Source organism: Schistocerca gregaria, chromosome 2 (assembly GCF_023897955.1).
Source record: "Schistocerca gregaria isolate iqSchGreg1 chromosome 2, iqSchGreg1.2, whole genome shotgun sequence".
NCBI classification, from domain to species: Eukaryota; Metazoa; Arthropoda; class Insecta; order Orthoptera; family Acrididae; genus Schistocerca; species Schistocerca gregaria.
The window spans coordinates 60,977,283-61,037,613 of NC_064921.1; the positions used below are offsets into that span (position 1 = coordinate 60,977,283).

Genomic DNA, 60,331 nt, shown 5'->3' on the forward strand with positions numbered 1-60,331 from the left:
AAGTTATGTGTCTGACAATAATTATTTATTATTATTTTAGTATTGATGAAGTACTTTTTTTATTAATGTCACACAAATGTTTGTTCAAATTACATACATAATGCTGTCATGAATGTTGTTCCGAATAAAATATAGTTGTGGATATTACAATGAGTAAACCAAAAATTAACAAGGCACTTTCCTTCCTTATTGAAGACATGCAAGTCTGCAGGACACTTTCCATTGATTTTGTTTATTCCTGCCATTTTTTGTCTTATCCCTTCACCTCAATCTGAACAAAGGCAAACATACTTAAAAGTCGAGCAATCGTCAACAAGTTTAGTGGCACAGTGTCTGACGAATTTAGGTTTTGTAGTGCATTTCATTTCCTCTTTCAACTTATGATCAATCGAAAAAATTTTAGAATCAGCTTAAAATGAATACATCATACAGTTCAATGTTTTATGTTGCATTATACCATGAGTGTTTCGTTGGTGGCGTTTTAATTGCTTTTACATGTAAAATTCTTGTTGAATATGAAGCACTGGTAGAAATCTGAAGATTATTATTTGTAACATGAGCTTTGATTTCGTTCAGCTGCTGAGGGTGTACTTTGGAAATATGCTGCTCCAGAGTCTTGCGATATTTGTAGTAGTTTCCACACATTTCAGGCTTAGAAGTAATCATTTTAAATACTTTTAGCTACACAAAACTGCTAAGAAGTACACAGTGGTGTTTCTTCTGGAAAACCTGGGAAATCTCAGGGAGGTTCACGAATTTTATAAAATCCTGGTGAATTCTGCATTTTAGCCTAACAATGAAATTGAATGAATATTATCCACACATTCATATTCCACTCGTAATAAAAATATGTATATATCGTGGATGTTATACCCATAACATACAACATTTTTATAATATTGTAATTCTTTACAGGTGTAGTATAACATAACAAAATAGTAATATTTATGTTATTTTCTTTTCATGTATCATTGACAGTCCGACATGGGAGAAGTTACGGTACTTCTGTGTACTTCATCTCAAGTGTTCTGAGGAACATCTAAGAAAACGTAAGCTGTGCTGTCCATTGATGGCTAACAAAAAGGTAGGAATGGATGTTCATGTTTGTGTTAGGAAGCAAGCACATGCACATAATTGACATTCGATGTGTGTGTGCTTTTAAAAAATTAGCAACAGTTCAGTTATAATGACAGTAGCGTTGAGTAGTAGTGTTTCAATATCTGGCTGTAAGTGTAATATTGTTGAGTGTATTTGTCTTGTACATATTTCAATGATATTGAATTTCATAAGTTGCATATTTTAAAATACTTATTATTTCTAAGTGTTTTAATTATATGTATACTATTCCATATAAACTATCGATATTTAAAAGCTGTGTTTAAATTACTGCTTATGGTGCAATTGAGACAAAAGAAAAGTTATTATTGTAGTACTTTCCCTTTCCCCTCTTACCATTACTTTATCGACAGCATATTGACACAATCATTAGTCCCATACCTGGAATTCTCAGGGAATATTTTTCCAAGTTTGAATAGCCACACTGTAAGTAGCTTAGCGCTATTAAATTCTTAACATTGCTATCATATGCTTTTTTTTTGGACTGATAAGCTGATACTGTTAAACTGAAATACATTTGCAGGAGTTGCACTATTCCTCAATGTAATTTGATATATAACCTGGTGGAATAATTTTCTCCTTCAGACCTATTGAGGCTGTTGTGACAATCCAAAAGAAGTCATCTATTATGTATTATGTATTTGTTCTCTGCAGTTATCTAGATCAATGGGGTTATCCTCACTGTAAGTGTATATGTACGGAACTATGTATCTACTCCTGTCCCTATTAAGAGCTAATAGCTTGTAGCCTATTTGTTTCAATGTAGCTGAATGAATGTTAGTGTGATAACTCATTTCTTATTTTTTGATCAGTGGTATTTGCAGATCCTATTCCTAATTTATTTTATTTTTGGTGCACAATTTTTTTATTTGATTTATGTAACGTCCATGTGATGGCATGTTCCTATCCTAATTTATTACATTTTGACACCTAACGAAGAGTGTAATTTAATGTACACGCTACTTCTTTTTTTATTTTTTGGATTTCCTGATACTTTGTTGTTTTGTGTGTCATTTGCTAAGCAAATAATGATTTTTACTTTTAAATAATTGGAGTTATGAGTAGGTATATTCTTAAATAATTTGTACCTTGTATCTTACTGATTGTACACAATAAATAATTACCAATTGGTAATAGGAGGTGGAACCATTGAAAGCTCTTCACTTGTGAAGGCTGATAAGTATTTATAAATCAAACTCTCATTCTAGCAATATTATGTAGTGATGTACACCTTTGTGGTGTTGCATTGCTTCTCAGTAGAAGCTCCCACCTATCACAAAAATCCGACTGCTTTATTATGTACTCCCTATAGGCTTCTCAGTTCCTGCGGTTGCCTGAGTTATGAACTAGTGTTGACAACATTCAGTGCCATCTCATTATGTCTGTACTGTACATAGTTCGTAATGTGTAGTTTTACACTGAACAGCTAAGATTATTCTTTCTGGTTAGCCAAACAAGCACTGCAGTGTGCAAATACTTTCAAAATTGAAATCAAACAATGGAAAGTCCAGTATGGAATAACAATGATGTTAAGAATAACAATGATATTCTGTTGATATCGACCTGGTAAGCTGTAGTTCTATCTAATGTCACAAGTATTTCTTCACGAACTTGTTGTAGCTTGCTACCGGATTCATGATTTTTATCCCCACTTGCGCGTATTTTAGAATAATTTTAGGAACATCTATGTCTTCTGATATTGCACAAACTCTTGGTGGCAAAAAAAATTCAGATATTGATGATAAATCAGGTAGGAAAACGGTAAACACAAACATTATACTTACGACACATCTGAGGTTCTCCTATCTCTCCGCTTGGAGCGCTAGTATCGCTCAAGCTGTCAAACGGTAATAGCTTTTACAGCATTGAGTGTCGCGACTGTTATCTCTGACTGTCGTTCACCTTCCGCCCTATAATGAGTAACATACGAGATATTTGTACATACGCAGTCACAAAATATAAAATGAATAGGCATACAGAATTATGTAATTCACAACTGATTTACTGAAAATTTAGCTATTAATCGCTACACGTCAGAGATAGCTTGTATCTAAGAAACCAGAACCAATCGGGGAAATCCCTTATCACATTCAGATTCAGCATGCCAAATATACCAAATATATGTTTAGGTATCCTCGGGAACAAGGTTTTTTTTGTAGCGTTTGTTATTAGCCTGCTAAGAAACAAAGTCGTGCAGTGTTCGTTTACCACAAATTGTACCAGTGTGGTTTCGTTTCTGACAGTTTTTAAGGTTTTCTTATTAATTTAATAGAAATATGTCCTTCAATAGTCCACGTTATGTACATACGACTGCGCTCTCTCAGGAGTAAATTATCATTGTTGATAATTTCCAAATATGCCATGAATTATGTAAATTCAAGTAAATATTCATACATGTTGATTAGCTTATAAAACGACCTAACACTTCGAATAAAAAATATAAAAAAGACTGACACACTTTAAAAGAATTACAAGTGGCTTAGTCTCAGTCATCTGTAAATGATAAAAGAAAATTTCAAGTTAACTGTTTTAGGAGACTTATGTTATATATGTATGAATGAATGGAAAATGGTGCTATAACTGTTATGGAGGTACTGTAACTAACTGAATATATTATGATATGTAAATAACTTGAGAACATGAATACTGAGAGAAAAATATTAATATAAGTATAATGTAGCATCTAAATATTTCCCCAGACCTTAAAAATGGCTGAAAAATGTAATCAACATTATTATAAGTATTGCCACTTTGATATATTAAATTGTAATAAGTGGGTTAAATATTGCGAGAAAATAGGTTTAAATTGAACTGTCCTATATTACAAGTACACACTTTGTCCAAAATGTAATCAAATGGTAGCAAATAAAAATCAATCAATCAATTATTTTGGTGCTGTAGAGTTTTATGGAAGTTTGTAATGGTTGACAGCATCTGATGAACTATTGAAGAAATTCGATTTGCTGGTTTTCATATAGCTTACATTAAAAAAGTTGATGATATCCCCAAATTAGAACACATGTTACACAACAAATACCTTTGTTTGCCACTAGGGAGCTTCGTGTTCAGTTCTTTTCGTTATACATATTTAAATAACGAGTATGAAGTAAGCACCTTCTCACTTTCAAAGAAATAAGAGACAGCAATAGTTTCCAAAATTATTATAACTGAGCCAGCTGAAGATACAATGATAGTTTCTACTTTAAATCGTCTGCTACAATGGATAGCGTAGTTATGAGATGACTAGATTAGATTAGATTAGATCAATAATTGTTCCATAGATAATGAATACGACACTTCGTAATGATGTGGAATGTGTCAGGTTAATGAAAGATGTCTGTACAAGATATTATATTACACAAAATATTGCATGATACGCATGCTTAAGTTAGTTTTTTCCCTCCCTTTTTTTATATCTAAAAATTCAGCCAATGAGTAGAAGGAGTTGTCATCTGGAAATTCTTTTCATTCATTTTTAAATGTTGGTTGACCATCTGTAAAGCTTTTGATGCTGTTTCGAAGGCAGCATAATTTACCCCCTTCTGTGCCAAAGTCAGATTTAACCCTGCATAGTGAAGATCATCCTTTCTCCTGGTGTTATAGCTATGCATACTGCTATTACTCTTGAATTGGGCTGGATTATTAACAACAAATTTCATAGGTGAATATATATACTGTGAGGTTACTGTGAGGATCCCTAGATCTTTAAATAGATGTCTGCAGGATGACCGTGGGTGGACTCCAGCAATTATTTTGATTACACGTTTTTGAGCAATGAATACTTTTCTACTCAACGATGAATTACCCCAGAATATGATACCATACGTAAGCAGTGAATGAAAGTAGGCATAGTTAGCTAATTTACTGAGATTCTTATCACCAAAATTTGCAATAACCCTAATAGCATACGTAGCCGAACTCAGACGTTTCTATCGATGTGCCAAACTGTATCTTTGAAATAAGCCACGGTATCTCTCATGATATGTATACAAATAAAGGCTCGAAATTTTTTTTAGGAGTGATATGGAAATTGTACCAACGATGTATAAAAACAATTGTATCCACAGTCTAACATATTCAGACTGTGCTTGGATAATAGTTACTGCACCTGTGCATGGCTAAACAGTGTTATACTACTGAAGCCCAAATAAAATAAAAATAAAAGAAAACGTATGTACCAATGTCATGGGTGTGGAGACAGAGAATTGAAGAGAATGTATGACATTCTACGATATTCTATCTCGTTAATCAGATCAGTGCGCTCAATTTCGAGCGCTGCACTAGGATCTCTTCCATGAGTGGGACCATATCGCACGCCACACGCAGTCGATACACAGGTTCGGAATCGCTCCTCGAACAAACTAGTGTTGTTTGGAGTTTGGACTATTAAGCGCTGTGGATTTGTTTGTGTTACGACTGGAATGTCTATGTTTATGCTACTGTAGCTAGATAAGAGTTGAGGTTTGTAGAAGTATATGTTTGTGTCACAGGAAAGATGTTAACTGGAGTGGCTGTGCCTTCAGTTAGAAACTGTTATTCTTTTTTGATTGGAAGAAGATTTCATTGTTTCTTAGAACACTGTTGTTATAATCATAACACGGGAAAGAATTATGCTGTGACATCCAGAAAAGATCATACTGGTACTACTGTGGATAGCGATAGTAGTTTGTATTACCTACATTTCAAAAATGGCTTTAGTGATGATTTAAAACTGCGTGTCGCCCAACATATGATCGTAATTGAAGATTTTGTAACAGAAGAGGAAGAGAAATCGCTGTTTGAAGAAGTGGAACCATATATGAAAAGATTACGATACGAGTTTGATCACTGGGACGATGTAAGTTGTCGCATATCCTTTGACATCAGTATGAATTATCTGATATGCAAGATATTCCATCAGCGCTGTGTTTGCTATCTTTCAAACATCTGTACGATTCTGACTTCGTACCTTTTATATGTCAGCAGTTTGTTACTACTCTAAACTTTACATACTTCTGAAGCGTAGAGCCATTGTATGTAGTTCTCTTCATTATATTATTTGCCGAACAATAGACTCATTTCTATTAGTAGCTGAGACTTTAATGCCATCTAATACGAAATAATAATCTGATTTGCTTTATCTATGATAAATCACAATTGTGGTAGTAACTGAGCCAAAATGGCTCCAATTTTAACAATAATATTCTATGTCGTATTTTTGTGTTAAATGTTTGATCTTCTCCTGGCTGTTAAGTGTAGGCCCTGTAAATAGTCTCTTCCAGGCCATACATGGGTATCGTGAGACCGAACGTTCAAACTGGAATGCTGCGAACTCTGTGATAATACAGAGAGTGAGAGAAGCTGCTTTTCCACCCGGCACACCTCAGCTCAGTTTGGTGCATGTACTGGACCTGGCTGAGGATGGGTTCATAAAAGCACATGTAGACAGTGTACGGGTGAGTAAGCTTATTGTTGTGATTTCTACTGACCAGTTATACCACTTTTGCCACCTCTAGCTTTAGCTACACTATCTTGAAAAAACACATATAAAGAGAGGGAGACAGAACGGCTGTGTTCTTATTCAGTTACCACAGCCTAGCTCTGCCTCCCAACCCTAAATCAAAACTTACCCTCTCTCCCAAACTCAACAGGACGTCAAAAATTTTGTATAATACACGTTGAGTGCTATATTGCTATCCTATGTGCCTACTGTCACTCTTCCACAGCTCTCTCTCCTCTTCCTAGCTCCTTTTTCCCATGACATACACCACACATCATAACCCCTCGCTCTAGGTGAGCTGGAGCAAAGACATAATGTAACCCTGTATGTGTGCTCGGTAGCTCTTAAGAAAAGTTTCTCTAAAGCTAGCTTGAATTGTTATCAGTCTTGTTTATGTGTCCATCGACAGCTCAGTGCATCAACTAACTGGTGAGTAGCCGCCTTTACTTTTTATACGATTTATATTCCACGAAGGTATTAGGATCACGAAGAGTAATTGGAAACTATCTTGAAAAGTTTTGACTATCATTTGAAATAATTACTTGCTTCCTAAATTTAAATGAGTTATTTTGCAATTTTAAGAAATAATAGGCTTGAAATTCAAACACTGCTTTTGGATTTATTAATCTGTTTTCTGAGTGATGTCATAAGTTGACATTAACCCAAATTGGACATTTATCCAGTTAAGTTAGGAGTAAATGGGAAACTGCTACCCCAGAGTGTAGACTGGGTGTGGATTTTCCAGCAGGGGTAACTGTGCATCAACACTGTTCTATGACATATATACATTTTCCTGAGTGATTAGAGCAGTGTTAATAGTTACCCAACCAAATGTAATAAAAAAATTGAAGTCATTCTTTGAAAGGAATTTCTTTAAAATAACCCATTTTTGAAAGGAATTCATCAAATAATATTAAAACTGAGGTAGTAAGTAACATACTCATTGTCAGTAAACATAAATAGAACACAAATACAAAAGTTTGTGGCAAGCTTATTTCCAATTTGTTTTTAATAGGGCTTGTCAATACATTGTAGGGTGTCAGATAAAAATCTCGGCAGGCATACTCAGTGAATTTTATTTTGTACAATCATTTTACTAATTGTAGACTGACATGGTTAGGGTGCCTGTCAAATATCTAAATGGCACTTTGAGTGGGTATCTGGTGATTTTTATAACATTTTTGTAAATTATCAGATTCTCTACCCAATCCTGTGGAAACCCTATCCAGTGGCCTTCCCTTTCCTCCCAAGAGCTCTTACCATAACCACGACTTGTCATAATTGTAGGCAATGCAGGATATTTCATTATGTTTTAGACCAGACATTTCATACAAATTATTCAATTTAGAATGCATTCTGGCACGAGCTGCTGGAGTTGGCAGTCTCGTGCTTGAATGGTGTGTTTGTGTTTTGTTCCAACAAAGGCTTTGCCCAGAAGCTTGTGTGTAAGTGTCTTTTAGTTTTGCTTGTCTGCAACTTAGTGTGTCATCTTTAAGATAAGTAGCAATCTGTCTTTTCTTACATTGTTGAATTAAAGTATTCTCATATACTTTATTATTCTAAAATTATGTAGAACAACTGCTTGAAATAACATATAATATGTTACCATAAGGTACAGGTGGCAACCCTACTTATGGATGGGACAAACTGAAATTCAGGATAGCAAAGCAAAAAAGAAATTATGAACTCTGTTTTCAGATGTTCCTTTACAAAGGCAGATCTGGGGGAGTTAACTCTTCCAACACTGCAAAGAAAAGTGAACAGGCATAAATGTCAGTGGCATTGAGAAACAGTTATGACCACTAAAATTAAAGGATCCAGAACATGAATGAATCGCTATAAAATTCTATATCTAATTTGTGGTTGACTTAGCCCCACTTTTAACCATAATACCCTGTTCCAAAGAATTAGGGGAACATGTGAATCAGTGTCCGGTATGTTAAATCTATTTTGATACAAGCAGTACTTGTGGTCTTATTGCATGGCTTGAGATCTTCACTGCCAATGAAAGGAACAATTAAAATGATTCACCATCTATTGACCAAACGATGAGTCTGGTGAGCCCCCAGAAGGAAGTGAGCAGCAGTGCCCCATTATTTTGTAGTGAGAACATAGATAACACCCCCTCAGGAGACACCGCCTTAACGAAACACTGTCCGTGTGGGCGAGGGAGTTTGTGTGATCCAATGAAGTGGAGGGCTATTCTGGCAGTGGTGTGACTACCAGCAGGGCCTCCCAACCCGGACAGGTCTCTATAGAGGATCCAGACAAAGTGTGTCTCACAACGTCCCGTCTAGTGTCCTGTCCCGTCCTATGCTATTCTGTTCTGTCCCATCTTATACACTCCCTTTCCTTTTCCTCCTTGTGATTGTGTGGCAGCAGACACAGTCCCCTAATGTGGACAGTGGAAGATCCTTGGAAACCAGGACAACGTTGATGCACATAGGCCTTACTGCGAAGGGATCGATAGTGTTCTGTAGTCGTGGTGAAGACAAGCTATCTAAGGGGTAAGGCCCTGACATAAAACCTTGGCAGGTGTCCAGGCCATGAGGTGGCAGCCCCACCAGGACACTCAGGGGCTGTGGGCTGTTAACCCGCACCACCAAAAAACACACATCACAGAAACTAAAAGGAGAAGCAGCCGGATGGATCTTAAGGATATGAGCTTTGGCCTGAAAAGGAAAACCCGTATCAGTTTTTGGAATGTAAGGACATTGAGAGGGGCAGGGAGACTAAGACAGCTTGAAAAAGAGATGCAGAACTATCGACTAGGTATATTGGGACTAAGTGAAGTAAGGTGGCCAGAATCTGGGGAATTCCAAACACAAAATGGTGGAGTGTTGCTGTATTCGGGTCAGACAGGTGAGGACGCAATGCATAGGAATGGTGTAGGGCTCTTACTATCTAAAATCAGCAAGAAGAACTTACTGGAGTGGAAACCAGTCTCAGAACGAATAATAACCGCACACTTTAAAACAAATGTGCGATATGTCACTGTAATTAAATGCTATGCACCTACTGAAATAGCTAAAGGAGAATTAAAGGATGCATTTCATGCATAGTTCAACTGAGTCCTTAGACAAACAAATTCTAGGGACATAAAAATTTTAATGGGTGACTTAAACGCAAAAGTTGGTTCAGAAAATGAAGGGCTTGAACATATCATGGGCGTACATGGAATGGGGATCAGGAATGTAAATGGTGAAATGTTGATAGATACAAGCGCTGAACATGACCTAGTCACTGGAGGCACATTGTTTCCACATCGTAATTGCCATAAGATAACATGGGTTTCTCCAGATCATGTTACCGAAAATCAAATAGACCACATAGTCATAAGCCGCAAGTTCCAACACACTCTGTTAGGTATCAGAAATAGAAGAGGGGCAGACGTTGGAAGTGACCACCACATAGTTTTGGTGGAATTCAGACTGAAGATAGTGGCAAATAGAACCAAGCTCAATCACAGGTGCAAGAAAATAGATGTGGCAAGATTAAAAGACCAACAGATCAAAGAAACATTTGCCCTTGAACTACAAAACAGATTCCAGGTCCTCTCTGAAGAAAACTTTATGGAAGAGGGAATTGAAACATGCTGGCAAAAAAACAAAGACAGTTATTTAGATGTGGGAGAAAAAATCTTAGGATTTAAGGCACATCAAAGGAAGGAATGGATCTTCGATGCTACGTGGAATGAAATCAGCCACAGGAAAGAACTAAAACTTAAGTTAAATTTTTGTAAGACAAGAGCGCAGAAGAGCGAAGTACATAAAGAATACATGGAGGCGAACAAAAAAAGTGAAAACATTGCTACGTCGAGATAAAAGGAAATGGATAGAAGAGCAAGCAAAATTAGCAGAAGAGGCAGCAAGACAAGGAAATATGAAAGGGCTCTACAATATTACCAAACGGTTGTCAATGAAGAACTTCAGACATGAAGGACCAATTAAGGACAAGGACGGGGTGATGCTTACAACTCAACAGGCACAGCTACAGAGATGGGAGGAGCACTTCAAGGAACTGTCAAATTGTGAAGACAACCAAGAGGAACAAGTGAGAGATGTTCCAGAGGAAGTCGAAGAAGATCAAGATATAAATTTGCAGTGCCCCTCAATGGACGAAATTAGGATTGCCTTGAAAAAACAAAAAAATACAAAGGCTCCAGGCCTAGACAACATAGCACCGGAGCTCTTAAAAGCTGATATTGAAAGTACTGTTAAAATGCTCCATCCTTTGCTGAAGCATATTTGGCTTGAAGAGAAATCTCCAAAGGAGTGGAGAAAGGGGTTGGTGGTAAAGCTCCCAAAAAAGGGAAATTTGTCAGACTGTAACAACTGGTGTGGTATTACATTGTTGTCAGTGCCCAGTAAGGTCCTCACAAGAATTATTTTAAACAGAATTAAAGAATCCTATGAAAAGCGACTGCGTAAAGAACAGGCAAGTTTTAGGTCACAACACAGTTGTGTTGATCTTATTAACACTCTTAGGATCATTTTAGAGCAAAGCAAAGAATTCCAAGCAACCATGTACCTGGCTTTCATTGATTTTCAAAAGGCCTTCGATTCCGTGAAACATAAAGTGCTCTGGCAGGTATTGCGGAAGTATGGCATACCACAGAAGATCTTAAACATCATAAAAGATCTATATGATGGCTACAAATGCTGCATACTCCACAAGGGAAATATGACAGCGCCCATAAAAGTAACAACTGGAGTCCATCAGGGTTACATTTTGTCACCAACACTTTTTCTACTGGTTCTATACTCTGTTATGAGAAGAGTCACAGCAGGCAGGAGATGAGGAATCCAGTGGGGGATCCACGAACGTCTGGAGGATTTGGATTTTGCAGACGACATAGTTTTACTAGCTCCGAGGCTGACTGGTATGCAAGCTAAATTAAACTTGCTGAAAGAAAAAGCAGAGAGTGCTGGCCTCAAGATAAATATAGGCAAAACAAATGAAATGAGAGTAAATTCAGGGAACATGGAGGTGCCATTGTTAATAGGTGAGCAGCAGTTGGAGACTGTCAACTCATTCCTGTATCTGGGTAGTATAGTGGCGGTAGATGGTGGAGCTGGAGATGACGTGAAAAACCACGTTAAAAAGGCAAATGCTGCGTTCATACAATTGTATCCAATATGAAAAATAGAAATATCACGTACAAAACAAAAATCCATATTTTTAATACAAATGTGAAGGCTGTCCTGTACGCCAGTGAAAGCTGGAAAATGGATAAAAAGATAACATCCCAGTGTTTGTGGTCATCCCATTCCACCACAGACCCTCCAAGAACTCTCATTAGCTCTAATTGAAGAATGGGAACAGATACTGCATTACAATTCTACATGAAGACCAATATTGGGCCACCTGTGCATTGTGACATCATATGGTTACTGTCAGAGCACTGCAAGACTATCACAGAAGGGCTACTGGAGCCACTGTGTCCGATCAGACTGCCATAATCTGATTACGAGAAAGGACCTTACGGCCCAAGTGTCTTGCTCTAGTGACGCTCATGACAGCACCTTGCAGCTCACCTTCAGTACTATCGTGCCCATGTCAAGCAGCAACTTCGTTACTGGTGAACAGTGTTATTCACAGATGGATGCAGAAATTGTCTGTCATAAGGTGTGGGGGTGTTTGAGTGAAGAGACCCTTGTGAGCAGTACCTGCCAAATGTTGTCCAGAGAATCGACAATTCCCAATGTTCTGTAAAACTGCAGGAAGGCTTCACTGCTGATAACCATATTGGGCTTCTCATTGTCCATGGTCACCTCACTGCGAGGAAGAACATCGAACAGATAGTCTTTGACTGTGTGGTGGCTGCTGCTTATGATGGTGGCCCTGAATTCCTTCTAATATCAAGGTCTATGTGGCAAGCATCAGCAGGGATGTGTTGCCAAGCCTGGACACTGAAGTAATGGAATGGCCAGCAAAGAGTCCAGAACTAAATCCCAATGTGCATAGGTGGAATATACTTGACAGATGTGTTTGTGGTTATCCCGTTCCACCACAGACCCTCCAAGAACTCTTATTAGCTCTCATTGAGGAATGGGAACAGATACTGCAGGGTGCCCGCCATTGACTTATACAAAGTATGCCATGTATGTGTCAGGCAGTGATGAACACTCTTGCAGGGGATACACATTATTGGAGCTTTCAAAGTCCAGTGAAAAGCACCCAGGATGTTGGAATGAATGATTGTTTCCACTTTGCTTTCTATATCTGTCGGACATTTCAGTTCTTTTCATGTAAATGATTGAAGATGTAATGATGTTTTGTTGTGCATTTAATTTTTGATGACAAAGGTGTAATTTGGTTACATACTCAGTCCTCAGTTATAGCTCAGTGGCATATGACTGATGCCCAAAGTCATGTTCATCTAATTCTTTTGAACAGTGTATATAGTGCATCCCTTGAATAAAAAACTGTTCATAATAATTAAAAGTACAGATCACACCCATCCACAAGAAAGATTGCAGAACTGAAACACAAAACTACCATTCAGTATCCTTAACATCCATATTCTGAGCTCAAATGTGCTGATTTTATACTAATGGCCTGGCAGACAGTACCTCAGACTTTTTGAAGATGTGTTGTCTGTAATGAAGTATGTGGTGTCTCAAACAAAGTGCCCTATTTTCAATTTGCTCCCAACACAAAATTAAATAAAACAAATCTTTGTCATTCTCAAAAATAAAATATGTCATGTTAAGTTTTTAAAAAATCACGTCATCAAACCAAAACACTTCCACATCATCCCCAGTGATGATGCAAACAGTTTCTAGTCTGTATTAAATTTTTATTCAGGTACATCACAGCATGTCTAGAGGGATGGTGCTGATGGACTTCCACAGTCCAGGTATGCAGGTCTTGGAGGTCCTGCACTCCAGTGGTGAACACCTTTTCCTATATTTAGCCCCAGAGAAACAAATCCAATAGTGCAATGTCAGGAGAATATGGAGGCGAATTCGTGGGTCCATCGCGACCAGTGAGGTGGAGCGCCATCTTGCTGAAACCAAAGGTTTGATTGCAGGTGAATATAGACAACCACTTTTTGAAGACCTTTTGAATAGTTGCATGTAGCATCAAAAGTTCCCACTAATCCAGACAAACTGATTTGTGTGGACTTAGTTGGAAACTTGTCAGACAGTCTCAGCTTGTTCAGTGGAGACAGATTGAGCTCCTGCAAACTGCTTCAGAATGCTGCCAGTGACTAAAGCTGCCCATTCTTTGCTATTATACTCTTGGCAGGTACTACTTTCTTGTAAACAGAATGAATTGTGTTTGCATCGTAACAGTGGATTTAAACTCTCTGCACCCAAGCACTGTTGTGCCTTCTCCTGAACTGTCACTATTTTAGCTTGGAAAGACAAAACTGAAACAATAAAAATGCACCAAATATTGGCAAAAAATTGGGTGCAACTTTTAAGTCCTGCTGCAGATAACGGAATAGTTGGAGCTGAAACAGACTGACTTAATGTTTTTAAACTGCCTCAAGAAATAGGGCATTTTGTTGTGTAGATACTGTGCTGTCTGAAACAAATTGCCTAATATTCAGTCAGATCCTGGTAAGATTTCAAAGTTATGCAATTATTGCCAACTCACTGTAAATATTCAGAAATGTGAAATTGTGCACTTCACAAAACTTAATTGGAATATTCGTTTTGCCCTTTGGGGTATATGGATTAGTTAGTAACACCCACTGTTTTGTTCTGTATTGTGACTGTTAACTCTTCCATTGTCCAATACATTCTTGCTTCTCTAAAGCTTATGTGTTAGTGTACTTTGCCTTTGCCAAATTTCTTTGCAAAATTCTTCACTGGTTCACCCTGTGGACTCAGTTTAGGTTGAACTTTGTCAAAAAGTGATGGGCTTTTCCTCCAATATGTTACTTCGTGCAACAAGAGTCCAGTTCTGGTATCAACTTTTGAATTATACGCACTGATGACAAAACTTAAGTATATATCCCAATCTGAATGCTGTGCATTCACGTAATGGCTTAACATTTTGGATACCGTGTAGTGCACTTGTTCTGGCCATCCTTCCATTTGTTTCAGGATGGAACGGGCTCAGTTTTGTCAAGCAACATAATTGTTTCATTAGTTTGGATACAAAGTTAGTTCATTTGACCCTAATAATGGTTTCAGTAACCACTTTTACCATTGCCTCTGTTAACATACTCTCCTTCTGCTCTGTGATAACTACCATAACTAGATATTGTGAAAAAATTATATGACATAGTAAAGACATAATTATTATCCACATCTTCTATTATAAGGCGCTAAGCCATCTAATAATAGTATTGAAAATGGTCTGTCAGCTTTGGGTAGCCTCTGTAACTGATTTTTGTAATGACTCCAATCTGCTCTTTCTGCACACATAATGATCTGCTATGAGTAATGTGATCTACAGTTACATACTCTAGAATCAGCTTGTATGTTGACTGCAACTGCTATTACAATATTAAATTGACGTGCATGGGTCTATTACAAATTACGTGACTCATTTATACACAGTTTAAAATATAGTGATAGGAACGTCTTCACGATATTACTGCTGTACCAGTCACAGGTAGACATAAAATAACACAACTGGAAATTTTCTCTGGCCACATTTCACTTAGTTAACTGCCTTGTGGCAGATTTAGACTTCAAAGCGCTCTGTGCTTCTCTGTCTTCTGCTTTCTTCTTCATTCTCCAATGCCCTTATTGCCGTCTAGTGATATCATCTAATATCTGGTATCATCTTCTGCCCTTCCCTCTCTTCACTGGAATAAAACCTTCCATTGCCTCTTCTTACAGTATCACCTCATTCCTGACTTTATCAGTCCAGCTAATCTTCTCCATTTTGCGCCATATCCACATATCAGAAGCTTCAATTATCCTCTTTTCCTGCTTTCACAGTGTCCACATTTCTACTCTGTACAGCACAACACTCCGTATCAGGCATTTCATTAGCTCCTTTCTTAATTCTGTATTCAGACCACTAGTTGTTAAGAGCCTTTTTTACTTTTGAAATGCTTCTTTCACCAGCACCTTTGTGACTTTGATATACTGTTCACAATGCATATCTCCCCCAACCCAGCCTCCGAAATACTAGAACGCTCTCAAATTCTCAATCATTATACTTGTACTTTTCTTTTCTTTAAACCCATAAAAATGCCTTTCATTTTCTTCGTATTTATTTTCATATTGTTTGTTATGTAGGAGTCATTCAGGTCATTTAGATTTGAATCAGTGTCCCATCATTTCCTGCAAGAATTGCCATGTCACGTGCAAATCTTATCCTTTCTATTTTCTGTCCAGGTATCTTGATGTTGCTTGTCCCATCCAAACAACTTTTCCCTATATCCTCCGAATAAATATTTAGTAGGATCGGTAAGAGACATCAGCCCTATGTGACCCTTCTCTCTATATTGTTGTCTTTAGATGTCTCATTTACTATTTGTATACCCTTGCTTTCTGATTAGAGTATAGATTTGCAGTCTGTCTTCCCTTTTCCACATTACTCACTTCCTTTTCAAGTTATCTATCAATTTAGCCCACTGCACTCTGTGAAATGCCTGTTTGAGGCCTATGAAGGCTAGAAATACTTCTTTGCCCTTTGCACTGACAGTCCTTAAAAGTCCAATGGCATCTTACGTCACTTTTCCCTTCTGAAGCCACATTCCTCCTCATGTGATTCTTCAGTCTTTACCAGTGATCTGCTGATATCTTGAGGTGTTGTTTATTCTGCCACATATGAGCATCATACATCAGAGTATTTCAACAGAGTGACTCATGATCTTTTATCAGGTGCTGCCTGGGCCTGCTCGTTGGGTAGATGGGTCCAATATTTGGACCCATGGTCTTCCACCTCCATGGTCAGTCCCAAGCATTCCATTTGCAATCAACTCCCACTAGAAGTGTCCTTAGGCATTCCCTCTTTCGTCTGTTGGCCCGCGTGTGTTTGTTCCGGAGTGACCATCCGTGGGCTGGCATTCTGATTTTGGTCTGGTGTGGTTCCAGGCATTCCCTCTGCGGTTCGCTCTAACTAGAAGTGTTGTTAGGCATTCACTCCTCAGTCTGATGCACCAAGCCAAATGCTGGTGCACTGTCAGTGGTCTGGTGCACTTGTCCATGTACTGGCACTCTGTTTTCAGTCCAGTGCAATTATAGATGTTCTGTCTGCAGTCCGCTCCTGCAAGAAGTGTCCTGCGAAGTTCTGTCTTTGCTCCAGTGTGTCTGATGGCCTGTCTGGGGTTCGTTCCCCACTCTCAGTTATTCTTTCAGTTCTTTTGATTGTGGAGTTTGGCTGCTGCCCCCATTGCTTTTTCCGCAACTTCAGTGCAGCATCTCTTGCTCTGCTGAGTTGATACCCAGTGTCAGGATTTATGAGGTTTTTTTGTCAACTTTATCTCTATTGACTCTTTTATGGCACTGTCCTAGTATCCGGGGAGTCTGTGCCAGAACTATTGTTTCATCATGTTTTGTGAAATGATTGGGTGCCAGACAGTGCTCAGCAGTAGCTGATTTCATTACCTTTTGTTGGGTGTGTCTCAAATGTTTTTTTACATCTGATGTCCACTGTCCTGCTTGTTTGGCCAATGCACGACATACTACTTTGGCAAGTATATTATAACTTCTGGTTTTCATTATCCCAGGTTGTCATCCACATTTCATGCAAGCCCTCTTGTTTTTTTTTTTTTTTTTATGTGGACAGAACACACACTTGATGTTATTCTTCATGAGAATCTTGCTGGTTTTGGCAGAAGATGGTCCTGCAAATGGCAGGTACATCAGTCTTTGCTTCATCTTGCTCTTCGTCTCCATCATGTGGTAGAATGGCTGGTTGAAGGGCCTTCTGAATCTCTTCTTCCGTGTACCCATTTACACAGAACACTGATTGTAGATGCTCTATTTCTGCTGGCAAACCAAGTAGGTCTGACAAGGAGTATACCCTCCATTCTTCCGTGCTGTGACAGCTGCTGATTTCCAGATATTAATCAGTGTATGTAGGTTTGTGATACAAATAGGCCAAAAGACGATCTGCTGTCCTTTTGACATCTAGAAACAGCCTCTGACCATCCTTTTCCAGTTCCATGGTGAACTTAATATTTAGGTGGAGTGAGTTAAGATGTTCCAAAAACTCATCAGGTCTCTCCCTAGCATGAGGCCAGATCAAAGACTTATCATCAGCATACCTGAAGAAACATATGGATTTGTATTTATCTGTTCTTATGCCTCCTCTTCAACTGACTCTGTGAACAAACTGGCAACTGCTGGGGATGGAGTGCTGCCCATGCCTACACCTTACTCCTTAATATTGGTCCCCGTAAAGTTTCAGTGAGTCGTTCAGTGGAACTCTGGTGAAGAGGAATACCACATCAAAACTGACCACTATATCAGATTTTGTGCTTTGTAATTGCTCGAGATATTGCAGGAAGCCCTCCTGAGTTGTGGAAGTGGTGATTACACTTCCCCCATTTATGGGAACAGCATTTTCTTCAAGCACTTTACTGTTAGGTACATTGATGTGCCAGTGCTGCTGACAGTTGGGCACAATGGCTTGCTCTCTTTGTGTAATTTCAGCAGTCCATGTAGTACAGGTGGAACTTCTCTCTTGATCATAGTTGTTGATGAGACATACATGTTTCTTTTAGGTGAGTGCTGATCTGCTTGTCCACTTTGTCTGTTGCAGGATTGTACAGAAGTTGACACACTTTCACTTGCTGCAAAATGAGTGTGGGGTTCCCTTTTTCTGCTAGCAACTTTACGATGCTGTTGTCTTTCGAGAGCCTCTTGAGTGCAAGCCTCCTATCACTTGAGAAGTTTGATTTTGGAGGCTTTTTCTTGATCAGCAGGCTGCAGGACTCCCAGCAAATTTCTTCTGCTACATTTGGTGAAAGTTTGTTGGCTAATTGCTCCACTGCAGTGATGAATCATGGAATGTGCACATTTTGTGGAGACCACTGCTTGAGTACCTTCAGAGTGGTGTCATAAAACAGCTTGCCACTTAGTTTAATCTGCAAGTGTCTTCCATCTGCTGCACTTTGAATCTGTCAAATTTCACAGGCAGGCAAGCAGAGGCAATATTCTTGGCACACACTTCTAAAGAATGAGGGGCACTGTCTACGCAGTCCCAATCTTCACCTGCTAGGGAGGCTGCAATGTAAAGCTGAAGGTTTAAAAGCTCCCTGACCGCCACACACAACCTGTGTTGCATATCTCAAAATCTTCCTCTCACAAGTGCCACACTAGCCTGAGATTCTATCTTGTTTGTCACTCTAGAATTCATGTGAAGGAAATGTGTATGCCTGACAAGGTTGTGAAACAACTGCAGTCAAGAGAGAAAGTTCCACATAGACTTAATGGGTGCCAAAATTACTCAGAGAATGTGCAACTACACCCAGTTGTTACTAATATTGGCACATCAATGTATCAAATAGCCAAGTACGTGAAGAAACTGCTGTTCTCATATGTGGGGAAGTGTATTCACCAAATCCGCAGCTTTGAGGACTTCTTGCAATGTCTCAAGAAATTACTTAGCATGGAATCTGATATAGTCAATTTTGATGCGGTATCCCTGTTCAACAGGGTTCCGCTGAAAGACTCGCTGAAACTGATCACTTTTTAGAGTTACTCCTCTCTGGGATTGGTACTGTTGTGGATACAAGAAAGTTCTTCAGCCTGTTGCACTTGTTATGGGATTAGTTACAAAGAGATGCTAACTCATTTTTGCATGTTTCCGTTAAACTCTTTATGATCTCTGCTGGAATATTTTCTACACTACAGGCTTTGTCGTCTTTCATTTCCTCCAACACCTCACTTCTGACCATAGCATAAAGTCTCCCATTTCATTTACATTTTCTGCTTCTTCCTTCTCAATTTGCAGATCAGGTCTTTGACCAGCTTCATGAAGACTTTCAATATACTGTTTTCACCTATCCTGAACTTCATGTGGGTTGTTTGAATGTAGTTTCATCTTTCCTTTTTGTCTCCACATCAGGTTTGTTCTTCTTTCCCTGAAACACTATCTCCTTGGTTGCTTGATGCATCTTTTTGTACTTGCGTCTCAATTTCTGATCAGATTTCTCTTGTCCATTTTTGTCTGACCTGATCAATTATTCTTCACAGCTATAAAATAAAAATGTCACATGCAGTAGGAAACAACATTGATCACTAAAAGTTGAGGAAATTTGAATGTTATTTTTACTAACAGTCATAGCTGTTACCTCCATTGGAGTTATTCTGCTGCGACATCCTTCTTGCCAACACGCAGTTTGAAACTGTGACATTGTGTATAAAATATGTACCTATGGTTTGTTAACAGGCTATGAAGTATAACATAACTGTAAAAGAGTACCATTATTTAAAACTTTCACTTGTGCCATGATGTGGCATCAAATATTTTTAAGTGCATGTGTGTTAGCACATTCCCTAGTTGTGTAGGTTGTGCTGTTTTTGTCTCCCAATTATATTTATTGTAGGTAGATTCTTCGGAATGGTGTAATGTCAAGATTATAATTGCAGAATAAAGTATTCACAGTATGATATCCTTTAATCTATGCCTACAGCCTTTGTAGACACCTTACAGTAAGTCATCGTGGACTTTCTTAGATATAATAATCTGCACACATTTTTGAGTCTCTGTTTCCATGAAAGCCTTTGTACTCACTGTGAACTATGTAGCAAGTAGGAGTGCCATATCTGCAAATTGCTTAATGTGTGTTATGAAATCCATCATACGAGGTTTGATTGGAAAATTTTAAGAATGGATCCACTACTGTTTACTGGTTTGTCGGGCAGGTACATTGAGGGTGGGGAGTGTGTCATTGCCTTCTCCTCGAACGCCCTCTGACAGGAAATTGCGTTTCCTTTATTCAGTTTGTTGTGGCAGCTATTTGAATGTGGGTCTGTTAGGGCTTGTTGCCAGATTCTGTCTGCGTGAAAATGGACATAAAAGCAGAGCAACGAGTTTGTGTGAAATTTTGTTTTAAAAGCGCGAAATCTTATGAACTATTAAAAACAGTTTTTGGAGATAATTGTGTCAGCCAGTTATATGTTTTTGTCTGGTTCAACAGATTTAAAAATGGCCGCGAATCATTTGAAGATGAACCACTGTCCAGCTGTCCTTCCACCCCAAAAAGAATGAAAATTTTCCGAAAGTTCATGACTTAGTGCGCATTGATCATAGACTTACAATTAGGGAGATGGCTGATGGACTTAATTTAAGTTTCTATGCAGTTCAGTCTATTTTAACTGGAGATCTGAACAAGTGTCGAGTGTCCGCAAAGTTCATTCCAAAAGTGTTGTCAAGTGACCAGAAACAATACCAACTTGAAGTGTGCCAAGGACTGATTAATCAGAATAAAAATGACCCAGATTTGTTAAATAGTGTAATTACAGGTGACGAATTGAGTGTGTGGATATGATCCTGAAACCAAAGTGCAGTCTTTGCAGTGGAAGACTCTAGGTTCACCACAACCGAAAAAAGCAGGGCAAAGTTGGTCGAAGGTGAAGACAATGTTGGTGATTTTTTTTTTCTTCAATTCTACCAGTAATGTGCATCATGAATTTACCTTTGGAGGACAGACAATTAACCAATAATACTACAAATGTGTCCTTGATTGTTTGTGTGAAAAGGTGTGAAGAAAAGGCCTGCAATGTGGAAAGACAGGAGTTGGGTGCTATACCATGACAATGCTTCAGCTCATCATGGCTTCTCCTTCGTTGAATTTTTGACCAAATTCAAAATTCCTGTGTTTCCACAACTGCCATATTCCCCTGATTTGGCCTCTGGAGGCTTCTACCTGTTTCCTAAAGGGAAGTGATTTGACTCAATTGAAGACATACAGGCAAATATGGAGAGCGTCCTTAACACACTTCAGGAAAAAAAATCCAGGAATGCTTCCAAAAGTGGAAGTACCGTTGGAATCGGTGTGTTCGGTCAGAAGGGGACTGTTTTGAAGGAGATGCATCACATATGCTCTGTAAGCCCACACACAATTTTTATTACCTTATCATCAGATGAATGAATTGTATTGAGGTGTAGTTCTCAGTAACTTATTTTTTGGGCAACATGGCAGAATTTTTACTGTATGCAAGTAATTTTTTATCTTTATATTACACCACTGAATTAGCTTCTTAAATGGATATATATTGTTTTTAGTTTTTTTGTTTGGCATTGTAAGAAGACACTGAAGCGAAATGCAGTGTCATGATGTTCGTGGGACTCGGTCGAATAGTAACAAAAGAACAGTCCTGAAAACTCCTGTTGTCGCACAATCCAGAGAAGAGCTTTCAGAAACGTTTGCGCTACTGTGCCAAATCCAAGCAAACACGTAACTCAAATGAAGCTCATGTGCTTACTTGCCCTCTCGCAGCCCATCGGCCTAAGTTCTGATGAAGTAGCAGTCGTACAACTTGGTCGTGAAGCTATTCAAGTGTCAAAACATGTATATTAAAAAAAATTAAAAGAACTGGAGTGTATTTTTGTTTATGGCAGTGTAGCCAAGCTGTCACAGTAGCAGTCTGGTTGTATGCTGAAAGCTATCCATATTGTGCCAGGGGACATTCATAAATCTTTTATTTTTTTTATTTGTGATCCCTATTTTTACAAGGTGTCATTATCCAGAACTGCAAAATTATTTTAAAAGTATTTACTATCATAAGAATAATCCTTTAAAATTTGAGCATGCATCTGTGCAAACACAAACTTTTCCATTTATATTTCAGCTGTGTAACTTTAGTCCATCCACTCCTATGATAAGCAGATGATGTGCTGTTGAAATATCAGTGGAAAGGTTGGAATTTGCATGGCTGCATGTTCGAAAATTAATGGACTGTTCATTATGCTGTGAGGAGCTGAAAATGCACATCATGAGGACAATTCTACACGTGACAAGTAAACCCCGTCAGTATATAAAAGTTATAATATTACATATTTAGATGTGTGTGTTGCAATTGATGTTTACACAGACTTATTTCAGTATTCAGTTTGTAATTTTGAAACATTTAAGATGCTCGGGCTTAGCTCATGTTTTCAACTGACATCAGAGGTGGTAGTTAATGGCAGACTGCTGATCTGTTGACTGATTTGTTATTGTCTGAAGAACTAACAGTTGTTTTGAATTTCTGTTCATATTATCAATTTTTGCAAACATTCTTGTGATGTTATTTATGAACAATTTTATGTCCTGCATTGTCTATACTATGTTCTTTGATTTTTCAGTTCTGTGGGAACACAATTGCAGGGTTGAGCTTGCTGTCAGACTGTGTTATGAGGCTAGTTCACACAGAAGATAAGTCGGCTATTGTTGATGTCTTATTGAGGAGGAGATCACTTTATATTATGAAGTGAGTGTTTACTATTATCTTGCTTTTTCTAGAAGTGGTTGCTGACTCTACTATTTCCTTATTCATTTCACATTTGTATTTTCTTGTTTGTCTGGTACGAGACTGTAAGTATTTTTAAGCAAGACAGTCAGAATGTGGTGAACAGCTTTGTTATAATAAAGTTTCTGAAATTGTGCCTTTAGCAGCAAGGTCTACTACCTGCAGCTATCCTTTCAACACATCCTGTGCTCCTGCAATCCCCTTGGCCTCACTGTAGTTTTACTCATTGTTCCTACTCTCTCTACCCAAAAGCTTCCCTTCCTCTGATCTGTCTCCACTTCCCAAACCATGTCTTAACATCACCCCACTGGCTCCAGTGCGTGTATGCCACACATCTAGCCTGTTCACGGTCCCCCCCTCCCCACCACTTCTCCAGCCTTCCTATCCTGTACACCTGCTGCCTTCCTCCTAATTGCTACGTATCTATCCCAAGCCCTTCCTTCTGTGTCCAACCTCTTTCACCCTCTACCCACCCCATACAACACAACCCCCATCCCAGTCCTCTAGTTGAACCGCAGTTGTGCTGTTATATTGGTTTGGTCTATAAGTTTGTAGCGTTTTTTCATAAGTTTGATAAACACAGCTAATACACATAACTGATACTTTATTATTCAATAATTCCTACTCTTTGTTTGGATTGCATCTGCAAGACATCTCAGTTGTTGACATAAATATCAGCAGTGATGGTTACACATCGGGGAAGCAAATCATAATATACACCACACCGTCACTATTATACGAGATGTACACTATCTCTTGTGGATATGTGGAGGTATTTGCACGGGGAATTACTGCTTTGTTTGGGCTCAATCATTCCTTTCTTTTCCTTATGTTGCCTTGAAGAGGTCATTTCTTGTCGTCAAAGTGTTGTTCACAAGCCAATTGATGACAGGCAAACAGAGATGCACTTATGGCCACCTGCTGATTTTTGTGATTTTGGCTTAGAGCATGCGGTATCCATAAACCCGGTTTTTGAACTTCCTCATTGCATGCAAAAGGTCTCAGTGTTGGAATGATCACGTTTTGTCACAATTACCAGTTCTCTTGTACACTGACAGGGATGAGGGATGATTGTGGAGGTTAATGCTTTTAAATGATCTTCACAAACCCCCAAAGATCTTCCTGAATGTGGAGTCACTAATGTCAGAATGATCCTTCTTGAAATGAGGAAACCATTTTCTTGCTGTGCTGTGTCCAATGACATTAACACCATTCAGGGTGCAAATGTTTCTGGCTGCATCTGATATTCTCACCCCTCTACTAAACTCATATAGAAGAGTATGGTGGAAATGTTCCGATTTCTCCCCTTGGCAGACCAGTTTCCAGTGTCCACAGCACCACTCACTAACTCCGATTGACAATATGCAGACTAAAATAGCAACAGTGAACTACAAATAAAAAATGACAATCAATAAATAAACCCAAAACAACAAGAATACCAACACTAAAAACAAAAACACTACGAACTTATGCACTAACCTTAATGTCTACTATTACCCGAAAACTGCAGATGATTGATTTTATTGCGAGTAATGTAAATACTTGGAAAATGTAAAAGTGTGTGTGTGTGTGTGTGTGTGTGTGTGTGTGTGTGTGTGTGTGTGTGTGTGTGTGTGTCTGTCTGTCTGTCTGTCTGTCTGTCTGTCTGTCTGTCTGTCTGTCTGTCTGTGTGTGTCTGTCTGTCTGTCTCCTTAAAGGATTTCTTCTAAAAGCTAGTCAAGTTTTCATTATTTTTTGTGTGCGTATCAACGACTCAACACTCCTGTTATTCAGTGAGTTGTCCCCTTTACTCCCCTTTACTCCTAAATTGTTTAATGTCAGTATTATCTGTTATATTTCACAGAGAAATGTTTATTAGATCCTTTCACCTTGAAATACACATAATATTTGTAAAATCAAACTATGGAAAATTCAGAATAGGGTAACAACAATATTATGAAACAGTATAGACTGACACAGTCCATAAGGGCGAGATGTGGAACTCCCATACACATGAGCACTGTCTGGCCACTGAAGCAGTATTGAGTCTGGCCCAGTAGCCAGAGACGGTGGTCGTGTGTGTTTTCTATTTTAGAAGAAGACCTTTTGGCTGAAACAGGGTGTATGTTTGTGGGTCGGAGGTATAGGACACTATGCCCATTTTTGGGCAAAATGGAATTATTGGCACAATCATATGACTTTCTTGTCTCCTACTCAGAGGTATACCACTATGTCCTACATGGAATATTGGCAGAGTTACGATGCAATGAAATAACACCAAGTCCACTTTACCTTAGAGATATACACCACCAACTGGACGTAGTGCTGTATACTTCTGCACATACTGGTGGCACTAGCGCGAACTAAGGTCACTCCAGTGTTTGAAATGGGATTTGAAAGCGTTATCTCTAGTGTGTGTTTCATACAAGTTAATAATTATGAATCCAAACCCACGTGGGTACAAAATTATGACATTACTTAAAGGCAGTAATAGTGCTGCCTCAATAGGTAAGCTATAATGTTTCCTACAGTCATTATATTAATGAATGATATGGTTGCAAACACAATCTAACCTATGAGGCATTTATATTTCACCAGATGAGGAACCATTAAGTGGTCTGTCTTGTTTCAGAATCAAATACTAACCAACTAACTATCATACTATTGGCAGTGAAGAAGATGTAGGGGAGCATTCGAGTAATGGCGAACAGGATGAGACTCTGATTGTGACAAAACCTGTGAACCTTCAAGTGGGACAAGTTCTGATTCAGATGACAATAACAGTACACGGAATCAATCAAAGAATAGGTTAAAAAACAACAGTAATGTTCAAACTTTTGAAAATGAACAACAAATACCGAATATATTAGAGGAAGATTTATACTTAAGCAGTGACAGTGAAAGTGCGGTAAAAAGTTGTGCAGTTTTTGAAACACATGAACGTGTGGGAAGGATATTAATCAACTAATATTCCACAGCATGGTGGAAAGGGTGTAGTTCATCCTGACGAATGGAAATGTATGTCCGTAAATGCAAAGTTGTTGGTGGGAAGGAATATGTCAGTAATAAAGATAAGACTGTTTCCGCTAAAGTACTGCAACCTCCGTGCTGTGTAGGATGAAATGCTCAGAAAAATTGCCTGAAACTGAAAAACAAAAGATTTTTCAATCATACTGGCATGAAAAGGCAGATATAAAAAGGCAAATTGTTGGCACATGCGTTGAGCAACGTAGTACAACTCGTTCAAAAATAAGAAACTTAACCTCGAATAAGTGTGAAGAAAACACTCTAAGCTATTATTTTACTGTAAATGGTGGATGATTGGTTGGTTGGTTGTGGGATTAAAGGGACCAGACTGCTACGGTCATTGGTCCCTTGTTCCAGAACGGGAAACACTCACACAGAATAAAAACGAAGAACGGAGATGACAACAGACGACACAGGACAAGAAAGACGCAGACAGAGATCAGACAAAACGAATTAAAATCACACAGAGTGTGACAGTGGTTGGCCGACCATAGAGACTAAAGAAGGAAAAGCCAACCACCGAGAAACATATTAGAAACTCAGTCTCAAACCATAGGCCAAAAGCCAGACTCAACACTAAATAAAGATAAACACTTAGAGCAAATGATAAAAGCCCCCTGTCCGAATAAAATGTAAAACCAAGCCTGCCATAGCAGAGTCATCAGTTAAAAGAGCAGGGAGCATGTCAGGCAGCGCGAACGTCTGCCTGAGCACAGCTAAATGGGGACACTCCAACAAAATGTAGACCACAGACAAAACAGATCTGCAGCGACATAGAGGGGGGGTCCTCACGGCGCAATAAGTGGCCGTGCGTCAGCTGAGTGTGCCCAATGCGCAGCCGGCAGAGGACAACAGACTCCTTGTGAGAGACCCGCATGGATGACCGCCACACAGTCGTCATCTCCTTGATAGCACGGAGTTTATTGAGTGTGGGCAGATAGCGCCATTCAGCATCCCAAAGTTCAAAAACTTTGCGGCGTAAGATCGCTCGCAAATCAGTCTCTGGAAGGCCAATGTCCAGAGATGGCTTACTGGTGGCCTCTTTCACCAGGCGGTCAACATTTTCATTGCCGGGTATCCCAACATGGCCTGGGGTCCACACAAATACCACAGAGCAGCCGCAACGTTCAAGAGTATGCAGAGACTCCTGGATAGCCATCACCAGACAAGAACAAGGGAAACACTGGTCGATAGCTCGTAAACCGCTCAGAGAGTCACTACACATAATGAAGGACTCACCTGAGCAGGAGTGGATATACTCTAGGGCACGAAAAAATGGTGGATGAGTTAAGGTGTGCAAGATTATGTTTTTGAACACACTTTCTCAAATACAGTTGTTGTACACATTAAAAAAAAAAAAAAAAAACATGGAGCCAGGTGGAGTAGTAAGAAAAGATCAAAGGGGTAGGCATACTCCAAGCAGAAAAACGCCTGATCAAAAGACATATTGCTTCTTTCCCACATTGTGAAAGTCACTACCCAGAGATAAGCGTTAAAAAAATGGCTTTACACAGACATCTTTAATAAACAGTTCAATTTGTTATTCAAACCACCTGAAAATGACACCTGTGACATGTTTCAGGCAAAGCTGAAAAGTAATGTGACTCCAGAAGAAAAAGAATCCGTTGAAGCTGAGCATACTTCTCATCTGAGTTAATCAAAAAACAGGTACCTTCTAAAAAGTAATGACACTAACAAGGCAAGAGGAACACCAACACTCAGTGTTAACTCGAGACCTTCAGAAATGTTTGCCATCTCCACTCATGTCAAATAGTATTAGTCTCTATAAAAGAAAGCTTTGAGTCATAAATTTTACCTTGTATGATGCCACAGATTCCTCAGTTCACTGTGTGGTGTGGGTGAGTCAAAAGGAGGGCGAGGCAGAAATGACATTGCATCAGCAATTTTGAAGTGGGCAGATAGTGTCATGCCCCGACAGTGATGTGGAAGAAATCGTACTTTGGGCAGACAACTGCTGTGGACAAAATAAGAATGTGAATATTATAATGTGTTTTTTTCTGGTTACTGCATAATTATCCACAAATTAAGACCATAACTCAGAAATATCTACTAAAAGGCCATACCCATATGGAGGCCGACAATGTTCATGTATTGATAGAGAGGAAATGGAAGAAATTGAATCAACAATTGGTAAAACACACTTCCAGCAAGTACATTGTTCATAATATGGAACTTCAAGATTTCAAAAGTTTAATTCACTCTATGCCACAAAAGACTCTGAAAGGGCTCCCCTTGTGCAGAGGAAAGTGGATATAGAGAAATGACCATTTTTGTAATCAAAGCGTGCGCAATTACAAGTGAAACAGGAAAATAGGGGAATTCTGTACTTCAAAACATCTTTTGCTGGTGACAACAGACAGGCCGACTTTATTAGGTTACGCAAATATGCACTTACATTTCAGCAAATGTGAACCAACTCTCAGATGTCTCAAGACCTATTTTGCTGCAGAAATATAATGGTTTAAGGGAACTGTTGCCACATATGCCTTCAGTTTGTCATGCATTTTATAAGAACCTAGAACATACACATAATACAAACATAACAGACTTTCCAGAAGAAGACATAGATGTGATTTAGGACCAAATGTGACATTTATGTTCATACAGCAAGTTGTCCCACAATTTGAGTAATGTTCTGTTCATGTAATATATTCTTACAGTGAAATTAATGTGATTGAGTAATGTTATTCATTAAACGCCAAGAGCACTATGCCACAAAATGCAACACCATGTCCATTATATATCTGCAAAACTGGTACAAAATGAAAAAAAAAGGCTATTACATGTGAAGCAACATGATACTTAATGTTCAAAATGTAAACTGACCAAAGTTTGTTATGATTATGCTATTAATAGGCAAGATATTTAAGGGAGAACACAATAAAACACCTTCAAACTGCTCTCTTGTAAAATTGAGTAAGTGTGACATAGTACCCTATACCTCCGACCCACAGATACAACCTGGGACAACCTGGGAGCTCCAGTAAAAACCTGGGAATTTTTTCATCCGGGAGAAAACCGGGGAAATCCTGGGAATTTTTTAGAATTCTGGGTATTTTTTAAAATTTAGTTTTCAGATAAATTTTTGTAATTTTGACTGGTAAGAAGCAATGCTCTAACAAAGGATATTACTGTATCTCGCTACTGCAGAATAATATTACTGCAATAAAACATGAACGAGGGGAAAAAATGAGAATAAAACTTAAATTGCAAAGGAAATGCGCCATATAAAACAGCAAAACACAGTGCTCATACAAGCATCTGATGTGTCAAAGCCTTTGGGAAGACTATGCAATGCTTCATAACAACAAATTGCCTCCAATGAGCGTGACGTCACAATTGTTTACATTAGATTGATTTGAGTAGCTGTTAGCAAGCTCATTTGGATGCACAGTTCAGTTGTCCATGTGTAGTGCCTTCTCCCGCTTCTGTCTACAGAACTGTGGCTGTTAGCTGTATAAGCAGTAGCAGCAAGATGCTACCCGGAAAAATTTTACTGACATGCAGAAGGTACCAGATTCACTGGGGGCAAACCGGGGAATCTGCCCTGTGTGGCAATTTCAGGAAGTGGGGGGGGTGTCCAAATTCATATTCTTGAGGTAAAAAACATTGTATAACAAAATGCCTAATCTCCATTGGAAATTGGTCTATCAATTATTCATATGATTTTGAAACACTGCAGACAGAAGCAGAAGGGGCTATATGAGCTGAGCGGAATAAAGCCAAACTGGTGAATGCCAATTGCTGTCTGTTTATGTGGTTTATTGGGTTTGCGAATGATCAGTGTTGTTATAATTACCAGTGAAATCCATAGATTCAGACTACTAGACTGGGAATGAACGACTAACAGGAATAACGGTTAAGAAAGTTTGGATATCTTCTCGGTGTATCCAAGAAAATGAAATTTTGACACAAAATTCTTGGCCAGACAGTAACACTAGTAAGGGCCAGTTGTTCAGTCCCTAGTAGCAGCCACCTAAGTTCTGTTCTGGGAGTAGCGCAGAAAACACGTTGTACGAACACGTAATAACACCCAACCGGAGAATAAACTCGGGATAACTAAACTGGTGATTGTGGGAGAAGGGAGTGAAGTTAACAGCAGAATAAATTTCAACATTGGCAGGAATAGTTACAGAATTAGTGATGACAAAATTGTTTGGTAGAAGAGGAAGGAGAAGAAATGGTGACATCACACAAATTATGGAAGAATATGATGATTTCAAATTTATATGAAAATTTCATACTACTACGTTTCCGATCTCATATTTCAGAAGCTCAAATGTATGAATGAAATTTCATTTATAAAATATACAAAAATAAAATACAATACAAAATATGAAAATAAAATACATTCTTTTTGTCCCTCGTTATAGTCTGTAAACTTTTCTTTACAGTAATATACACCAGGATTACTGATAAAATTTGTTACTTATTATTTAAGACAAAACTGGTCAGATACATCACATAAAAATTGGCGATCCTAAAATACAGAAAATAAGAGAATAGATATATTGCAAGTGGTAGCGGATACGACACTTCAGTTACTAATATAATTTTGAGTATCCACGTATTTATTTATTTATTTTTAAAGCATCGTTTACACGCTTGTCTATACAAAATGTCAGGGTGGTAAACTCCCATCAAATGTCAAAGGTATTGCTCCTGTAAGCCATTTTACAATCTGCCATTTGTACATAAAATTATCTAAAAATCTTTTATTTTTTAAATCAGTTTGATCATTAAGTAGGTCACTACGATGATTTTTAATTCAGTTGTAAATGTCTATTTCTTCTAGACTATTCATGATTCAGTTTTTTAAGGGATGAATCTATGTTGTTGACCACATGTTTACTCTCAATTAAGTATTTGCTGAAGGTAGAGGTATTGCTCTCTGTCTGCCTGATGTGTTCTTTAAACCTGTCGTTAAAAGCCTGCCCAGTTTGTCCAGTATAACATTTTGTGCCTGAGCCACATTCTATTCTGTAAACCCCTGATCTTGCAAATTGGTTTGTTCTACCTGTTCCATGCTTGTTTTTTTTTTAAATTAATGTATTGTCTGTGTGAAAGCTGATCCCTATGTTGGTTTTCTTAAACACCTGTGCAATTTTATCTGATACTACTACTAAATATGGTAATTTGGCAAACTTTGTTTTTATAGTTAACATCATCTCTTTGAAGTGTGATTTTATTGGTTATACCTGCCCTGCCTTTTCTAGCTTTCCATTCAAATAGTTCAGTGACCATTTCTGCTCTGAAACCATTGTTAATTGCTACTTCCTGCAAGATATCTAGCTCCTTGTTTATTTCATCATCGTCTAGCGGAAGATTACTTAACCTATGTATCGTAGAGTTAAAATAGGCTCGCTTATGGCAGGCTTGGTGGCAAGAATCACTACTTATTATGCAATCTGTGGTGGTTGGCTTACGGAAAATTCTAAATTTATGCTGGCTGTTAATATTTGAAATTTGGAGGTCCAGGAAATGTATACTTTTGTTAACTTCTATTTCTTTCATAAATTTTATATTTGGATGCAAGCTATTAAGTTGGTCGTGCATTATATCTATGTCGGTAACAGATCCCTCAAGAAGTAATAAAGTGTCATCAACCTAATGATTATAGTAGTGAATTTTCTTGATTGTATGTTCATAATTAGCAAAAAACGTGTGTCTAATGTGTTTATGAAGTTGTCAGCTAAAGTTAATTAATAATTTAACCAAGTATAAAAAATTGACTATGGGCAAGATTTGCGAACTTGTTGACTTATTGGAATTAGTCACTTCTCAGAATTACTTCACATTCCAGGGTGCCATTTATAAACAACACGAGGGTCTCACAATGGGCAACTGTTTGGCGGGAACTTTAGCTGACATCAGACGAGGAACCTGTATTGGTTAGAACAACAACAATGCACCTGTGAAATAAGGGTTACACAATTGGGCCGTGTGTTAAGACAGTGTCTGCTCCATACGTACCTTTCTATACTTCAAGAACTGTGACCTTTGTGGTTATGTTTTTACTGCACATAGATATGCAACAGTAAACTGTTGTAGCAGTATATGGATGTTTGCCTGCAAACCATTAATGAGGCATATCGAAAGTTAAACAATAGTGCACTGGCCATATAACTGGGATCAGTCTGGCAGATTGTAGGTGGATGAGTCAGACGATTGGCAGGGGCCTTCCGCCAGGTAGTCACTGCAATTCATCATGACAGCGGTAGAGCCATTGTCCGCAAGGAGGATGATTAGGACAGGATCTGTTTTGAGATTTTGTAGGGCTGTTGTTTCCATTGTTAAATGGTTGGTGTTCTTATGAAGGGTCTTGCGGAAGGATGGTGCAGCCAAGATAGAGGTAAGGAATTCCCAGAAGGTGACCAGGGGGTGGTCAGTGGGATTTGGGGGGGGGGGGGGATATGGTTGGGTTTGGTTGGAAGGGTTAGTGGCAAAGAAGTGTTTCCATTGCAGGGATCGGGAGGAGTGTAGGTCCAAGTTGGTTAAACTCTGTTGTAGATCTAAAGGTGAGGCCTTTGGATAGGTTGGAACTTCTGTGAGGTTGAGGATTTCGTTGGAAAGATTAACAACGATGTTTTGGGATTGTTTAGGCTCTAGAGTGCCAATAAGGAGTTTTGGAAATGTGGCAGGTTGAAAAGGTCTGCTAGGAAAGTTCTGGGTGCTATGAGGACTTGACAAGGAGGAACACTATGGGTAAGAAAGGGGTTGGATGATGGTGTCCCAAAGTGACTGTAGGATTTCAGCAGGTTGTATAACCTGTGGAGGTGGTGTCTGGATTGCTCTTGTAGGTGCTAGAGAGCAAGGGATTCAATTTCAGAGATGTGATGTATTAATAGGGATTGCACAGTAGCAGTATCTTGCTGGGGGAGCAGACGTGATTCTGGGAGGCCTGTACCATGGAAATGTGTTTTTGCAATACCAGGTTTGTGAGGGATAGGTACTGGCAGAATCTGAAGAGGTGGTTGAAATGGTGGGATCCAGAGAAAGGAGTTTTATGTTAGGCTGTTGGGGAGTTTCCTTGGTTTAGTCAGCATTTAAGGAACAGGATTTAGAAGTGGGTTTTAGCCAGTGAAAGGTATACTTTTCTGAACTGACGCAGAAAGATGGAGTAGGGGAAAATTGTTGCAGATATGGCATTAGGGAAACAGTAAATGATACAGAAAATGGGCAAATGAAGGAGTTGAGTGGGTGTGAGGTGAGGTGGATAATAGTAAAAGAAACATGAAAGTAGGTACAGGCACACAAAAACATTTTCAAATATGCACAGATATGTGAAAATAAACACAAACTCACACAATACATAAAAATCAAACAATGGAAAAAACAGGTTGGAATGTAACAATATTATGAAAAGGATAGTTGCTACTCACCATATAGCATACACGCTGAATCGCAGAGTCACTACAGAAAGACTGCCAGAAAGTGACCTATCAGTCAATTAGGCCTTTGTTGGAAATGGACATAAAACACACACACATACAGGCAACTCACACACCCTCATGACTACAGCCTAGATGCTGAGTGTCAGATTTTCTGAACTGTGCAGGTGGGAATCATCCTTACAACACATTCTCGATGCCTGAAATTATCCCAGCCTCAACCTACGGTAACCTACTGTACCCACAGCCTTCACCAACAGTTTCTGCCCCCGTGTCCTATCACCTTCTCCGTTTTCACATTCCTTAACTCTCTGTGTGCCACTCTCTGCCAGTGTACCTGCCCGTCCTTTCCCCTTCACTGCTCCTCTCCTTTTCTGCTGCTTTCCTTTTCTACTCCCTGTTTTTTCCCCCCATACGCAACCTCCCAAAACTGCCTGGCAGTCTGTAGCCTTGCACATCTCCCTTCTCCAACCCACTCCAGATTACTATTCATGTGACAGCCCCAATTTCATCATAACTGCTGGCTGTAGTGGTCATGCATGTGAGGTGTGCTTGCTTGTGTGAATGTACATGTGAGTTTTCTTTGCTGAAGGCGGCTTCAGCCGATAGCTGTAGTGTGTAACAGTCTTTTCATTGTGCCTGTCTACAACTCAACAGGTCCGCTTCATGGTGAGCAGAAATCTGTCCTTTTTCTAACATTGTTGATATTCCAACCTAGAGGTTCCATTGTTTGACATGTGTTTTTCTGTTCCTTTAAATTATGTTTTTCTGATTCTTCATTTTATTCTCTGTGATGATTGTTGCTAAAACTGACACTGGTTGAGAATAAAGTGTTTATGTACAGGTTGGTGACTCAAAAGGCTTTTCGTGACAGCTATAAATCGTTACCTACAAAAAGTACTAATTAATATGTTCAATCTGTGTGTATCAGCAGTCATTGGTTTTATACACTGCTGAATTGTTACTTTCATCTTTTCTTTTTCTCTTTATTCATTTTTTGAACAATTCCGTGAAGTGGTAATAATTGGTAACAAGATATTTTGAAGTGTTAATGAGTGCACTGAAACTAATAAATTGCTGTGATGTGTTACCTAGTGCATCATGGTACAGTTAAATAAATATTTTTCATTTTTTGCAGGGATATTGCAAGATATGACTTTACTCATGAAGTTTTGGGCAAAAAGAATTCGAAGTTCAGAAATCAAGAAATTGCACGTGGGAGGAGATTGTCGGTAATCTGCAGAAATGAGCCAAAGCCCACAAAAAAGTGACACAAAAGAAGAAGAAGAAACTAAGTTTACATAGTATCTCAGAAAGTGGGGCTCAAATCCCCTCACAGCCATCCTGATTTAGACTTTCCGTGGTCTTCCTATATCATTTAGGCAAATGATGGGATGGTTCCTTAAACAAAACAAGGCATATTTCCTTCCCCATTCTGAGGTTATTTTTATTTATGTTAATTACCTTGACAGCTAAGGGACATTGAATCCTGATTTCCGTCCCTTCTTTAACTATGTATTGTAAGCTCCTATGCTCCTAGAAGTTACAAACTCTTTGCTACTACTGTTTACTCTTAACACATTTTTGGAAAATGGTTGTTATTGATCAAATTACCAGGCTGCTATTGAAATCCATGTTTAGACACACTTGTATTTTGTTGTTCTGATGTGGAAATGTGTCTATAGACATAGACACTATATTGGTCAAAGAGAGAAGCCTTTTTCAATTTAAATGCAGCCATTTTGAATTATTGAAATATGTTATAATGCTTGAAGATGTGACAGAATTGTCTGTTAAATATGCAACCGATAATTGATGCTGAGGACAGACAAGCCTTGCTTCACTACAGAAGCATACCTGATACTGAAAAACGTAAAGTGAAATATTCAAGAAAAATGACATCAGCTTGTAGCATTTCACATAAGTTGAATAAATAGTATTATAATTCTAAACATAGTGGTATAGTGCAGTCCACGAACGATTGTGGTTGGTGCATGTCAAGGCACAGGTGAGGATTGGGTTGTTGATGGTTCCAAGCGACAGTTGTGATACACTCATGTGTGTGCCTTCCACTTGAAGAAAGCATGCATCCTGCAAATTAAGTCTCTTGCTTCCTTATGTGGAATGTATCAATTACCACCAACATCAGCAATGACAGCTTGCAGTAAATGGAACAGAAATTCACTAAACAACTCACTACAATAAAGCTTAATGCTGACATTAGCTACAGCATTCAGAGCCGAGCGCAGAATACTCATTGGCTGTCGGAGATTATGTAATGTAGGCATGCAGAAGAAGCCTAAACTCGACTGCCATTGTTTGTAACTCCGTCTACAGGATATTTTTAAATATTGACAAAAATTACTAAAAGTGAAAGTCGTGTGGTGCTGTGATAAAAATCGGGAAAATCTAAGGGAATTTCAGGAATTTAATAACCTAGCATTGAAACTGGGTTTTATAAATCACAAAATTTTAAATACTTAATACCTCAGTGTGTTAATTTTATGAATATTACTCCATATAAATTACAATTGTTTAAAAACTGCAGTTAAACTACTACTTATGGCTGACACATAGCTCAGCTGAGGAAAGGAAAGTGTCATTATATATTGTGGTATGCTGCACCCCCTTCCCTGCCTTTGCCATTAATTTAAAAGAGCTCCTCACACCTGGAATTCTCAGAGAATTGTTATTATTTTTTTCCTCCCATGTTTGATTAAGCACTCTGAAAATGAATGCAGTGATACAGTTAACAGGTGATATGTTGTCTTCTTGCAGTAATTTCACATGTGTTTTGATCTCACCGTTTTTATTTTAGTATAAATCGAGTATATAACATAATAAACATGATGCATAGCATGTGAAATTGGTATTTTTATTCTCTATAAAAACATTTTCTACCAACTGTCTTCATTAGGCTTCTCTTCAACTTTATTAAAAGATGTGAACTGTCTGAAAACAGTATTAAAACAAGTCACTTCCTAAAATAATTTCAAAGTGCAAGTCTTTGCAGTTATTTTTGTGGGAAATTGCAGCCAAATTTCCACATATTGAAGTAAATAATCTGCACTGGCTGTAGAACACTTATAAAAAGTCACATCCAGTGTCGCGTCTCCAGACGATGCATCCCCAGATGATCTGTAAAGGAAAAATTCTTTTGCAAATAATCCTTAACAATGGTGTAAAGAAGAAAGGGACACTGAAAAGTAGTATTCATAGCATCCACTACGTGAGAAGGAAAACAAAGCAAAATAACGCATATGGGAAGAAGCAAGTTTTTGAGAAAGTAAACATGGTAAAATGTGGCTCTCCCTCCTGTAATATTACGTTCACTACAGCTGTTTGTCAAAGAATACAAATTGCACGGAATGTCCAGCATAGGGAAGTAGAAGGCATACTGGCAAGTTGAAACTATACTACTCTGGTGTATACTGATTATTGCCACTATAGATATTCGTTGTAGCGACATTAATTGCACAACAGTTTGTGAACAACAGTGAAGAGCTTTAAGATGAGAGGGGCCTTGGGAAAAAATTTTCTTGTGGAAAACTATGTTGGAGAATGTAGCAAACAAAGCCTTCTGGAAGAATTTAGCATTCAGTGACTGCCAAGTGTATGAATATTATCATACTTCCTTATAAGCTGTTATAAAGGCAGCACTATTTAATTACATTGTTAACCTCTAGAAATGCTATTATGGATTTAGGGATATGTGCTTTTAATACCAGATTTATTTTATTTTTAAAACAAAAAACCACAAGTAAAGCAGGATTCAGTAAATGCACCAAAATGAAGGGGTTGCCTTGTAATAGATCCAGGTGAAGAGCTAGCAGTCATCTATGGTTGATGAGGAGAAAGAATAATTTTAAATTATAGGGATATTAATTAAAAGTACATTTATTGTACAGAATCTGGATTGGCTGTGATATCTGGTATTAATATATTAAGAATTTGACAAATAAACCTTAGAATCACCATTGTTGTTTTTCGAATGTTCAAATGAGTGTGAATTCCTAAGGGACCAAACTGCTGAGGTCATCGGTCCCTAGACTTGCACACTACTTAAATTAACTTAACAACACACACACCCATGCTTGAGGGAGGACTCGTACCTCTGATGGGAGGGGCCACGCAGTCCATGACATAGCGCCTCAAGCCGTGCGGCCACTCCACGCGGCTGTTGTTTTTTATTGTTGATGACTCTTTATGTACATGTATACTCATAAAGCCACACTGAAATGACCACTTACTAAAGAGATTCTTCCTGCTCCATTTGTTTATGGAGTGCAGGAAGAGTCACTAATTGCTTAAGTGCCTCTGCGCATGCTGTAATAAGGCTAATCTTGGCTTTGAGGGCCCTACGGAGAGATACGTAGGGGATACTAGTATATTCCTAGATTCCTCACGAAATGCTGGTTCTTGAAATTTGGTAAGTAGGCTTTTGCGGGATAGTTTGTGTATACATTCAAGCGTCCATCACTTCAGATTTTTTAGTATCTCTGTAGCACTCTACCCATAGGTCAGTGACACCTGTCCCGCTACATTGTATATGTTTAGTATCCCCAGATAATCCTGTTTTGTACAGGTTCTACACACTTCAGCATTATTCTAGGAGGATTGCGCAACTGTTTAGTGAGCAACCTTGTGCTGCATTTTCTCAGTATCCTACCAATGACGTGATATCTGCTTCCTGTCTGTATGACAGTCTATAGAACCATTCCAGTTCATATCTCTACATATTGTTACACTCTTACCAAGCGGGAAAGCGCCGGCAGACAGGCACATGAACAAAACACACAAACACACACACAGAATTCGAGCTTTCGCAACTGGCAGTTGCTTCGTCAGGAAGGAAGGAAGGAAGGAAGGAGAGGGAAAAATGAAAGGGTGTGGGTTTTAAGGGAGAGGGTAAGGAGTCATTCCAATCCCGGGAGCGGAAAGACTTCCCTTAGGGGAAAAAAAGGTCAGGTGTACACTCGCGCACACACACACACACATATCCATCCGCACATACACAGACACAAGCAGACATATTTCAATATTGAAATATGTCTGCTTGTGTCTGTGTATGTGCGGATGGATATGTGTGTGTGTGTGTGTGCGCGAGTGTACACCTGACCTTTTTTTCCCCTAAGGGAAGTCTTTCCGCTCCCGGGATTGGAATGACTCCTTACCCTCTCCCTTAAAACCCACACCCTTTCATTTTTCCCTCTCCTTCCTTCCTTCCTTCCTTCCTGACGAAGCAACTGCCAGTTGCGAAAGCTCGAATTCTGTGTGTGTGTTTGTGTGTTTTGTTCATGTGCCTGTCTGCCGGCGCTTTCCCGCTTGGTAAGTCTTGGAATCTTTGTTTTTAATATATTTTTCCCATGTGGTAGGGTAGGGAAGGTGGTTTGGGGATTTCATAGGGATGAACTAAGGTTACGAAGGTTAGGTCAACGGTGGAAAGACACTCTTGGTGGAGATCCATCCTTCATGAAATCCTACCCACTCCACCAAGAGTATCTTTCCGTCGTCCACCTAACCTTCGTAACCTCTTAGTTCATCCCTATGAAATCCCCAAACCACCTTCCCTACCCTCTGGCTCCTACCCTTGTAACCGCCCCCGGTGTAAAACCTGTCCCATGCACCCTCCCACCACCACGTACTCCAGTCCTGTAACCCGGAAGGTGTACACGATCAAAGGCAGAGCCACGTGTGAAAGCACCCACATGATTTACCAACTGACCTGCCTACAATGTGAAGCTTTCTATGTGGGAATGACCAGCAACAAACTGTCCATTCGCATGAATGGACACAGGCAGACAGTGTTTGTTGGTAATGAGGATCACCCTGTGGCTAAACATGCCTTGGTGCACGGCCAGCACATCTTGGCACAGTGTTACACCGTCCGGGTTATCTGGATACTTCCCACTAACACCAACCTGTCAGAACTCGGGAGATGGGAACTTGCCCTTCAGTATATCCCCTCTTCTCGTTATCCGCCAGGCCTCGACCTCCGCTAATTTCAAGTTGCCGCCGCTCATACTTCAGCTGTCTTTCAACAACATCTTTGCCTGTGTACTTCCTCCTCGACTGACATCTCTGCCCAATCACTTTGCCTTTACAAATGTCTGCTTGTGTCTGTGTATGTGCGGATGCATATGTGTTTGTGTGCGCGCAAGTGTATACCTGTCCTTTTTTCCCCCTAAGGTAAGTCTTTCCGCTCCCGGGATTGGAATGACTCCTTACCCTCTCCTTTAAAACCCACATCCTTTCGTCTTTCCCTCTCCGTCCCTCTTTCCTGAAGAAGCAACCGTTGGTTGCAAACTCTTGAATTTTGTGTGTATGTTTGTGTATCTATCGACCTGCCAGCACTTTTGTAATATAATGGTAAGACAGATTTCAAAATAAGATTTTGCAAAACATTTCCAGTAGTAGATGTGGATTCTGACTATAATTTATTGGCTACGAACAGCAGATTAAAATTGGAAATTTGTGGTAAGGACTATGGGACCAAACACAGATTAAAACTGATGAAATTACAGAGTGGTAGAGTGTTACGGAAATGAGACCTGGATAAACTAGGAATGAGAAGTTACTGAGAGTTTTGTAGGGACTTTAGTCAATATCACGTAGGAAGACACTACCATGCATAGAGGCAGAGAAATAAGCATGCATGGAGGGATGATCTGTGCACACGTTGCAGCAGAGAGCGGGCAAACAAGACCACATATCGAATACTGCGAACAACAGTCAGGTTCATTTGCCTATCATACATCATATTATACATTCAGATCTACGAGAGGAATAATAAATTTTAAAACTGATTTTGATTGGTCATCATGAGAGGAATGTTATGTCATGTCTTGATGATGTCCACTGCTCCACAGCTTTAACCCCCGTGAACAGCTGATACATTTGTGAAGACAAGCACAATTTTCCTCAACATTAAAATTTATCTAATGACAAGGTCATTGAAACTGCTTGCAATAATTGTCATTTATGGCAATTTGGACTACATTATAAGTAAAAGTGCAATATAAAGATCAAACACACACCAAAATCATTATGCTTGCTTGATAACTTCTTCTAAGCCACAGAATTTTTTAAAAAAACTTGTATAATGCATGTATGTGGGTGTTTTTGACTGGAGTCTAATGTAATCATTCTGCATAAAAAGAATTACTGGTTGAAAAGACTAATGGAGAAGATTATCGTACAAATGGTCAGTATGTTGTCATATTGTTTGCTCTGTCAATAGACATTATTAGTGTAAACAAACTTGTTTGGGGGTGACGGACTACTTTATAACCCATAGAACGAGCGAACAATTAACCATTTTCTGCGAACATCATGGCAATGGTGATTAATAATGCCAAAAACCACCAATATTTCAACAGGTAACCCTCCTTATCATTTTAAGACATTTTCCAAAACGTGCCTTGAAAATGACAGGCGTTTACCTGTTGGAATATCGGAGTTTTTGACAAATTTATCCAGCCACATTCTCGCTAGTTCTTAGAGCATACAAAACACTGGGAAAAGCTGAACTACTCCTTTGGTAGTTTGTTGAACATTATAGTCTGCATACTCCATAGGATACAAATTTCTAATCAATAAAGTCTAGGAAGTTCTCATATACAATTTATGTTTTAACCAACACATTTTTCAAACCACAAGTCTGCAAAACTAAAAAAATAATATTACTTTATTTTGTTCCAAGGGCTACATCGTAATACCATTGTCACTTCTGAGTTTGTGTCTGAACCGAACCATCTGATACTAAATTTACAATTATAGCTTCAAGATTTATATCCATCTTCATCTCTTTATCAGTCTTCTTCCTGAAGTTTTCAGCATGCTGCACAGGCTGTCCCCATACTGAAGGGGAGCCAGTGTCTATTGCTTAGGCAAAACCAATTCAGTGTCAAATGTTTTGTTTCCAACATAGCCTTTAACCTTTGCCCAAATTGATTTTATGGTATTACACTGATAGTAATATTTGGGTAAACACAAAACTGTGTGATCACATTCGATGACTTCTATAAATTAACAAGTTGCAGGAGTCTCGTTTATACTGTGTGGGATATTTTTATTTTTAGCTAGGATATAATATTAATTTTCCTGGTGTTTGTACTTTGTATTTTCATTGTAACAGCTTAATGATAATTGGGATGGTAAATAACAATGACCATTTTCGAAGCAAGATATGGCAAGAATTGTTCAGTGAACCGTGCTCACATGGAGCACTTTAAAACATTGTTGTTGGAACCATCTATTTGTGTTCTAGTTTTCTTGTGATTTCGGTGCTTTCCAAATGACACAAAACCAACTTTTCTTATGGTTTCTACAGCTCTGACACTTTTGTTTACAATTCTCTCTACAGTTCTCTTACTGATACCATGTACTTTTGCAGTCCATTCTTGCGATTTCAGAAGTCAACAGTAGGAGCACTGCTTCCAAATTCATGTTGGAAAAGACATAAACACAGTAAATAATCTCCCTCACCTGCTTGTGAAGCATTTTCCATCTATCCCTATCACCTGACATCTTTTAATCACACTGAAACTTTTAAAGATACATGTATCCAGCTATATTGCCACAAGCAAAAAAGAAGTAGAAGAACACTAACAGTTGAATGAGCAATTCGGTTGTTGCAAAGTACAGCAGCCATGGACCACTTAGGAAAGAGATTCTCACCATCTGGTTGTAACTTGCAACTAGCTCTTGGAAAGAGAATTGCTCTTATTGATTGCCACCGGCTAATGGAGGAGGATGCGCAGAATGACTGAAAATTGGGCCACCTTCGTACAGGAGGCGGACTTTAATAGACAACTATGAATGAAACGCGGGAAAGGAATATTATACAAGGGTGTGTCAGAAATGTTGTGACAAACTTCTTGGGGATGTGGGGCACATCATAAGGATTGATGATTGGACAGTAACGCATGGTTGCAAATGTTAGAGATAAGTGTTTGCAGAGGTCAAAGATCAGAAAGGAAATGAGAAAGTGAGTCATTTATTGGACATAATGAGTGCTGTTGGTGTACAATATGTAGTAGACAAAAAGAGAAGCCTCAGTAGAAAACATTGGATAACACAGCAGATACTGAATTTTACTGATGAAAGGAGAAAATATTTAAAAAATCAGCAAATGAAAAGGGCAAAAGGAAATACTGATGTCTAACAAAAGATATTCACAACAAGTGCAAAATGGTAAAGCAAGTATGTCCAGAGGAGAAATGCGTGATTGGATAAACATGCATGGGCATGGGAAAGATATATGCCATCTATCTGTATTAATTGTGGAGGAGAGTATTTCGAAGACCATGCACAATAAGTAAATGGTGAGTGTAGAAAAATTTTATCGACAAAGTTCTGGAATTTTCTGAACAGACCTTGAATAATAATTCCAATCCCAAAGAAGGCAGATGCTGACAAGCATGAATATTACTGAACCGCTAGAGTAATCAGTCACGGTTGCAAAATACTGGCATTAATTATTCATACAAGAATGGAAGAACAGGTTCTTTAAAGCTAATGTATACAGCAGTATGGTGGGTCGCTACCATTGTGTGCTGTTATGATAGGGACATATCCACTATATTCTGTTAAACTTGAGTTCCTCTACAGCCTCAAGGTTAGAGGGCAGTGTAAGGTACTCAGGAAAAAGTTTCACTTTATTTACTGCCACTTTCAAAGAAACATGGGCACTTGATTGGATTGTTGTGTTCTCTATGTTGGTGGTGTCCTCCTATCTGCGACGGATTGTTCTTTGCTTTTCTTTTACCATAGCTTTTTACTAGCCTTGTACGACATGCCCTTCCTATATGGATTTTCTTTAGTATGTGTCTAGTTGAGTTTATTTATACACTCCTGGAAATGGAAAAAAGAACACATTGACACCGGTGTGTCAGACCTACCATACTTGCTCCGGACACTGCGAGAGGGCTGTACAAGCAATGATCACACGCACGGCACAGCGGACACACCAGGAACCGCGTTGTTGGCCGTCGAATGGCGCTAGCTGCGCAGCATTTGTGCACCGCCGCCGTCAGTGTCAGCCAGTTTGCCGTGGCATACAGAGCTCCATTGCAGTCTTTAACACTGGTAGCATGCCGCGACAGCGTGGACGTGAACCGTATGTGCAGTTGACGGACTTTGAGCGAGGACGTATAGTGGGCATGCGGGAGGCCGGGTGGACGTACCGCCGAATTGCTCAACACGTGGGGCGTGAGGTCTCCACAGTACATCAATGTTGTCGCCAGTGGTCGGCGGAAGGTGCACGTGCCCGTCGACCTGGGACCGGACCGCAGCGACGCACGGATGCACGCCAAGACCGTAGGATCCTACGCAGTGCCGTAGGGGACCGCACCGCCACTTCCCAGCAAATTAGGGACACAGTTGCTCCTGGGGTATCGGCGAGGACCATTCGCAACCGTCTCCATGAAGCTGGGCTATGGTCCCGCACACCGTTAGGCCGTCTTCCGCTCATGCCCCAACATCGTGCAGCCCGCCTCCAGTGGTGTCGCGACAGGTGTGAATGGAGAGACGAATGGAGACGTGTCGTCTTCAGCGATGAGAGTCGCTTCTGCCTTGGTGCCAATGATGGTCGTATGCGTGCTTGGCGCTGTGCAGGTGAGCGCCACAATCAGGACTGCATACGACCGAGGCACTCAGGGCCAACACCCGGCATCATGGTGTGGGGAGCGATCTCCTACACTGGCCGTACACCTCTGGTGATCGTCGAGGGGACACTGAATAGTTCACGTTAACATCCAAATCATCATCAAACCCATCGTTCTACCATTCCTAGACCAGCAAAGGAACTTGCTGTTCCAACAGGACAATGCACGTCCGCACTTATCCTGCCACCCAACGTGCTCTAGAAGGTGTAAGTCAACTACCCTGGCCAGCAAGATCTCCGGATCTGTCCCCCATTGAGCATGTTTGGGACTGGATGAAGCGTTGTCTCACGCAGTCTGCACGTCCAGCATGAACGCTGGTCCAACTGAGGCGCCAGGTGGAAATGGCATGGCAAGCCGTTCCACAGGACTACATCCAGCATCTCTACGATCGTCTCCATGGGAGAATAGCAGCCTGCATTGCTGCGAAAGGTGGATATACACTGTACTAGTGCCGACATTGTGCATGCTCTGTTGCCTGTGTCTATGTGCCTGTGGTTCTGTCAGTGTGATCATGTGATGTATCTGACCCCAGGAATGTGTCAATAAAGTTTCCTCTTCCTGGGACAATGAATTCACGGTGTTCTTATTTCAATTTCCAGGAGTGTATGTCTATCTGAGTTATCTTCTACATTTTCAGCCACTGCTTTGGAACTTTGTCTTCAGGGCACCTTTTTGGATTAATTCAGTTGTTCTGTGACTCCTTGACTTGTTTCATCTTGGTAAACAGCCCTTTTGCTTGGTCATCAATTTAGTGTGCTTGATGTTTTTCTTGTAATTTGGCATAAGGTCCCTGGATCCGTCCCACGTGTGAACTTAATCTGAGGCGTTTGTTTTGGAGTAGTTAATGGCTCCTGATGTAGGTAATGCACATTGGCCCCAAGATGTTGATCCATGTAACAGTCACTTTGCATGGTTTTTGTTTTGTAGCAGGATTTAGATCTTTGCTGGTGAAAAATGGCATTCACAGGTTCCAAAAATGAAGATATGTGCTAAATGTGACTGTAACTTGCCTGCAAATATCTAGATGAGATACTGGTCACTACATGTGTTTATATCCGTGGTAGTCCTGTGCCCATTGCTGCAGTACTCATGTTTCCAAATAACAATGTAATTTTTATGGATAACAATGCTCTGTCACTGGGCCACAATTGTTCACAAGTGTTTGAAGAACATTGTGGACAATTCGAGCAAATGATTTGGCTACCTGGATTGCAAGATGAGAATCTCATCAAACATTTTTGGGACATTATCGAGTGGTTAAATTGTGAACAAAATCCTGCAGTGACAACACTTTTAAAATTGTGGACAGCTAGAGAGGCAGCATGGCTCAGTATTTCTGCAGCTTGTGACCATATCAGTTGGATTCTAGACAACTGGAAAACCTTGGCCTCGGGTCAGATGAATACAAATTTCAGTTGGTAAGAGCTCTGGTATGGTTCGAATGTGGTGCAGACCCCATGAAGTCATGGACCCAGCTTGTCAGTGAGGACTTTGGTCAGCAAGTGGTGATCAAAAATCTACAGATATGTCACTGAATGCTGGTACCTGTTTTGACTGGACAAGACGTGAGAATCTTCCTACATATTGGTCAGGTGGTCTGAAGATGGTGTACTATATTGCCAAAACTGGTTGCTCAATAAAATTACAATTGGGAATGTAAATGGCTGAAAGGTGTTTTGATTCAACATTATGCACTGAACATCTGACTGACATCATCTATATGATGATGCACATACAGGGAAATGGTTTTGTTAGGCTACTTGGAGACCATTGACAGACATCCATGAACTTAATGTTCCCAAATGATGATGGAATGCTCCCAAGGAGCTTGCTGCTCCTTAGCCGGTTCATGTTTGCCTTACCACGGGGCCTCATCCTTTGCAACATCTTTTCCCTTCCTTGCTGCATTCTATCCTCTTGCTATTCTTTTTCCCCTCCCTTGGGGAACATCTCTGGGATGTTCTTTGGAATGTGTTCCGCATTTTCAGTAGCTGACATCAGAAAAACCTCTCCACTTTTATTCATTTATTTTTTCTTTTTTATTCCCTTCTCCTGTCCTTCCTCTGCTTCGATGTTTAAGGTTTCTCCTTTTCTTCTTCCTCCCTATGCACTCCTGAAGGCTGACACACACGTCTGTTGCATAACAGGTGACTGGGTAACACGTAATTCCCAGACCCAGGGCTACACATAGGGTTTGCACTTATCCCCTTGGTATAGCCCAGGCCCACAGATGGGTGACTGCTTGAGTTGCTACCTTCCAAAACAGCCAATTGGTACCTCTGTCAGGTATCCTGGAGGTGTGATCTGAGTTGTAAACAATCACTTAAGGCAGGTACGTCTCCAGCTGAAGGGGGGTTAGTTAGAAGGAGCACGCCCTTGGAGATGCTAGTAGTTATGGGGGATTTTCTTGCAATGAGCCAATCATCCATCTTCAAAGTCTTCGTCTACTGAGCTATTGAAAGACCCTCCCAAGTGCACTATGGTACCTCGTGGTTTCATGTACTGAAGACGGTCAGACCTTTGCTATGGTAAATCCATTTATTATTCAAAAATGTGTTGATGCAATTGCCAGCCCTGTGAAATCCTGCTCTTGTTTATGCTGTGGCACTTTTCTTTTGGAGACAACTTCTGATTCTCAAACAACAACTGCTTGTAGCTTTGCTCCTACATGGCTATCCTGTTCACATTCCCATGTTTTTATTTACACTAGGCTGCTCGGGGTCTGACCGAGGCAGAAATCCAAATATACCTCACTGATCAGGGCATCACTGCAGTCCATCGAGTGATGAAAAATATAGATGCATCCTTATTTTTCACATGCTCTCATTTTCTCACTTTTGATAGAGTGGTGCTTCCATCAAAGCAGGATATGAAGTTATCACAGTCCAGCTGTACATTCCAATCCCGGTGCACTGCTATCAGTGTCATCGTTAGAGCCTCACTCGAGTGCCCTGTTGACACCTGGCCAAATGTGTATGTAACCTGTGGTAGGGATGCTCACAAGGGTGATTGTCTGCCGGCTCCTCCCTGTTGTATCAATTGCAATGGTGACCATGCAGCCTCCTCCTGAGATTGTCCTGTGTATCTTGATGGGTGGACTGTCCAGGAGATCCGGGTGAAGGGAAAAGTGTCTTAATCTGTCACTCGCAAGTTGTTGGCTAGTCAGAAACCCTGCGTTCTACCATCCGGCACTTACAGTACTGTTCTTCCCACATCTCACTCCATGAGGGATGTGGCCATGCAGACAAGCAATCTCAAATTCAGTACTGCAGTTCTAAAATCTCCCAGTGTCATGGCAGCATTCCCATCTCTCCTCCAGCTGTGGAACAAGCCACCAGACTTTCACATCAGTGGGTGAAGTCATCTGCTACACAATTGGCAGGCTGAAAAGGACAGAAGAAATACTACTGCGATGACATTTTACTTCCTTCCAGCCAACAATCATCTGAGTCTTCCTCTGCCAACGGGAAAAACTTCAAGAAATCAACAAAGACATATGGTCTTCAATGGTGTCGCCATGTGATACCCTCATTCGGTCAACCTACATGTCGCTGGTCGGCATTGTCAACCATTTCTCTGCCCTGGACTCTGTAGACCGACAGAGCGAGAATGCCGACACCTCTGTACATCTCGTGGCACAGGCTTCTCCAGACTTTGTGCTCTGTAATAGTGAGTCTTTGAAGGCTGGCACTCAGTAGTCACTGAGGTGATACCCCTTTCATTTTTTCCCCTCTCCTTTCCTCATCATGACTCCTACAATGGAATTTTCGTTGCCTTAGATCTAACAATGAGGAATTACAGCTGCTCTTGGAATCACAGCGGCCACGTGTTCTCTGCCTCCAGGAAACAAAAGTGCGTCCTCATGACCACTTTGATCTTTCACATTTCTTTCCAGTCAGCTTTGACCTTTCCCCTGAGGATGGTACTCCATCTCATAGGGGAGTCATGCTGCTCATCTGGGATAATGTTCATAATCAAACCATCTCCCTGACTACCCAGCTTCAATCTGCTCCAGTCTGCATTTTCCTTCCTCATTTCACCTTTTCCCTTTATACCGTTTACATCTCTCTGTCATTAGGTATCTCCAGTACAGGCTTCCTCCAGCTTTTTGGGGGATTCCCTGACCTCTTTCTGCTGCTTGATGACTTTAATGTCCACTATTTCCTTTTGGGTTCTCCCAGAACCTGCCGAACCTTCTCAATCAAGTACAGCTCATTTGTCTTACCCACATTTCTTTCAGACTCCACACACACCTATTCCCATTTGGACCACTTCTTCTGCATTGCCCAGTTTGCCCGTCATCTCAAGTGGTCTGTTCTTGCCGACACATACCTGACTTACCATTTCTTGTGTGCTATCTGTCTGCTGACTCCTACCCCACCTACATGCTGACTGAAGGCTTTACTCCTCCCTGGTGACGTTCGACGAACAAAATTTGCCCAGTTGTGACGATCAGGTAGAATATCTTACAAACATTATCTTTACCACCGTAGAATGTTCCATTCCTTTGCACTTCCTCTTTACCATGCCGTGTCCCGCTCCCTTGGTGGACCAAGGCATTTCGCAACACAATTCGAATGCAGAGATGTGCTCTCCACCTTTTTAACCGCCAACCTAAAGTGGCAAACTGCATTTGTTGTGCACAGTGTCATCGCATTCTTCAGGATAGCAAAAAAGCTACCTGGATTTCATTTAGTAGATCTTTTAACACTTCCATTCCCTCCTCTGTCGTGTGGGCCAACCTCTGTCAGCTCTGAGACCAAGGTCCATTCCCTAATTTCCGGCTTGACCGTAGCAGATGATGTCAGAGTGGACCCTATTGCTATCTCCAACACCTTGGGCCCCCATTTTGCAGAGATTTCGAGCTCCTCCTACTATTATCCTGCCTTCCACCATTGGAAATGAGTGGAGGAGGCTCGGTGATACCCTTCTCTTATCAGGATTGTGAGTACTACAATGCTGCCTTTACTACGAGGCAACTAGATCATGTTCTCACTTCATCCCAACTCTCCACCTCAGGGCCGGACAATGTTCACATTCAGATGTTGCAGAATCTTTCCCACAAGCACTTTCTCCTTCATATGTAAAATTGCATCTGGACAGAGGGCACATTTCCCAGATGCTGGTGTGAAGCCACTGTCATACTCATACCTATGCCCACTAAGGACTGCGAGCTAACATCACAAAGATGTTCGGGCTCACATCCGGTTCGACTTCGTAGAAATGTCTTGACTCAAAATTGTCTAGGGGTTGAACTGCGCATGTTGCATTACACGCCATAAATTACACACTTGTGACCCTTTGGTTAAATTGTGTGGCTGTTGGCAAGTTCGTATTTTGCAAAGTTAATACAACATATAATAACAGTAATAATAATATTGGGAACTAAATTAATGACCCATAAATAATGTAGGCCACACAGTTGCGATTTGGTTAGAATAATGTTTATTCAAAATGCAAACTAATAGTGAAAGTGGTCGTATTTAGAGTTACTGTTACACTCGAGCGCATATCATTTGACGCAGTTCGATCATTCACAATCTTATCGCGAATTACAAGTTCGATACTCCACCTCATTAACTACACTCCTGGAAATGGAAAAAAGAACACATTGACACCGGTGTGTCAGACCCACCATACTTGCTCCGGACACTGCGAGAGGGCTGTACAAGCAATGATCACACGCACGGCACAGCGGACACACCAGGAACCGCAGTGTTGGCCGTCGAATGGCGCTAGCTGCGCAGCATTTGTGCACCCCCACCGTCAGTATCAGCCAGTTTGCCGTGGCATACGGAGCTCCGTCGCAGTCTTTAACACTGGTAGCATGCCACGACAGCGTGGACGTGAACTGTATGTGCAGTTGACGGACTTTGAGCGAGGGCGTATAGTGGGCATGCGAGAGGCCGGGTGGATGTACCGCCGAATTGCTCAACACGTGGGGCTTGAGGTCTCCACAGTACATTGATGTTGTCGCCAGTGGTCGGCGGAAGGAGCACGTGCCCGTCGACCTGGGACCAGACCGCAGCGACGCACGGATGCACGCCAAGACCGTAGGATCCTACGCAGTGCCATAGGGGACCGCACCGTCACTACCCAGCAAATTAGGTACACTGTTGCTCCTGGGGTATCGGAGAGGACCATTCGCAACCGTCTCCATGAAGCTGGGCTACGGTCCCGCACACCGTTAGGCCGTCTTCCGCTAACGCCCCAACATCGTGCAGCCCGCCTCCAGTGGTGTCGCGACAGGCGTGAATGGAGGGACGAATGGAGACATGTCGTCTTCAGCGATGAGAGTCGCTTCTGCCTTGGTGCCAATGATGGTCGTATGCGTGTTTGGTGCCGTGCAGGTGAGCACCACAATCAGGACTGCATATGACCGAGGCACACAGGGCCAACACCCGGCATCATGGTGTGGGGAGCGATCTCCTACACTGGCTGTACACCTCTGGTGATCGTCGAGGGGACACTGAATAGTGCACGGTACATCCAAACCGTCATCAAACCCATCGTTCTACCATTCCTAGACCGGCAAGGGAACTTGCTGTTCCAACAGGACAGTGCACGTCCGCATTTATCCCGTGCCACCCAACGTGCTCTAGAAGGTGTAAGTCAACTACCCTGGCCAGCAAGATCTCCGGATCTGTCCCCCATTGAGCATGTTTGGGACTGGATGAAGCGTTGTCTCACGCAGTCTGCACGTCCAGCATGAACGCTGGTCCAACTGAGGCGCCAGGTGGAAATGGCATGGCAAGCCGTTCCACAGGACTACATCCAGCATCTCTACGATCGTCTCCATGGGAGAATAGCAGCCTGCATTGCTGCGAAAGGTGGATATACACTGTACTAGTGCCGACATTGTGCATGCTCTCTTGCCTGTGTCTATGTGCCTGTGGTTCTGTCAGTGTGATCATGTGATGTATCTGACCCCAGGAATGTGTTAATAAAGTTCCCCCTTCCTGGGACAATGAATTCACGGTGTTCTTATTTCAATTTCCAGGAGTGTATGTGAAAAGGTAGAGTTCATACCAGGGTCACGGCTGCTCACTGCTTGGAGACTAAGTCCTGCAATACTACACAATGCGAAATTTTCTAAGTTGTTTCACTTCCTAGCTGCCTAAAGACTGACTGTCTGTTTTCTCATCTCAATCCGAACTGTACCCTGTGGCGTCTCCAGCCAAACTGCCTCCTTTGGTGTCTTGACCAGAACAGCTCTCTGACTCTGTTTTCTGTGTGCCAAACATCCTCACTCAACTGACTAGCGCAATTCCCTTTCATGAAGCCGTCCATATGATTGGCTACAGCTTATTCTACATCATTTAAATATGTTAAAATGTAAAGTAATCAAAGCTTGACCATGTTCACGATCTAAATAAAGTAACAATAATATCCATTACATAATACACATTAAATTCTTTTACATAAAACCAATACAATTTCCTTCTGAACTATGAATATCACGGCCAGTAGCCTTGCACCCATGTGCTTTTTGATAAATAAATAAAGAACAAAAGTAACTATCATGCACTAAACTTTACAACAAATATTCTATTACTTAATTATTCAATAAGGTGCCATTCTGTCTATATGAAATGACAATCCTTGAGATCGAACAAAGTGTTCAAACTTTAGCATTCAGGTCTTTGTTACTAAACTTGTTAATTTCATTTTAACCTTAAATCCAAAACTATTACAGATATGATGAATATTCACGTTTTATTAGGATCACCATGAAAATTTATGAAGGAGGGAGGGTTAAAATAACTGTGGCTTAATTCCCTGCACTACTACAGAATTAAATAGTTGTCGTAAATGTTTCCCTTTACGACTTCTTAGGTATGGCATATTCAACACTGCTACGTCTCCTTGGCCACAAAGCCTTCTACTGGGTTTCCCTATGACATACGTTCTCGCCTGATTCACTTGCACATTACAGCACTTAGGCCTCAATAGACAATAGATGCCTGTGTGTTTCCCCATCTCATGGTGAATCTGCGCCCTTTGTGGCATCCACTCCTGGATGGCAGGGTTCGTTTCACAATTCCTGAAAGCTGACTCTTTCGGCCATATACTTAAATGAGGGCGAAATGCTCGTTAACTCACACACCTTCACTTCATAACATGTTGGCCTGCCAAATATGTGATGTAGTAGCACCCAAATTTATAAGACACAAATTCATAATACAATAACATAAATATCCTAAGCACCAGATCAATAGTGTAATTATTTATTGGTTGGTTGGTTGGTTGGACTGGAGAAGGGACCAAACTATGTGGTCATCAGTCCGCCCAACCTTGGAATAACTAAAACTGATAAAACCTCACACTATAAGAGGGAACTACAATGGCCATAAAATTACAAATGATTGGCAGAGAAGAAAGGAAGAAGGCAGAAGAAGAGAGGGGGGGGGGGGAGAAAGTGACAAATGACAGGAGCAAGAAGGAAAGGAAGAAGCACAGGTAGACAAGATAGACATGAAAGATAAAACAAACCCCATATGGAAAGGAGCGGGAAGGCAGAGTGCAGTGGTGAACCACCAAGCCCAGTCGAAGCCAGCCCAATAGGGACAAAGGGGGGAGCAAGACGGCCTACCATCCCCTCCACCCACTGTGAAGGATGAAGGCCCCACACTAAAATAATGCAATACGAACTCGCATCATGAAGAAACTGTAAAACGAGATCAGCCACTGAGGCATTGTCAGCTAATGCCAGGGGTAGCAAGTCAAGAAAGCTAAGTCTGTCGCAGGGCGGTTAAGTTGAGACAGTCTAGTAAGAGGTGAACCACAGTCAACATCGATCCACAACGACAGAGAGGGGGGGGGGGGGTGCTCATGATGGAGGAGATAACCATGAGTCAGCCAAGTATGGCCAATGCAGAGCTGGCAAAGGATGACAGAGGCCTAACGAGAGGCCCGTAAGGCCACACAGTTTTAGAATCCTTTATCGCCCTGAGCTTGTTTGGCAAAGAAAGAGTGTGCCATTCTGCATTCCAAAGTCCCAAAACCTGACGATAATGCCGAGTAAAGGTCTATTTCCAGAATGCAAATAGCCTGTTACTAGCCAATTTAGCCAGTCTATAGGCAAGTTCATTGCCAGGGATCCCAACATGCCCTGGGGTCCAAATGAAAACCACTGAGCATCCATGTTGATCAAAGAGAGAAAGGGAGTCCTGGATAGTTATGCCCAACAGGTGTCGAGGGAAGTGCTGGCCTATAGCTTCCAAACTGCTCACAAGCAGACATGGTCCAGTGCACGCAAGATGGCTACCAATTCTGCAGTAAAAACACTACTGCCATCTGGCAAGGAACAAAGTTCCATGTGTCTCGCATAGGTGTAAACATAACCAATGTGACCAGCAACCATGGAGCCATCATTATAAATCACTTGTGAACTCTGGAAGGAACTGAGGAGACAGTAGAATTGGTGGTGAATGGCCTCCGGAGGGACAGAATCCTTTGAATTGATGGAGAGATCAAGGCAGAGCTGTGGCCGAGAGACGCACCACGGAGGGGTATGTGCGTGAGCGGAGAAAAGGGGCGGTAAAGGGAAGTGAGCTCAGAAAAGAGTGACTGAATGCGGGCAGCCATGGTATGCCCACATTGTAGCCACCACTGCGGGAGATTGATCTCCGTGTCTGCATAAAGGAGACCATAATTAGGGTGCTTTGGGGTGCAGCGAATGCGGAGCGTGAAAGGTATCAGCTGTTGTTGACGCAAAACTCGCAGCGGTGGAATCTTCGTCCCTGCGAGAAGGCTAAGTAGGGGGCTAGTCCAGAAGGCACCAGTTGCAAGTCGTACCCCACAATGGTGCATGGGATCTAGTATGTGCAATGTCAAAGGTGATGCAGAACCACAGACAGGACTCCTGTAGTCTAAACGAGACTGGACCAACACTTTGTACAATCACAGTAGAATAGAGCGGTCTGCACCCCAAGTGGTATTGCAAAGACATCTAAGAACACTGAGATGCAACCAGAACATCCTCTTCAGCTGGCGAAGATGAGGGAGCCATGTCAACCGGGCAACGAAGACCAGACCCAAGAAGCGATGGGTGTCCACCACCTTGGCCATCGAGGAACAGGTCCAGACAGGGACGGACTGTACGACGATGGCAGAAATGCACGACACAATTTGGCCACTGGAAACTGAAAACCATAGGAGCCCAAGATTGTGCCTGGTAGATTGCCCCCCTGTAGACGATGTTCTGCAGCACCCATGACAGCAGAAGCAATGTAGATACAAAAATCATCAGCATACAAAGAGGAGGACACTGTTGGCCCAGCAGCTGCCACCAGCACATTAATGGCTACGAGAAAGGGAAGACGCTCAGCATGGAACACTGTGGAATCCCATTTTCTTGCCAATGGGAAGTGCTGTCGGAGGAACCAACTTGGACCCAGAAAAAGTGACAAAAAAAGCAAGCTATGGATAAAAATGTGCAGAGCGCTACAAAGGCCCCATTCGTGAAGGGTGGTGGTGCCACGTGGTGTCATAGGCTTTATGCAGGTCAAAGAAGACTGCAAAGACATGTTGCCGATGGGTAAAAGCCGACCGGATAGCAGACTCCAGGTGGACCAATTTATCCACTGTAGAGCAGCCGCAACGAAAAACCACCTTGAGTCAATGACAAAAGGTCACAGGATTCGAGAATCCAAAACAGCTGTCGATTCACCAGGCGTTCAAGGAGCTTGCAGAGGGTGTTGGTAAGGCACACACGGTCAGTATACGATGGTGGTCAGCCACTGATAAGTATTGGAGCATTTGGTTATGCATTCGATCCAGTCCAGGAGCTGTGTCAGGACAAAAGGCAAGGGCACTGGCGAATTACTACTCGCTAAATGGACTATTATAAGGCTCTAAGCAGCAAGAAATGAAAGACAAAGGCAGTCGTTCCGAGTGCTCTTTCAGGAGGACGTGGGCAGATACTGAGTTGATGCAGAGGCTTGGGCAAAGTGTTGAGCGAAATGCTATGCAACAAAGTCCAAATGGGTAAGGACAACACTACACACAGAAATTCCTGCAACACCAGTGGGAGGACGATTGCCAAAAATTCGCCTAAGTTTCTCCCAGACTTGTGAAGACAGGGTGTGCAGTCCTATGGCAGCCACATATCGTTCCCAGAAAATCTGTTTCTTGTAATTTGATTAGGTAACAGGCTCGGGTACAGAATCATTTGAAGATCAGGAGGAGAGCAGTAGAATGGTGCTGCTTGAAGTGTTGAAGAGCACGGTGGTGGTCTTTTATGGCCGCAGCAATTTACGGAGTCCACCAAGGGACCCTCTTCCGATGGGAGGAACCCGAAGAAGAAGGGATGGCTGAAACAGCTGTGGAAAGAATGGCGACAGTCATAGTCTGTGTAGACTCATCAGTACTGCTGTGTTGTAGTACAGGGGGATGGTAGCAGAGGAGAAGGCACCCCAATCAGCTTTAGAGAAGAACCATCTGTGAGGATGATGGAGCAAGATACCCTGAAGGAAGGTCAAAACAATCGAGTAATGATTGTTGTCACATAAGTCATCGTGGACACCCCACTGAATGGAGGGAAGAATGCCGGAATTGTAGATGGAGAGGTCAATGGCATAAAAAGTGCTGTGTGCCACACTAAAGTGTGTGGGAGTGCTGATGTTTAGTAGACTGAGGTCAAGCCCTGCCAGAGCAGCTTCAACTGTCATGTGATTACCCCAAAGAGGGTTGTGGGCATTAAAGTCCCCTTGAAGCAGGAAGGAAGAAGAGACTTGTTGAAGAAGGGTGGTTAGGTCAAGGGATGTGGGCGGCCTGTCAGACGGGAGGTAGAGATTACAGATTGTGATTGAATTTGCTGGATGGAGCCTGACAGCAGTTGCTTCCAGAGTAGTATATATGGGGACCCATCTACTAACAATGTCCTTGCGGACTTAAGTGCAAACATCACCAGAAGCCCTCAAGGGGCCAATTCAGTTCAGACAGAAGGCATGGAACCCACAACGGGTGGGGAAATAAGAATTGACAAAATGGGTCTCCTGGACAGCAATGCAAGCAGCAGACCTAGAGGAAAGGAGGGGATTCAACTCCGCGAGGAGACACAAATATCAATTACAATTCCACTGGAGGACTCCCAAGCTGGAGTCCAAATGGGAAGCGAACGGACTGGAGATGGTTACGCCACCGACTCACTATCCATCATCAATAAGGATGGGGTAATGTCTATATAGGTGGGGTTCATTGGCTGGAGGAGGAGAAGGTGACACCTCAGGGGGTACCGGGGCTGCCTTGCCCTTGTTCTTGTGTTTCTGCTTCTTCTCTTGTGAAGGAAGAGAAGGGTAGACTGCAGTGAGGTCGGGCACGGAATTACACCTGGCAATCTTGGCGCCCACCGGCTGCAGATCACCTTTCAGGGGGGGTGTCGGGAAGTGGAGTCCTGGGAGGGAGCTCCAGCACCAACAGCTGCCGAAGAAGGGGAGTGCTTCTCAGGTGGGGGAGGGGGAGCAGCACGCAAAGGGGTGGGTATAGGTACTGATAGGGGGGGGGAAGAGGAGTGGAAGAGGGAGTGTAAGGAAGAAGGTGTGGGGCGGAGCTGGGAAGAGCAGAGGGTTGGACGGGGGAATGGACATAGTGAAACAAGAGTAGAAGTCACAGACATGGGATGGAGCCAGTCATACTTTCGACAAGCCTCAATGTAGGTAAGTCGATCTAAGGTCTTGTACTCTTGAATCCGTTGTTCTTTCACATGCACCGGGCTGGCGAGCGTGGAGGATGCTGTGCATTACAGTTTACGCACACTGGCAGGGCAGCACAGGCACTCCTCTCATTAAGGGGGCACCCACAGTCACGGCAGAGTGGATCATGGGTGCAGCAGGAAGACGTGTCCAAACTGTAAGCATCTCATTGGTGATGGAATGTAAGGTTTTACATCACACTGATACACCCTTACCTTGACCTTCTCTGGGAGGGTATCCTCCTCAAAGGACGGGATAAAGGCACCTGTATCAGTGCGACTGTTTTAAGGGCCTCATTGTACATGGTGGATAAATCGAACTCCTTGCCAATTGAGGTTTTCACGGAGCTCCTCGTCAGTTTGGAGAAGAAGATCCCAGTGGAAAAGGATGCCCTGTGTAGAGTTAAAAGACTAGTGGGGTGCGATGGAGGCTGGGATATCACTTAGATGGTCACAAGCATGCAGGGGTTCAGATTGGGCAGCATAAGGTGTCTTTATGAGCAAAAAACTGAACCGCATTTTACTCCAGGATTCCACTTCGCCATACTTATCTTCAATCGTCTCCACAAAAAACAAAGGCTTGGTCGTGGCAAAGCTTTTGCCATTTGTCCTGGTAGGAACCAGGTACCAAGGGAAAGGTTTCAACCCAAGCTGGCGAACTTGACCCCCTTCCCAGGGGGTGGTCAGGGAGGGGAAGGCCGAAGGATCAGAGGGAGGAGTGTCATTTCTTCCGTCACTTTTAAAGAGGCCACAGAATGGCCAGGATGTTGACGTTTTTGTCACTTCATGTGCAAGGTGTCTGCCCTAGTACCACTCACTCTGACCATGGACGCCACCCAGCCACAGCAAGGGCCGTCTGACAGGGTGGCCATTGCCGGGAGTTCTGATGCCCCAAAGTGATGAGCATCGACTCCTTAGCATACACAAGGTGTTAACAGCTCAGCTACTAGCAGTGTGATACCTGTGTTGTCGGGGGGGCTCAGCCAAGTGGGTACTTAACAGCCCCACCACACGGACTGGCTACCGTGCTGGTGACCTAGCGCAGGAAGGGGGCCAGGGTGAAAGGGGAAGGGGGGAGGAGCCTGCAACATGAAAACTAGGTTGCCAGTTCATCCTCAAATGGCTCACACTGAACGGAAAACATGGGAAATGGAGATTAAACCCCAAGGGGACCAAAAGCACCGAAAAGGAGATAGAAATAGCGAACTAAACAATAGATGTAAATAAAATAGAAAGAAACTTCCACATGGGAAAAATATATTAAAAACAAAGATTCCAAGACTTACCAAGCGGGAAAGCGCCGGCAGACAGGCACATGAACAAAACACACAAACACAGACACAGAATTACGAGCTTTCGCAACAGGCAGTTGCTTCGTCAGGAAAGAGGGAAGGAGAGGGAAAAATGAAAGGATGTGGGTTTTAAGGGAGAGGGTAAGGAGTCATTCCAATCCCGGGAGCGGAAAGACTTCCCTTAGGGGAAAAAAAAGGACAGGTGTACACTCGCGCACACACACACACACACACACATATCCATCCGCACATACACAGACACAAGCAGACATATTTAAAGGCAAAGAGTAAGGGCAGAGATGTCAGTCGAGGTGGAAGTACAGAGGCGAAGAAGTTGTTGAAAGACAGGTGAGGTATGAGCGGCGGCAACTTGAAATTAGCGGAGGTTGAGGCCTGGCGGATATCGAGAAGAGAGGATATACTGAAGGGCGAGTTCCCATCTCCGGAGTTCGGATAGGTTGGTGTTGGTGGGAAGTATCCAGGTAACTCGGACGGTGTAACATTGTGCCAAGATGTGCTGGCCGTGCATCAAGGCATGTTTAGCCACAGGGTGATCCTCATTACCAACAAACACTGTCTGCCTGTGTCCATTCATGCGAATGGACAGTTTGTTGCTGGTCATTCCCACATAGAAAGCATCACAGTGCAGGCAGGTCAGTTGGTAAATCACGTGGGTGCTTTCACATGTGGCTCTCCCTTTGATCGTGTACACCTTTCGGGTTACAGGACTGGAGTAGGTGGTGGTGGGAGGGTGCATAGGACAGGTTTTACACCGGGGGCGGTTGCAAGGGTAGGAGCCAGAGGGTAGGGGAGGTGCTTTGGGGATTTCATAGGGATGAACCAAGAGGTTACGAAGGTTAGGTGGACGGCGGAAAGACACTCTTGGTGGAGTGGGGAGGATTTCATGAAGGATGGATCTCATTTTGGGGCAGGATTTTAGGAAGTCGTATCCCTGCTGGAGAGCCACATTCAAGGTCTGATCCAGTCCCGGGAAGTATTCTGTTACAAGTGGGGCACTTTTGGGGTTCTTCTGTGAGAGGTTCTGGGTTTGAGGGGATGAGGAAGTGGCTCTGGTTATCTGCTTCTGTACCAGGTTGGGAGGGTAGTTGCGGGATGCGAAAGCTGTTTTCAGGTTGTTGGTGTAATGGTCGAGGGATTCAGGACTGGAGCAGATTCGTTTGCCACGAAGGCCTAGGCTGTATGGAGGGACCGTTTGATATGGAATGGGTGGCAGCTGTCATAATGGAGGTACTGTTGCTTGTTGGTAGGTTTGATATGGGCGGACGTGTGAAGCTGGCCATTGGACAGATGGAGGTCAACGTCTAGGAAAGTGGCATGGGATTTGGAGTAGGACCAGGTGAATCTGATGGAACCAAAGGAGTTGAGGTTGGAGAGGAAATTCTGGAGTTGTTCTTCACTGTGAGTCCAGATCATGAAGATGTCATCAATAAATCTGTACCAAACTTTGGGTTGGCAGGCTTGGGTAACCAAGAAGGCCTCCTCTAAGCGACCCATAAATAGGTTGGCATACGAGGGGGCCATCCTGGTACCCATGGCTGTTCCCTTTAATTGTTGGTATGTCTGGCCTTCAAAAGTGAAGAAGTTGTGGGTCAGGATGAAGCTGGCTAAGGTGACGAGGAAAGAGGTTTTAGGTAGGGTGGCAGGTGATCGGCGTGAAAGGAAGTGCTCCATTGCAGCGAGGCCCTGGACGTGCGGGATATTTGTGTATAGGGAAGTGGCATCAATGGTTGCAAGGATGGTTTCCGGGGGTAACAGACTGGGTACGGATTCCAGGCGTTCGAGAAAGTGGTTGGTGTCTTTGATGAAGGATGGGAGACTGCATGTAATGGGTTGAAGGTGTTGATCTACGTAGGCAGAGATACGTTCTGTGGGGGCTTGGTAACCAGCTACAATGGGGCGGCCAGGATGTTTGGGTTTGTGAATTTTAGGAAGTAGGTAGAAGGTAGGAGTGCGAGGTGTCGGTGGGGTGAGGAGTTTGATGGAGTCAGATGAAAGGTTTTGTAGGGGGCCTAAGGTTCTGAGGATTCCTTGAAGCTCCGCCTGGACATCAGGAATGGGATTACCTCGGCAAACTTTGTATGTAGAGTTGTCTGAAAGCTGACGCAGTCCCTCAGCCACATACTCCCGACGATCAAGTACCACGGTCGTGGAACCCTTGTCAGCCGGGAGAATGATGATGGATCGGTCAGCTTTCAGATCACGGATAGCCTGGGATTCGGCTGTGGTGATGTTGGGAGTAGGATTAAGGTTTTTCAAGAAAGATTG

The 60,331-nt window shown here is 41.5% G+C and overlaps 1 protein-coding gene across 2 annotated transcripts; it reads left to right on the plus strand.

Annotated features, from left to right (window-relative positions):
- Positions 1–5,229: 5,229 nt before the first annotated feature.
- LOC126336315 (alpha-ketoglutarate-dependent dioxygenase alkB homolog 7, mitochondrial) lies at positions 5,230–36,258 on the plus strand. 2 transcript variants are annotated; one of them, XM_049999876.1, is made up of 4 exons: positions 5,230–5,953; positions 6,378–6,551; positions 22,811–22,935; positions 34,531–36,258. In XM_049999876.1, exons 1-4 carry the CDS (start codon positions 5,612–5,614, stop codon positions 34,661–34,663), a joined length of 774 nt encoding a protein of 257 aa, XP_049855833.1. In that variant the 5' UTR covers positions 5,230–5,611; the 3' UTR covers positions 34,664–36,258. The 2 variants fall into 2 exon arrangements, 1 of the variants encoding a protein (XP_049855833.1); XR_007564945.1 differs by lacking the exon at positions 34,531–36,258 and adding an exon at positions 13,406–13,631 and having other exon boundaries at positions 5,442–5,953; positions 22,811–22,896.
- The last annotated feature ends 24,073 nt before the right edge of the window (positions 36,259–60,331 follow it).

Excerpts from the sequence above, each read along its gene's own strand:
- LOC126336315 (XM_049999876.1), top strand. The coding sequence starts at position 5,612 with ATGTTAACTGGAGTGGCTGTGCCTTCAGTTAGAAACTGTTATTCTTTT. Across the intron at positions 5,954-6,377 it reads AGTTTGATCACTGGGACGAT|GCCATACATGGGTATCGTGA; the intron begins GTAAGTTGTCGC and ends AGTCTCTTCCAG. Across the intron at positions 22,936-34,530 it reads AGATCACTTTATATTATGAA|GGATATTGCAAGATATGACT; the intron begins GTGAGTGTTTAC and ends CATTTTTTGCAG.